Below are 56383 nucleotides of genomic sequence, written 5' to 3'. Positions count from 1 at the left end.
AGCTGGACTCGGGTTCTTCCGGAGAGGACTCTCTGTCAGAGAAAGGGGCAGTAGATCCTAAAAGTCCTTATAAGTTGCAGAAGAGACTGGATAAGAAGAAGTGAAGGCTGAAGGACTCTGAATTGTGCCTTTGAAAAATTTTGAATTGAGATGCTTTGGGGTATTTCCTTATATCAGTTAAATTTAAGATGTGGGAAAAGTTAACAGAATATGTGACTCAGTTTGTAATGAGATTAATATGATTAAGACTAGATGTGTATTCAAGCTGATTAGAAGACCTCCTCTCTTGGGTTTTTAGTCAGTAGTGGGTATCTTTTCTTTATCCCCTAAATTTAGTCCCCTCCTTTATTTCTGTTATAGTTTGTAGTTTTAATAAAAATGCAATAAAAATTCCCCATTGGGGAGCAAAAAAACCCCCCAATATAAGGGTAATAATACTGGCCTAGTTTACAGGACTCTTGTAAGGACCGCTGACATTAGTTGTCTTTAGCATTTTGAACATTTGAAGTGCACTGTGTTATTCTTTCTTCAAATAGCAACACAAGAGGTTAAGAGAAGGCAGGGACTTATCATTGCAATGGACTATATTAAGTTCTTCTCTCCTCACTGCAAGCCTCTTGAGTTGCTTTTTGAAGAAAAACCACCAGAGACACTTGTTTACTCTTTTTCCACACAAACACTCATGCCCAACTCCTGTATAACCCAGAGAAGGAGGCTAATAAACTTGACAGTAACCCTTGACTGTTTCTTCCGTTATTCAACATACAGCAAAATATTCCCTCCAAAGAGCTGGAGAGAGCATGCAGCATACAGGAGGAGAATAGAACAAAGAAGAAATGGACAAATCAATGCTCAAAGTAAAAGCATTGGATAAATAATAATAATCAGGTAGCCACAGAGGTTATTATATACTAACAAAATGTCTGGGGGGCGTGGGACAAGGGCCTATATACTTGTGGAGATTGGAGTTGATGGCAAGAGTTTCATAAGACAAGGTGGTTTTTGAGAAGATATCTGAAGGAGGAAGGGGAAGGAGAGGGATGTGGTAAGACAGCAGTGTTCTTGGAGGACATTCAAAGGGTAGCAAAAGAGTCTGGGGAAGGTTGCTTAAGAGAACAGGAGCCCTCAGTTGGACAATAATGATACCAATCACAGACGGAAATTTCCATGCTAGTTCTATCAGTGTTCCTTCCGGTTAGTATTTGGATGGGTGACCTCCAAGGAATACCAGGGAAGTGATGCAGAGGCAGGCAATGGCGACCACGTCTCTTCCCTTAAAAACAAGTCAAGCCTAGTGGTGCATAACACTAAAACAGCTAGAACTTCTGGCTGCCAGACAATCTTTGGATCACCTGGCTATACTACACACACTGCCATACGATGATGATGATAATGAAGAAGAAGAAGAAGAAGAAGAAGAACTGAATTTCTGAATTGCTCAATCCCTGAGTACACAGGGCTCTGGGTGATTTACAACAGGTTAAACACATACAAAAGATACAAATTAAAACTGGCAGATCAATTATTCCTAATTTGATAATCTCCAGATGGCATCGATAATTTAATCTAAAACCTACTCTGGACTGTTCTTCTGTCTTGTGGGCAGGTTAAGGAGGAGGCTGATGCGGGCACAATGGAAGAAAAGAGGAGGGTGCCAGCTATGATGGAAAACTGTTGTCCTCAACCAAAGCCTGGCAGAACACCTCTGCTTTACAGGCCCTGTGGAATTGCATTAAGTCCCACAGGGCCCTGATGGAAGTTGACAGAGAATTCCACCAGGTCAGAGCCAGGGCCAAGAAAGCCCTGGATATCTTTGGGGCCGGGGATCACCAGCAGATTGCTCTCAGCAGAGCATAAAGCTCTCCCAGGGACATACCAGAGGAGACAGTCCTGGAAATACGCAGGTCCCAGACCACTCAAAGCCTTAAAGGTCAATACCAGCATCTTGAATCTGACCCAGTACTCTACTGGGAGCCAGTGCAGCAGGTGCAGCACAGGTTGTATACGTGCTGTCCGTGGCGTTCCCGTGAGGACTCGCGCCATCGTATTCTGGATGAGCTGGAGTTTCCAGGTCCGTCTCAAGGGAAGGCCAGCATAGAGCAAGTTACAGTAGTCTAATCTGGAGGTGACAGCTGCATGGACTATTGTGCCTAGGTCGGGGTGCAACAGGAAAGGGGCTACCGTAATTACCATGCTTGGTGTAGATGGAAAAACCCCAGCCTGGCAATATTTGTGACCTGGGCCTCCATAGTTAAGGAGGCAGCCAGGGCCATGCCTACACTCTTGATGGATTGTGCTGGTGTTAGTGGCACCCCGTCAAGGGTGGGAACTCTATGCCCCAGCCCTGACAACGCCCCCCCCACCTGCCACAGAACCTCCGTCTTTGTGGGATTCAGCCTCAGCCTACTCTTTTTTAACCATCCCACCCTGGCAGCCATAAGCAACCAAGTCATTAATAGAGAGAACAGGATAGAGATCTGCATGACACTCTGGGCAGAGAGGACTGAGGAAGCAGCTGTGTGTGCTCCAAGCTTATTGTGCCTGCTACTTTTCTATCCTTCTCTCTGAAATGGCATGTTGGTAAAGAGACAGTTTCCACCCTCCATATGTCCACTGTTCTTGTCTTGGAAAAGAAACAATCAACGTTGCCTTAAAGTTTCCATCACTTGGGGAAGAGGCAGCAAAACGTTCCGACGAGTACCACTTATGCCCTTTAGAGAAATCGGCAGGTTCTACACAGAAGACAACTCAAGACGTTTCAGATTCAGTCCATCAGATAGCGTATTTTAGCATGCCTCTGAGATACAGTGAGACAGATCAGGGAAGAGAGCTTGCGAGCCTGCCAAAAAGAAAGAAAAAAACACCAGCCATAGCACCAGCACTCAACACTCTCTGACTGTGCAATATATCTTCTGCCTGATAGATCACATTAGATAAAGGATTGCTAAGAAGCACTAACTGGAGGTAGGATGACTCACTTATCTTGCACATTTTCTAAGGGGCATACAGAGGTTTAACCACAAAACTCCCAGCACAGCTCCGAAAGCCAACAGCCTGATGTAGCCTGAACAGCCCCTCCAACAGAATATATCCAGAGCCCTAACTAAGCAAGTCAGGAAGCACTGAAATGGTTACGCTGCCTTCATGGCGCTCTCCCAGCCTCCACTGGTAACTGAGACCAGTGTTAGGTTTCAGTAAAATGGAACAGGTCAAAGAATTAATTACTTGCAGCTAATTCAGCAAGTGGCCTCACAGGCTGATTTTTCACTCATCTGCTGTTTCACCTCAGAATTCTATGAACATCTCTCTCTCTCTCTTTCTAAGCTTGAGACAGCCAAGGTGACCCATTAATACGTGAATCCATGCGCACTTCATTTCACAACTCATGTTTTTTTTCAGGGATATCCTTGAAATTTCCCCATTTATGATTATTTGCCATTTTTTCTCATCATCATCTATCACTTTGATGAATCAGAAAACAATTACCAGCAGGATAATTCACAATCTTGACACTGCAGCCACTAGACCTGCCAAGCTGTGACAGCTTAAAATGCTCAAAAATGAAGCCAAAAAAATGAACGACTCTCATCCCCAAATGAGTTTCTGAGAGGTTGAAGCCACAGGCTGTTGATTTCTCAGCCACTACCCCAACCTCAGGAATGATAAATACATCGCTGACAATCAACACCATAAAAACCAAATCCTCATCATTGCACATATTAGCACTCAAGCATAATACATAGAGCTCCCTTCTGTTTTAACTTGCTTTGCAAACTTTGCTGCCAATAGCATACCGGATTCGCTTCAAGGTGCTGGTTTTGACCTTTAAAGCCTTATATGGCCAGGGGCCTGCCTTTCCCCACACGTTCCCCAGAGAGCACTGAGGTTGGGGACTCAACATCGCCTGACTGTCCCTGGCCCCAAGGATGCCAGACTGGCTATTACCAGATCTAGGGCCTTCTCAGTGGCGGCTCCATACTGGTGGAATGAGCTCCCGAAGGACATCAGGGCCCTGTGGGACCTCTTGCAGGGCCTGTAAAATGGAGCTCTTCCACCAGGCTTTCGATTAGGAGCCGCCACTGAACGAGCTACTGAACATCTATTACTGGCACTTTCTTTGGGATAGTCATACGGGACCAACTACAACGATCGCCATCTGCACTGTATCACTTGTATTTAATCTGCATTTTATATTTTATTTTTGAATTTTATCTGTTTTATTGTAAATTATTATTGTACGCCGCCTTGAGCCTGCTTGTCAGGCAAGGTGGGATAGAAATTGAAATAAATAAATAATAAACACTTAAAAACCCACAGCAACTCCAAAGGACTGGGTTGAAGGGACCCAGGAAACCCTAGAAAGGATCTGGATGGCAAGCTCATATGCAATATATAACCAGCACTACCAAATGTTCAGAAAGAATATACACGCTCATACTTTAGATCACCACTAATTGCTCAGGATAATGAGACTCAGTTCAGTCCCATATCAGCCTACTGCACCGTCATATGAAGTATTTTTGCATGAGTCTTGCCGACTAAGATCATAAGTACACAAGAACATAAGAAGAGCCATGCTGGATCAGACCAAAGACCCATCAAGTCCAGCACAGTGGCTGACCAGCTGCCTCTAGAAAGCCCACAAACAGGATGACTTCAGCAGCATTTTCCTCCTGCCCATGCTCCCCAGCAACAGATAGGGAGGGAGGGAGGGAGAAGATACCCATCCTGACTAGTAGCCACTGATAGTTCCATCCTCCATGAATTTGTCCCTTCAAGTTGCCAGCCATCACCACATCCTGTGGCAGCAAGTTCCACAACTTAACTATGTGCTATGTGAAGAAGCACTTCATGTAGTCTGTCCTGAATCTCACACCCTCCAGTTTCAGTAGATGACCCTGAGTTCTAGTATTATGAGAGCAGGAGAAAAACCTCTCCCTGTCCGCTCTCGCCACACCTCTATCACATCTTTCCTTACAAGCCTTTTTTTCTAGGTTAAACAGCCCTAAGTGTTTTAACCAGTGCTTGTAGAAGGCAGTTGCTTTCGCCCCCTGATTAATTTGGTCACTCTTTTCTGCACCTACAATATTCCTTTTCAGGTATGGTGACCAAAACTGTACACAGTACTCCAAGTGCACTGTCAAAGACAAGATGAGGGACAAGAACGGTAGATCACAATGTTGACCTAAATCAATAAAATCCAGTGGTTTAACAGTTACGAATAATAAAGAATCCAACAGAGTCCCTGCAATTTACAGCACTTCTGTGATACTTTTAATGGTGGTCGCATGCAGAGGCGCAAAAAGCAAAAGGCAGCAAAATGGGAGTAACAATTCAGAGATACATAGCTCCAGATTGATGCCTTATGCATCAGGGAAGCTGTTTTTTTCTGTAAGGATGGTGATATCAAAGGGATATTTCCAAGAAAATGTGTTTTGATTTAAGAAGTCTTGCTTATACAAAGAGATTTCTGGCCTCAGCCTCTTGCCTTTGAAAGCTCATGACCCAGTAATCAAGTTAATCTTTAGGAAAAAGCAACTTCTCTGTTGCTATAGGCAAAGGGTCAATTCAGGTTACTTATGCCACCCAAAGGCTACTGAAAGGCTCTCCACACAGTAGGGCATAAAGTGTGTACTGTATTCTCCCAATCCAATGTGTATCTCTCTATGCCAGTGTCATCTTGCTCTGACATCAAATTCCTTGCACAAGAATCCCATTCCCAATACAAATGTGCCACCTTAATACAACTACTTTCCCAGTATCAGCTAATATCAGATACATTCTGATGTAGTTCAGGAACTAAACAATCTCTAATTTGAAGCTCATTCTTTAATCTGACATGGTGCAAGTTCCCCAGCTATCAAGATATTTCCTGTTGTTCTAGATCTGTCTACAACAAAGTCTAATGACTGCCATGCCAGAAAACATTGAGGAAACTGTCCCAGACCGACAAACAATCCCACTCTTTTGTATGAAGGTCACAGTTCTTAAGAAACAAAATGTAGAAAATACACCTATTCTGTAAGAGAGACAGCACCAAGTCCCATGTAGCAGCCATTCCAAATTTCCAGAGACATCTCTCTACTCCTTTCAAACAAATATACAGCCTTCCGTTACTTCCCTTCATCTTGCATGAAACATCTAAGCTCTTATTTTTGTTCCCGGCCAAATGCAAATGATCCATGTTTAAAGGCAATTTTTTGAAAAATACACCCAGACTCTACAGGCTTGCATAATCCTAGAAAATATGCTCCAATTCCATTTTTTTTTTAATGAACCTCCTATATGGGTGATGCATCAAGGCAAGCGTGGTGTTGTGTGCCTTGCTGCAGACAAAGCTGCCTTCTGCAAGGGACACTGCTTTGTACCTTTTTCTGTGCAGCCCATCATCTTTGTCAAATTCATCAGCACTATCAACACTGGATGAGTGAAATATACAAGACTTATTTCACATACACGTACTTACACACAGTTAAGTGGTATGTGCACCACCCTGCTGTACAGGAAGCATACATAACCTTTAGAATCTTAAATTTAAAAAGGAGGTGCTAATGAAATGGAAGGAGAGAGGATACCTCTACTCGTATTTACCACTATAATCCTTTATAGGAAAAGATTAGCACTTCTACACATTTCTACAATTCAGAAAGAATTTAACCACTACAGATCTGTTACATAATGGTGATGATGATAAAATGTAGCTTTTAAAAAGTATATACATAGGCAATCGGAGAGCTGTGTTATTTATCACTGGTAATTTCACAAGCACTGGCCTATAGCTGCCTGACACATATCCACAAAGCTTTCAGGACTGTATATTGAACATGTCAATGGGGGGGGGGGATGAAATGTGACTCTGGTGCAACAAAAAATAGAAAGCATCACATAAGCAAAAGCTTCAGAAGGTTGCAAATGCTCCTTGAAAATCTGAATTGAAAGCACTTGTGTATATGGGCAGGGGGAGTATTTTTACACAATATATTATTAATAATATTTCTGAGGTGGAAGCAGGATTATTTGTAAAGGTAAGGATAGAAATAATTTTAAATAAATCTGAGTCCTAAGTTTAGGCATCTAAGCTTTGAAAAAAAGGTAGTCGTTCCTCATAAAGCAGGTATGGCATAGTGATTAGAGGAGTCATACTAGGATCACGGAAGACCAGCTTTGAATTCCCACTCTAGCATAAAAGCTTGCTGGGCGACCTCACGGGGTGGTTGTTGTGAGGAAAAAATGAAGCTGGGGTCAACGGTTTTGTAAAATCAGAAAAGTGGGGTATAAATAAATAAACGGAGCTTGACAGTGCACGTGCAAAAGGTTTGGTAGAAATAGGCAGGAGGGACCCCTTCAGTAAGGCTTTACCTTTGCAGAAAGCAAACAGCTTGTGGGAGATCGGACCCTACTTGGTGGTGGTTGCCAACTTTCAAAGTCGCCCCTTGAGTTGTGCCATTAAGGGCATTGAGCAGCTGATAATATTCAGCCCTGAGAAGCCCCATCTGCTGGGGGGTTTTGCACAGCGCCCCTTGGTTAACGCACAGGAGCCGGGAATCAAAACGGGGAAAGGGGAGGACGGCCAGGGCTTCAACAAAACACCAGGCCCGCCCACAAGATTTACCGAGCGGAAACCTCCAAGACTAGCGGGGGCGGGGTACACTCTAGGTGAAGATCGCCCTTGAAGACTCGTGATGGGGGGGGAAGCTATCAGGTCCAGAACCCACAAGAGAAGCAGCACCAGCAGAGGAAGAATAAACTCCATAGGTGGAGCTGAGCGCAGGGACAGGCTACTCACCGGCCCCAAAGACTCCCCACCGGGCCGGTGCCCCGCCCCCTCCCAGCCGACCCCACCAGGCGGCAACGTCGACGTCTCCGTAGCGTTTTGCTCGGGCTCGCACTGATTCGGCAACGGCGGAGTAGAGCCAGTGCCCACAATCAAGTTGGCGCTAATGGCTTCGATTCCCACAAAATGGAAACAGAACGCGCGCTCGGAGGTCATGTGAGCGAGTTTCCTAAAATTACCCTTCAGTGAGGCCTTCAGCGTCATCTTGGATGAAGGCAAGCAGCCCGGCTTCACCCTAAATCACTAGGGAGTGTGGGAACTGTCTCCTAGTTAAAAGGATGGTGGGATAAGTTACATGGCTACTTGGCTGTGTTGGATCCGTTCTTTTGCAAATGTAAAAAGTCGGGCTGATTTTTCCTGCTAGATTTCATCTCCTTCGCCCTGCAGTGTTCAATTGCACGGGGAGAACGGTATAAACTACAAACATTTATATCCTGTCCTTCTTCCAAGAATCTCAGATTGGTGTCTATGGTGGCCCCCATTTTATACTCCTTGAGAAGTTCTTTCTCTGTAATGCCTTATGACAATCTGGAGACTGTTTTTGACTCTGTATGCTGTTTGATGGGTCTTTGACCGTAATAAACTGATTGATTGATTGATTGATCTTCACAACAACCATGTGAGGTAGGTTACTCAGAGTGGCGGTCCCAAGGTCACCCAAGCAAGCTTCGGGGCCGGGCAGAGTGGGGGCTTGAATGCGCATCTATTACTCTGCAGCCTTTCTAAAACACGTGTCCTGAGAATTCTGTTATAAAATTAGGTATTTTTGGGGGGGTTGGCAATTGTAGCTGTTAAATATATTTGCTTTTCCTAAGTTCAAAGTGGTGTCCTATCCTTTTGATTACATCGACTCACTGTGTAATCCACCTTGAGCCCCAGGGAGAAAACGGACACTATAAATAACACGGATAAATAATGTCTTGTACAACCTCATCTAACTCTCCATGGATATGAGATGTTGGGTCTCTCATTTTTATCCTGATTTTCCAACTTTATCCTCACAATAATCCTGTGAAGTAGATTCACCTGGGTAGCTGTGCTGGTCTGAATCAACAGAACAAAATTTGAGTCCAGTGACACCTTTGAGATCAACAAAGTTTAATTAAAGCTTTCATTATACCTAGAATTAAACTTTTGTTAGTCTTAAAGGTACCACTGGACTCAAACTTTGTCCTCTGGAGCAGTGTTCCCTCTAAGCTGAATTAGTGTGAGCTAACTCACAGATTTTTAGCCTCCAGCTCACACATTTTTTGTCTTAGCTCAGGAAGGATGGCTCCAAAGCAAACTAATTTATGCAGTAGCCAAATCGCTCGCTCACAACTTTAATGCCAGTAGCTCACAAAGTAGAATTTTTCTCACAAGAGTCCACCACTTAGAGAGAGAGAGCATTGCTGTGGAGATTCAGAAAGGTTCAGAAAGAAGTGACAGATCCAGGTCGCCCGGTGAGTTCCATGCATGAATGGGAATCTAAACTGGGTCCCTTCGGTCCGCGTCGGACGGACACAGGGTTTGCAAAGCTGCTGTTGTAGTGTACAGGAGATGGGAATTACACGAGGAATTCCTGGCATAGTAAATCGGAGGGGGGAGGGGGAAGCGTAAAGCGTTTTCTGTCTCGGGAAAGCTCATACTGGAGTAAATGTTAGTTATGATGAAGGTGCCGCTCGATTAATAGCAGGATACAATTACCGCACACATTACTAGAGAACCTGTGTAAAAATTCTGAAGGGAGCTCTAATTGAAACGCCTTCGATGAGACTGAAGACGCCCGTTACCCGTAGACGACTCATGAACTATTCCCTGCCCCCCACCCCCCCGCTTGCCCGTATAAAAAATGGCTCTTCAGGAGGGTCGAAATGGGTCATATGACTCCCTTTCAAAATCGATCGAAAACCGACTCTCGCGGGAGTGCAAAGAATTAGCCCTCTGTCCCGAGCTTTCCTGTTCCCGCGGTTTACGAGGGAGACTCTCGCGATATGTGCCTTTGAAGCCAGGACTTCTCGCGATATCTCGGAGCTCTGGGAGAAAGCGGGTACCTCGGGGGCGGCGACGCTGGGACAAAATGGCGGAGGAACCGGGTAGCAACGGGGACGCGTTAGCTTTGCCGGTGGGAAAGGAGGCAGGTGAGGCTGAGTCGCCTTGGTAGTCTCGCGGGGCAAGGTACTTGTCCTCCTGTGGTTGATTTGCCGCCGGCTCCCTTTAGTGGGCGCACCTGGAGTGTAAGGGGCCTGTTGGTCCCTCCCCTCTTTTCACGTGTGGTTGTTGGGACCGTCCGTCGTTCCTGCCCACCCGCCTCTTTCTCCCCACGGCTCTGGTTCTGGAGGACGGGGACTGGCTCCTCCCCCGGCCACTTCACCAACGTTGCACCCGATCCTTTGATTCGCCTTGCTTCCTCCGTCCCCTGTCCGAGTGAGACCCTTGGGAGAAAGGTTTTACGATAAGATCTCGGCGCTCCTTAGTCGTCGCTGACCACGTCTTATCGGTGTGATGAATGAACCTCTCCCGGTTTGCTTCACGCGGTAGCATAGGATCCGTAGCTAATGGCACAGCTGAACACGTGGTGTTTCTTTTCAATGTAAAAGGTAAAGGTTCCCTTGCTCGAAAGCCAGTCAAGTCCAACTCTAGGGTTGCGGTGCTCATCTCCTTTTCAAAGCCGAAGAACCAGCGCTGTCCGAAGACATTTCCGTGGTCATGTGGCCAGCATGACTAAACACCAAGGTGCACAGAACGCTGTTACCTACCCACTGAAGTGGTACCTATTTAGATGCCTGCAATTTTTTGCTTTCAAACTGCTAGGTTGGCAGGAGCTGGAACTAGAGACGGGAGCTCACTCCATCATGCGGCAACTTGGGTCTTGAACTGCTGAACTACTGACCTTCCACAGCCTGCAGTTCAGCGTCTTAACCACTTGAGCCACCGCTCTGTTATAAAAGCGTTGTTCCTCGTTGCTCAAAACAGTGTCCAGTAAAACAAGCAAATCCTAGCTTCCCTCTCTCGACCCATCCCCAGCGCGAGAATTCATTGCTGTGTGAGGGTTTTAGCTCCTCCTCCCAGGTTGAGAGGCGTTTAATGTCTGAAAGGCCGAGCAAGAGGAGCAGCTAGGCACTGCTCTGCCTCTGATGGCAGATTGGCGCTTGGATGTTGGCCACAGCTCATTTGCACCTCCTAAGAATGTTCTTCTAAAAAAAAGAAAAGAAAACAGGCGGTGGGGTGTCCAGGTTATAGTGCCTTGCCCTCTCCGCCATTCATTATCGTTCTGATGCTGATCGAAGTGCAATTGTCTGTCACCACTTGGGGAATGAAACTGGTAACTTGTATGTTGCATTAAAGGGTTGGGCTCTGAGCACTGGCATATGCCTGCTGCATAAGGAAATGTGAAGGGGCAGTGCTAACTTTTGTGTTCCAATGCTATTGCTGTCATGTTGTGAACCCAATACTGTTAGAATTGAATGATATTCTCTTGTCAGTGTGCCTCTACGGTTCAGCCCATATGCCAGTGCTTGTAATTTATGCAAGATACTAAAACTGAATAGAGGTATGGCACTTAGAGGCTATGGTTTTATGCTTGCTCACAGGCAATTTCATTGAACTGTTAAGTTTTTGTGAGCCCATTAAAAAAAAAGTGTATAAACAATGTTCTGCATAGCGGAGTAAAAGGGCATCCTAGCCTATTAAGGCTATTTTAATGCAGTTTTCTGTTCTTGGACAGCATTCTTGCTATTCACCGTTTTTCTTCACTGTAGGAAACATTATACATGGGCAACTCATTTGGGATCCTAAGGAAACATGACTTTTTATAGTGTTCTTAAACTTCTTTTTTTAAAACAAACTCTTCTGTTGCTGCCACATTCAGCCATATGACCTTTTGGAAAGAGATGTAGTGAATGCAGTCACATTTGAAGCTTGCTTTTTAAATTATTATGCAGTTGTATATGTGGTCAAGTATACAGAAAATAGCTTGTGTTATTTGTAGTAAAATCCATCTCAAGAGATGTGACATCTTCAATAAATTCCTTTTTGTGATGACTTGAAAATGCTTCCAGTACTGTTCCATTTAACTATCTGAAGATCGCACCTCTTAGCAAAATTTATAGTAATTACGACAGATCTAAGGACAAAGATCTCTTCAAGAAAATTGGAGAAATCAAGAGAACGTTCCATGGAAAGCTGGCCATGATAAAGGACAAAAACGGTAGGGACCTAACAGAAGCAGAAGAAATTAGGAAGAGATGGCAAGAATACACAGAACTATACTAGAAAGACTTCAGTGTCTTGACAACCATGATGGTGTAATCACTGACATTGAGCCAGACATCCTGGAGTGCGAAGTCAAATGGGCTTTAGAAAGCATTACTAACAACAAAGCTAGCAGAGGCAATGGTATCCCAGCTGAGCTATTCAATGTCTTAAAAGATGATGCTGTTAAAGTGCTGCACTCAATAGGAATGTTCAAACTGTCGCGCAGTTGCACTCATTTCACACGCTAGCAAGGTCATGCTCAAGATCCTACAAGCTAGGCTTCAGCAGTACATGGATAGAGAACTGCAAGAAGTACAAGCTGGGTCTCAAAGAGGTAGAGGAACTAGAGATCAAACTGCCAACATTTGCTGGATTATGGAGAAAGCAAGGGAGTAGCAGAAAAACATCTACTTCTGTTTCATTGATTGCGCTCAAGCCTTTGATTGTGTGGATCACAACAAACTATGGCAAGTCCTTAAACAGATGGGAGTACCAGACCAACTCACATGTCTCTTGAGAAACCTGTATAAGGATCAAGAAGCAACAGTTAGAACTGGATATGGGAGAACTGATCGGTTTAGCATAGGAATAGGAGTATGACAAGGATGTATATTATCACCCTGCTTATTTAATTTATATGGAGAGTACATCATGCGAAAGGCTGGCCTGGATGAATTATAAACTTGAATTAAGATTGCCGGGGAAAACATCAGCAACCACAAATATGCAAATGGCAGAAAGTGAAGAGGACCTAACAAGCCTCTTGCTAAGGGTGAAAGAGGAAAGCGCAAAAGTTGGCTTGAAACTCAACATCAAAAGAACTAAGATCATGCCATCCGGCCCCATCACTCCTTGGCAAATAGAAGGAGAAGTCATGGAAACAGAGACAGCCCTCACATTCCTGGGATCCAATATCACTGCAGACGGTGGCTGCAGCCATGAAATTAAAAGATGCCTGCTCCTTGGGAGGAAAGCGATGGCAAACCTAGACAGCATAATAAAAAGTACAGACATCACCCTGCCAACAAAAGTCCGTATAGTCAAAGCAATGGTATTCCCAGTAGTCATGTATGGCTGCGAGAGTTGGACTATAAGGAAGGCCGAGCGCCGAAGAATAGAGTCTTTTGAACTATCGTGATGGAGAAGACTCTTGAGAGTCCCTTGGCCTGCAAGAAGATCAAATCAGTGAATCGTAAAAGAAATCAACCCTGACTGTTCCCTGGAAGGCCAGATAATGAAACTGAAGCTCAAATACTTTGGCCACCAAATGAGAAGGGAGCACTCACTGGAGAAGACCCTGATGCTGGGAAAGATTGAAGGTCAAAGAAGATGGGGACGGCAAAGGATGAGATGGTTAGACAGTGTTATCGATGTAACAAACATAAAATTGAGCAGATGCCGGGGCATGACGGAAGACAGGAGGGCCTCGCGTGATGTGGTCCATGGGGTTGTGAAGAGTCGGACTCGACTGTGCGACTGAACAACAACAACAATGACAGATCGCAGGCCCATTCATGCTGTCTCTACAGTTTTCTGGGGGCAGCAATAACAGAGGTAGATGCTGGCCCACTGCAAGTACAGTATTTTATCCTTTACTCACTTAAACTGTAACATGAAGAAATTCAGTGGTGAAAAGAGCCATTTAGAGGACAACAAGAAAAGGGACCCGCAATAGTCGCGGGGGGGTGGGAAGCAGGAGAGGAGGAAGCGGCCACAGGTAAGCTTCCCCCCCCCAGCTCCAGCGGTAAGGCCTGAGGGCCCGCCGATCTCCCCCCCCAGCTCCGAGCCTTCTCACGCTCCCCCGGCACCGGCGATGGAGCCTGAGCGTTTTCTGCGCATGAGCAGGGGACGCTCTTTTCCTTTACGGGGGATTTAAGTATCCACTGTATATTTTTTCAACTTTTTAGATTTTTCTGCACACCTGGGGACTGCTCCAAGTGTGCAGGAAAATCTCTCTGCCCCCCCAAGTGCCCCCGATGTGCGGATTTAGATATCCGCATGGAGGGGGCAACTTGGCTATTAGATATATAGACAAGAGGCGGGACCCGCAATACATGGCAGCAGGTGAGCCCAGCCTTCTCCCATCTCCCCTCCCCCCCCCAGTAGCGGCGGCGAGGCCAGCCCACCAAGCTTTCTCCCCCCCTGGCAGCGGCGAAGCCAGCCCACCAAACTTTCTCCCTCTCCCCTCCCTGGCAGCGGCGGCAGCAAGGCCGGCCCGCCAAGCTTTCTCCTTCTACCCCCTCCCTGGCGACAGTGAGGCCCGCCCGCCAAGATTTCTCCCTGCTCTCTCCAGTGGCAGCGAGGCCTGCCCGCCAAGCCTTCTCCCTCCTTGCCGGCAGCGAGGCTGGCCCACCAAGCTTCCCTCCCCAGCAGCGACAAGGCCAGCCTGCCAAGCCTTCTTCCGTCCCCTGTGGCAGCGGCGGCAACAAAGCCTTCACTCCTTTACTTTTGGGGGGATTTAAGTATCCCCTCTATAGTTTTTTTACAGTTTTTAGAATTTTCTGCACATCTGGGAATTGCCCCAAATGTGCAGGAAAATCTCCCTGCCCCCCCAGGTGCCCCCGATGTGCAGATTTAGATATCCGACTGCAGGGGGCTCCTTGGCTATTAGATATATAGATATTGACCTGCATGGCAGATTGGAGAAGGAAGAACTAAGCACATCCATTTAATTAAATGGAAATAACTTCTGCTGCATTTAGACAGAGAGTGCATCTTAACTACTCTAGTATAGGCAATATCTCCAACAGTATTTCCAATACATGCATTTCTCAAGTTAAAGAGCAAGATGACAGTATGGAAGAGCAATTTCTAGTGGACATCTTTATCCATTGTAAAGACACCTGCAAACTGCACTGGGAAGGATATGAATCAAAGAGCAAAGCTGCTTATTTGCTACAGTGGAAACTGTTCTATGGGCTGATACAGTAAACTGATATAGTTCATAGGCTCAGTGGGACAATCAATGATCTTTTTTGTGATTCTTATTTAGAGTTCCCTTTTTGGATTATATAAATCACTGTATATGCTTACATGCATATTCTTGCCCCCTTGCTTCTAGCCTCCCAGAGAGACCCACCAAAGTTGTTATTCTGTTGAGGCTGTTTGGTGATGGCTGAATTGATTCCCTTGTGAGTTCTTCTGGCACTATGATCATTCTGTTGAAATTAGTGCTGTTAATTGATAAGTTTGTTTATTTTGAATTTTTAACCTTTTCTTGTGTCTCTTTAAAAAATAAGAATTGGAACCTTGGCAGCACTATTTTGAAGCATTTGCAGAAGCAGATTTTTTCTGCCTCCTCAGTGCAGCCTCCTATGATTGCTGAAGAGGCACTGCCAGGAGTTGGAGGACCCCTGTGAGTAAAAACCACACATCATAAGGGGCTGCAGTGAGGAGGGAGGAGCAGGCAGAATTGCCCCCCTCTAGTGGTGCTCATGGAGTCCCCCTCCCACACACACCCCCAGTACAGCCGTTGGTGTGTGTGGCTTTTATACATGTGGGCTCCCAACCCCCCAGTGTCACAACTATTACTAAGCTCTCCCTCAATCCCCATGTCCACCTTGCAAGTATGATGCACCAACTCTTCCTGTCACAGATTATCCATCTTTGACTTTCTGACATGCTACTGATAATAACAGAATACTTGTAAACGTAGATCCTTCTTGAAAAAGCGGGCTCTTCATTTCTATTAGGGTGGACCTACGTTCTTTGATAGAATGATTGGTTGGACATAAGATACAGAAGTTTGAGAGTCACTGTCTGAGGTTTTGTCATTCTAATCTAATAGCCTAATTTAAAAGCTGTATGCTTTTTAAATAAAAAATATTTGAATAACAAGTCTAAGTGGTTTTTTTTGTATTATGAAATATTCATAAGCATTCTAATATCCAGTTTTCTATTGTTTCATACATACCCAGTGAAAAAATACAGTAACATAAACCAATCACAACATAGAAAGCTCATAAATTACTGGGGAGTGTATTTACAAAGTCACCGAAGTGAAAAAAGGTCCTTTTTAAACAGTGGTATGAAAGATCTTGAACCGGACCAATATTTTCAAAAGCCGTGGAACATCCACTAAATGCCTAAATGAGCTTGGCAAGGCTTACAACTCCACAATATGTCCACATAGGTGTGGCAATCCTTAAACTCTTTAAATTGAACTACTACTAACACAGATCCCAGGTAGTCTTAGGTGTTTCATTTCTTCATCAGTATAGTTCATGAAGTCTTCCTTTGATAATTCTATATTTGAGCTTATCATTAAAATCCAAAGCACTTCACAGCTCCAAGGAGCATCAAAGCTTCAAAAACCCGTGTGGAATAGTGCCAAAAACACATTGGAGTGGTGGTCTTGTAGATAAGTGACTTTCTGCCTTTGGGGCCAATCCTGTAGAAGTCTTTGCTTGAATATCTCTCTGATATTGTCAGTCTACTTCTTTACTTTATTGGTGGGTATTGTAGTTTTCTGGCTGTGTTCTCTCTGATGGGCTTTTACCACCAATTACCAATGTTGTTAGTGATCGTTCCGTGTTGTATGAGAGTGTGTTTTGAACATCTTGACATTACTTATCACAGCATAAACATAATTCAAATGAGATTCTTTCTGACTTGCCTAATGGTTGTATTTGAAATGCCATTTGTCTGTCAATATAGTGATTTTTCTGGAGTTCATAACATTAATGCACGGAATGTGCTTTGAAGACAATTACAGATCAGTCGTGGCTGAGATTTTCTGCCCACTTTTCCAGCTTGCTTAATCACTGTGTAAACAGCAGCTTCTTGTTTGCGAGATTATTAGTTTATTATATATGCCCTGACCTGGATAGCCCATGCTAGCCCGATCTCGTCATATCTCAGAAGCCAACCAGGGTAGGCCCTGGTCATTATATTTGGATGGGAGACCACCAAGGAATACTACACAGAGACAGGCAGTGGCAAACCACCTTTGAATGTCTCTTGCCTTGAAAATCCTATTGGGTCACCATAAGTCAGCTGTGGCTTGATGGCAAAAAAAAAATGTATGCATGCTGAATAAACTACTGATCAAAAAATGACCCTTCTTTCTTAAAACTATGAGTTGGGTCCACCCTCCCCGAGGCATTTCTGTCAGTGGAAGAGAACTTTCCTGCCTTTCCCCCCACTGCAGCCCACATCTCTTCAAGATGCTGTTTTTGGGGGGCAGGGCAGCAGGGCACCCTCATGGATAGCATTGGTGGTAAATGGGTCATTTTGTATAAAAAGATGTGCAGGAGCTCATTAGCATAACTTATTTGCATATACCACACCCCCTGACATCACCAGAAGTGTGTCAGAAGGCAACACCCACCGCTCAGGATCCACTGGAGTGTTTGGGATTGCTAGCTATTGGGGGGGGGGGGACGCGCAGAACTGCCCTCACAGAGTGTCATGCCTGCTCCTGATGTAGCATCTGACAGCCAGGAACAAGGGGACTTGGCACCACAAGCCCCTGATGTGACCACAGAGGCAGAGCCTAACAGCCAAGAACTGACTCCTTTAACAGAAGACACTGTAAGTCTTGAGGAGGATGGAACCTCCCAGGAGACACCTGCGCTGGATCAGGCTCTGCTTGACTCAAGCAGATCACCACCCGACTCCCCCCCCCACCTGTGAACCGGCTCAGGAGTCAACGACGACAGGAGCTGAATGAGAGACGCAAGGCTGCACGCATGCGCGGAAGACGCTCATTCAGCCCTGAGTTTTAACAGCGGCCCGACCTTGCTCCACGAAGATAACAAGTTAATGAGTCAGCACACTATATCAACAAACCTGCTGCTTGAAGCAATTTGTACTGGCAACTAGGGATGTGCAAAAAAAAAAAATTCGGTAAAATTCGGATTCGGGTTTATTGGACCCGAATTTTTTCGGGAAACCCGAAAAAACCCGAATATCTATACCCAAACAGGTTGCCCCCATCCCATTGTTCTCTATGGTGGGAAAAAATGTAATTTTTTTCCCACCATAGAGAACAATGGAGGGATGGGGGCAAACTGTTTGGGGGAGTGTGCTGCGTGTTGCAATTTCAAACTGTACATTGCCAGACCAGCCAGCCACACTGCAGCAGAACCATACAAGTGCCCCCCCACCTGCGCTACCAAACTGGGTGCCCAAAACCCCAAAACTACAACTTAGCTCAAACCAAAGAATCTCTCTACAGTAGCAGCAGCACTAGCATGTGCATTGTGCCAGACAGGCCCAGCAGAAGAAACAACCAGAGCAATCTGCCACCTGTGCCAGGCCAGCCAGGTTGCCAATTGCCAGTCAGTGCCCCAAAACCAGAACTAGGTCAAACCAGAGAATCTTTCAAGACAGCAGCAGCAGCCACTAGCCCACTACAGGGAGCAAGTGCATGCCAGCCAGGCCCCAGCAGCAGAAGAACCAGAGCAATCTGCCACCTGTGCCAGGCCAGCCAGGTTGCCAATTGCCAGTCAGTGCCCCAAAACCAGAACTAGGTCAAACCAGAGAATCTCTCCAGACAGCAGCAGCAGCCACTACAGACTGAGGGAGCAAGTGCATGCCAGCCAGCCAGGCCCAGCAGCAGAAGAACCAGAGCAATCTGCCACCTGTGCCAGGCCAGCCAGGTTGCCATGCCAGTCAGTGCCCCAAAACCAGAACTAGGTCAAACCAGAGAATCTCTCCAGACTGCACTGGAGCGGCAGCACACAGGCTGAGGGAGCATGTATGTGCATCGCCAATGCCAATGCCAGCCAGCCAGGCCCAGCAGCAGAACCAGTCCACCACAAGTGTGCCAATGTGCCAGTGCCCAAAAAACCCCAAAAGCAAAACAATCTCTCCCCTCTGCAGTGGCAGCGGCCTACATAGGGGAGCATGTTTGCTAATCGCAGCCATGCCCAGCTGCAGAACCAGAGCAATCTCAACTTCCCCCCATCAACCTCTGTGCCCAGCAATGCAGGAGATTCACACAGAGACGTCTCCCTTACAACCCCAGAGGCCCAGAGGCCCCTCCTCCATGACCAGAAGCGCTATTTGCCTAGCCTGCTTTGGAAATCCAAAGGTGGGCTGCCGAGAGGCTGAAAAGGAGTTGGGAACTTGGGAGTCGGGCTTGGTCCCCTGTTCAGGGCAGGGGACAGCAGCAGAACCTGTGCACTGCACGCCCCTCCCCCAACCACACCCAGCCCGCCTGCTCCATGGCCAGGAGAGACTGTAAGGAGAGATGACTACTAGTCCGCTCCGCTTTGGAAATCCAAAGGTGGCCACTGGCCACAGGCTAAAAAAGGATTGTTACCATTGACCAACCCCCCACTCTCAACAATTTGCCCAAAACCTCCTGCATTGCTGGGAACGGGGCGGGGAGACCCACAAGCCAGCCGCTGTGTGGCTCGGGATGTTTTTGCCTGCCTGCCCCTGCCCGGTGGGGGTGGAGCTATCTTACTTCCTTGCTGCCACCTTCCTAGAGGTAGCATACGTGGGACCCCTCTGGATGATTCCCCAACCTGGGAATCATCCTATCTCAATCTTTGGGCACCACCTGGAGAGTTGGCAGCCACTCTAATTTGGGGGCATCTGGGTTCCTCTGGCCTCCCTTTGCCTCTCTTCAGGTGCGCTGAGTGGGGATTCGCACGCACACCCCTAGTGATTGCTCACGTCACTTGCACAGGCCCTGCCTGCCCCCCCCTTCATTTATACTGCAGAAATCCTCAGGTTTGGACTGAGTCCAGTAAGTTGGGTGACTGGCACAGAGGTTGTTGGGGGGAAGTTGAGATTGCTCTGGTTCTGCAGCTGGGCATGGCTGCCATTAGCAAACATGCTCCCCTATGTAGGCCGCTGCCACTGCAGAGGGGAGAGATTGTTTTGCTTTTGGGGTTTTTTGGGCACTGGCACATTGGCACACTTGTGGTGGACTGGTTCTGCTGCTGGGCCTGGCTGGCTGGCATTGGCATTGGCGATGCACATACATGCTCCCTCAGCCTGTGTGCTGCCGCTCCAGTGCAGTCTGGAGAGATTCTCTGGTTTGACCTAGTTCTGGTTTTGGGGCACTGACTGGCATGGCAACCTGGCTGGCCTGGCACAGGTGGCAGATTGCTCTTGTTCTTCTGTTGCAATGCTGGGGCCTGGCTGGCATGCACTTGCTTGCTCCCTCAGTCTGTGGGCTGCTGCTGCTGTCTGCAGAAATTCTCTGGTTTGCACCAAGTTGGTCTGGGCACTGATTGGTTGCACCTTGGCACAGGTTGTGGGGGGGGCAGATTGCTCTGGTCCTGCTGCTGGGCCTGTCTGGCTGGCATTGGCAATGGACAGACATGCTACCTCAGTGCTGCTGCTGTAGAGAGATTCTTTGGTTTGAGCCAAGTTGTGTTGGTTTTGGGGTTTTGGGCACCCAGTTTGGCGGCACAGGTTGTGGGGGGGCACTTGTATGGTTCTTCTCTGCTGCAGTGTGGCTGGGGCTGGCTGGTCTGGCAAAAGTTTGCAAACATGCTGTCCAAAACAGTTTGCCCCCATCCCTCCATTGATCTCTATGGTGGGGAAAAACGTAATTTTTTTCCCACCATAGAGAACAATGGGATGGGGGCAACCTGTTTGGGGGCCCATAGAATTGGACCCCCTGGTCCAATCTTCATGAAACTTGGTGGGTATGTAGGGGAGAGGTTCTAGTAACCACCCTCCAAGTTTGGAGCTTACCCACTCCAAGGTCCATAGGATACAATGTTGCCGAATTGCCGCCGAATTTCGGCGGCAAACCGCGAATAAACTGCAGCAAGCTGATCTGGGGGCAACCTGTTTGGGGGCCCATAAAATTGTACCCCCTGGTCCAATCGTCTTGAAACTTGGTGGGTATGTTGGGGAGAGGTTCCAGTAAGCACGCTCCAAGTTTGGAGCCTCTACCCCAAACCCCCTCCCCTCCAGCCCCCCGCAAAGTTCCAAGAGGATTTTTGCCATTGACTTCAATGGCCCCATTGGTTATAATGGACCCGAATTTTTCGGGAATTTTTTTCGGGATTCGGACAAGCTCATAAATTGCTAATTCGGGATCCCAAAAGCCGAAAAAAGCCGAAAATCGTTATTTTCGGCTTTTTTTTCGGTTCGGGATCCCGAAATGCACATCCCTACTGGCAACTTCAGTTGACAGGACCAGACGCTCTGTGCAATCTTGCTCCGGACTCTTTGAAACCTTGACCGTTTGTTACTCTGCTTCTGAACTCCGGCTCCCTGACCCTCGGCATTGTTTGACCACGACTTCGGCTCTGCGATACTCTGGCTTGACTTGATTTATGGACTATGACGTATGGTATGTTTGACGCTGGCTTTGTGAACTGTTTTGGACTTGTTTAAATCTCTGTGCTGTTTGAACTATTGGCTGAACCTCGGACTGGCTTTGGACTTGACTTGTTTAACCCACGCTCCCTGGCCCTGCCATGACACAGAGGAGGGAGAGCTTGTACCTGAAGGTGGGCAGGGGGGCTCTGCGACTTACGTGGCTGCTTCTTGCTCCTCGTGGCCCGACAGGGCTGCTGGGAACAGGGGGCGGGGCTTGTTGCATGTGCCTGCCCCTGGGCTCCTTACTGCCGGAGCTCCGCTCCTGTGCGCTCCCGCAGGAAATGACCCCTGGTGGTAAATCAGAAGTCTGCACCAGGAACTGGTGAGAAATTACTCCATTTAGTCTGGAACCAACCCTATGTGCGGTGCTAGATATTGCCCATTTGGGACCTAGAGAATGCCTGATATCCTGTTTGTGCATCTGTTGCAAATAGACTTCCATTAGCCAATTGACTATTCGGTTGAAGGTTAATGAAAGCATTGGCATTGCGTTTAAAATGGACATGGATCAATTCTAGGAAGATATATTGAACCTTTCTGTGTATTCTGTGTTGAACTAATTATGCTATTTATAAATTTAATCATTAATTGAAATTGTTTATCTACAAAGGACTCCTGAGTAGGAGTAGGATGGGCACGAACTGGGAAAATGGAGGTTCATCCCCATTCAGTTTATGAGGTTCCGTTGAAAATCTGAGGTCTTACCCTTCCTCCTTTCTGCTGGGGGCGGCTCCCCGAGGCCAGCAGAATGCCCCCCCCCCATCTTGCAAAAGCCATTTAAAGGGATGCAAGCCATTTCAGGGATCACCCCCTGCTTCCCACCACGAGCCCCATGAACCTCCAAAATTACATGGAAGAAAAGAAGAAGAAGAAGAGATTGGATTTATACCCCGTCCTTCACTTGGAGTCTCAGAGCGGCTTACAAACTCCTTTCCCTTCCCCATCCCACAACAGACACCCTGTGAGGTGGGTGGGGCTGAGAGAACTCAGACACAAACTGCTCTTTTTCAAGGACAGCTGTGCCAGAGCTTGTGACTGACCCAAGGTCACATCAGCAGGTGCAAGTGGAGGAGTGGGGACTCAAACCCGGTTCTCCCAGATTAGAGTCCGCACACTTAACCACTACACCAAACTGGCTCTCTACACCAAACTGGTGTGGAGGTTTGCAAACCACAAACGGGCGATGTTTGTCACAAAATTAGGCTTGTGACGAGGTTTCTGCCCATCCCTACTCCTGACATGTGAATTTTTTAATTATTATTTTTGCTCCTGTACGTTTTTTCTTTGGTCTGTCTTTTATTTAGAAAAGTGGAAGAGGCTTAAGTTATTAAATCCTATAGTTCAACCCCAGAGGGAAAGAATGTTCTCCAGCATACCAAGAAAATGTTAGACATTGCATTACTTTACTGGCCTCCTGCTGGATGCTTCGTTTTTCTGCACTCATGAAAGTTTTTGATTACAATATAATTTTTTTGTCTTTACTCACAAATGTATTTTGTTTACTTCTCCCTGATTTAGAAATTAGAATTGTCATGGAGAAACTCTGAAATCATGTACTTGGCACAAGGTCTATATAAAACCACTCTTTGAAGCTACCAGTGACAGTTATGCTGGCAAAGATCCTTAGGGAGATAGTTCTGTAGTGGAATTTATTAATATGGGCCTGAGTTACTGTCTAAATACCATTGGTCTGAATTAATGCTAATAGATCTTTGCAATATAGTCAATATGTAAGTCTTGTAAGCTAACGTTGGTAGCTTCCTTTGTGCCCTTTTGTTCCCCAGCACCTGTGGTTCTCCACGGTACTTTTTTGATGGGTGAAGATCTGTATTACATGACCTACCAATAATGCTTGCTAAAACAGGATCACAGCTATGCACTGTACTTCCCATGCGGTCAAAAATAAATTCAACACGATTATCTGCTGATGGTGCCTGGATTCTTAGAATGATGCTTGATATGGTATCTGTATCTCTGTTTGTCACATAACATCCTTTCCTATCTATGGTATGAGGTCAGGGTAAACTTGTACTAGAGATATTCTTTTGTTGAAATCACATTAGCTTTACGTCAGCCATTTTAATTGAACCTATGGGACCAGGGGGTATAAATTGTTAAAGATTTGTCTCCTTTGCGCTAGCCATTAATAGCTCCTTGTGAGATCTTGGTGACCTGTCCAGAGCACTCTGAGTTTCATGCAAGTGCACTAATTCAAGTATTGGGGTTTTATGAAATTATTGTATGCTGAGTATCAGTCAGTCAATAGTTTATTGACTGGGAGGGCGGGGTATAAATGCAATTAAATAAATAAATATTATATATGAGCTTCCAGTTTTGGCGAATCGCTGATGGGTGTATTTCATCGAGCTCCGATAAATGCAACCCATGATCGTAGTGGCTGGGAGGGGTACTGGATTATTCCAGTCCCCCCCCAGAGCCCTCGGAGGGGGCTCATAGCCTGGGGTGCAAGAGGTGCTACTCCTGAGGCCACGGCCGGGGGATTGAGGCTCCTCTTTGCAATGGTGACTGAGACGCATACCGGGACAAGCGAAAGGAGATCTAGCGCAAAGCCTTCCCTACCTTATTGAAGCAAGCAGCTGATGAAGCGTGAGTCCATGTGCCTTTAAATCAGACAAAAACCTAAGCGGACAGCTTCCCCCCAAAGCGGAGGGAGCTGAGCTGAGCTCATCCTGGGAGAAATAAGGAGCAACTTTAAGAGGCAGAGGGGGGAAAGCTGGTTGGAAAACATCGTGTAGCACAAATAGAGTGCAGACTGGTTAAAGAGCAAGATCTTCTTTGAATTTTCTGCTAATGTAAACAATCCCCCACCGGGCTGAAAAAATGGCGCCGAAAGTGAGACCTTCTCCTTCAGGGACTGCTAGCTCAGCAGCATCGGCTTCCAAACCGGAAGCAACCATAGACATTCCAAACATGTTAACCACTGCATTGCACCCTCTACTGGACCAGATGACCCATCTTAACAATTTTGAGACTCTCCAAAAACAGCTAAAAGAAATCAATATAAAAACAGAGAATACAGCAAAATCCAAAGTTGATGCTAAGACAAAAGCGTTGAATCAGAGACTGGAGGCAGTGGAAAAAGAGAAAGTCTCTGATAAACAACAGCTGTTACAACTACAAATGGAAAAATCGTCATATATCCTTAGATTTCAAGGTATCCCGGAACAAAAAGGAGAAAACCTCAAGGAGATTTTAAGTGATGCCCTGGCACCGGTAGTAGACATTAAAGCGGAATTTATACAAAGCGAAATGGATGTGGTCTACCGGACTTATCCAGACTACATCAAGAAAAATAAACTACCTGGTGAAATATTTGTGAAATTCTCCAAGAGGTCTACCAGAGATGTTACACTTAAAGCAACCAACAGGATTACTATAAAAATCAAAGGCGAAGAAATGAGAATTTTAAAGGACATTCCATTTGAGATAAGAAAGAAGAGACAACAATATAAAAAATTGACAACTTTTTAACAGAAAAACTCCACTACCTACAGATGGATTTTACCAGAGGGTCTTATCTTCAACTTCAAAGAGAAAAAAGAAAAAATAGACTCTGTTGCAAAAGCTAAAGCATTTTTGGAGCAGCATCAAAAAACAGAGAAAGAGAAAGGAAAAGTGGAGGACAGCAAGGAAGAAGTGGATCAGGAAGTAGTAGCAGTACACCGGGCAATTCCTCAGGAGAAGACTCTGAATCTGATATGGGAGAAGCCGCCCCGAAACTCCTTAAAGTCAGATGGGACTATGATATAGATAAGCCTAAGGGGGAAAAGAACTAAAAATGAATCAGCTCTGAAAGTTCAATACTATTTAGTTTAATGTACCAGAATACATTTATTTGGCTAATATTGTTTGTACTGGAATACATCTGAAACAGTTAATCTTACTCTTCATCTTCTAGAATGTTAAAGCTAAGGGAAATGTTGAAATAAGCCGTTTTTGTCGTATCAGATCCCTGTTTAGCCGGATGTTTTAGTTAGTCTTTCCATGTTCCCTGCCCTATGTAGTATGTAGTGAAAATGCAATTTAAAAATCTATTAAAAGTATTTTATTGTATATAGCCATTGGCCATTACAAGTTTAAAGAACCATGAATTACATTAATAAATATAACCATAAAACTAAAATATAGAAATGTACACTTAAGAGATTAAAACAGGTTAAAACTTAATAAACTACAGTTTCAAGGAACCGCCCCCAACACTACCCTCTCAGATCGTAACTTCTTTGCTGCAAAGGCAAACAGAGAGACTCTATAAGATACATATGCATCATTATCAGATAGCAAGTATACAATCTTCTACAGTATATGTGGAATATTTAAATGCTGTGTATTCTGTTTTAAAGAATTATAATTGATGAAGTGCTTTCTGTCTTAAAAACTTATACTGGAATAAACTAGTTTTGTTTTAGAACCATTGTTTCACTCTATACTTGATTCAGCCCCTTGCCAGTCTCCACTCAACCAATAAAAGAACTCAGGGGAATTGAGGGGACCCAGGAATAGTCCTGGGCTTCATAACCCCGCAACAAATTTGTTAATCTGTATACTTTCCAAGATCTATATCAATATGTATGTTCTTGTTTTTTCCTTTTTCCGTGCAGTGGATCCTCTGATAAAAGAAAACAGCCACATCTTCACTGACACCCAGTGCATCTCTGAGTCTCAGGAGCTTGCTCAGGATCAGGTATGTTTCAAGCTATGGGCAGCTGCTGAAACTTAACACTAATTATGGAGGCCTCCTGATATGCTTTCCTTGGTTTTCTCTTCTAATTTTTCCAGAGTAAGAAACAAGCAAGCAAAGTTCGGCGGTGCACATCTATCCATGGTGAGGAAGAGCTCAGCCAAAGCAAGAAAATAAAATTGGACACAAAGCAGGTAATGCAGAGCAGATTTTTAAAAAATCCAAGGATCACAAGCAAAAGACTTCCATGCACTAGAAGTCTTGGTGTGTACGCTTCTTGGAATGTGCAGTAATTCTTCAGGGGATTTCTAGTATCAGGCATTTTTGCAATACTAGTCTGAAACATGACCTGTTCTTTTGTGGTGAACCGTTAAAACATATTATCAAATACTTGTTATATTTGTCTTAAAATGTCTTTATCTGACTCTTTTAATTTAAACATTCAAGAGGTGCCTTCTAAAAATTAAATGCGAAGCAAATCAGCAGCATAAAATGAGCTATCAAGCAGAGGCATTACAGGATCAGATAAATGATGTCATTAGAGCAGAGGAACTACATGAACAGCAAGTACAAAAACAACACAGCTAAAAAGTCAGCTGGTGTAAATAAGTCAGCCAGAGTCAGTTAAAACCAACAAAACGAAAGCAGGCTAAAGCAACTAAACGCAAAGTCGATCATTTCACTCCCTACAAATGCCCAGGAAGATAAGAACACTTTCAGCTGATGTATACTAAAATGTAGTGAGTTTGGCACCTGGCAAACAGCTGTGAGAAGGTAAGGCACCACAACAGAAAAGACTGTGTCTCTGGTAGCCAGCCACCTTGAAGGGGGAATTGGGGGGGGGGGGGACAGAGCAGGTCATCGTAACTAGCAGGCAAAAACCAAATTAAGGCAGTTTTTTGAAGGGAAAGAAAATAATGGCTTCAGAAAAACTGGAAATAAATTCACACAATTGTTAATGTGCATTTTCCTGCTAAATTAATTTGAAAAACTGACAGTTCACTTTTTCAGAGTTTGAGCCCTGTTTGTAATTCTAGCGCCTACTAGGAAAGCTAACTATATTTTGCTGTATATAATGTATACACTTGAGTAATTTTACTTTTCCCCTTGCTGTTTTAAACCAGCCCTCTGTGGTAGATTGATTAAATTAGTTGAGGAGAAATTTACAGGCAAGGATTTGCTTTTCACTCACTGTTCCTGTCATTTACTGATCAGGGTTATTTATCATGCCCTTCGGCCTATAATGGTTTTCTTTGGTTAGTTCTCTCCCACCCTGCTCAGAAGGTATGTGTGTAACAAGTGTTCAGAGAGGTATGGTGTGTGAGGTTGAATAAAGGAATTGCAGTACAGCTCCATTTTCTGAACACGGGCTCTTCAAAATCAGTAAGCCTCTATTCTTTCTTGTAAACAGCAAGGTAACAATGGAGAAGACAGGAACAAATACTGTCCCATCTGTACTATGACCTTTACCTCACCTGTTGTGGCTAACTCTCACTACGTAGGCAAGACCCATGCCAAGAATCTGAAGCTGCATTCTCCTAAAGCAGAAGGTATGATCATTAAGATGCCGAGACTTGTCTCTTGCAGTACTGTGTTTAAAAACAAACAAACAAAGAAAAACCCCTTGGTTAGAATAGTCCAGGGCTCTTTGAAGTAGCTGTGGTCATTAAGGGAGTTCATGATCACTTCAATTGAGAGATAGGCATGCTGGTCTCTTGTGCTTCCTCGATGACCCTAGTATTAACAAACCTAGGCAAACACAGCAAAACTTACAGCAGAGTCCTTTTTTCCTCTTTGTAAGCTTTTGTCAGCTGCAGTCTTGTTTATGTGCACGGGTACATGTGCATGTATGCATGTTGAGAATGTTAAAATTCTAAGTGCAAACTTCTTTCCTATTAATAAGTTGTTATTTTGATTCTTCTGGTTTGTCTCCAAAATTCTGTCTCTTGATATTTGGATTAATTTTGCAGCTGTTGTTCCTGCTCAGAAACAAGCTGCTAATGCACCTCCCACTACTGTGTCCTCTAATGAAGAGAACCAAAACACTTCTGACCCAAACAAATTCTGCAGTCTCTGCCACGCCATTTTCAATAACCCACTGATGGCGAAACAGCACTATGTAGGCAAGAAACACAAAAAGCAGGAGACCAAACTTAAGCTAATGGCACACTATGGGAGAACCCCTGAGGAACCTGCTGCTTCAACAGGTGAGTGTTTCACAACAAGGCTTCTGTAATAAATAAAGCATATGAGTGTTTGAGGTTTGTAAAGCCACAACTAAATTACGAAGTGTCCTGCATCTAATTTGTACTGTTAAAAACAGTGTTCTTTTATCTTTGGCCACCCCCACCCATCACTGTGTTCATGAAAAAGAATGTGTAGACCTGCAGGGGATGGAGGAGGTACAGGGCAGGAAATCCTCCCTGTTAACAGAGAAAAACCCTAAAGTGTGCATGAAAATTCTGGTTTGTGGAAAAACTCTCCTCCCCCCTCCCCCCAGGAATAGGTATATAGCTGTGTATGTGCATTTGAAGGAATCAGCAGTTGAGTCCAGTGTGCAGTTGCAAGGCTCAAGAAGCAAAAGGCAGCAAAACAGGAGTAACAGAGGTTCTTTTTTTTAAAAAAATGTAATTGCTTTTAATGTCTACCAACTATAAGGAATAAAGGTAAGGGATCTTCTAAACTAAAATACAGAATTAGCAAGGATCATATAACCGTCTATACATCAATTTCTTGTTTTTTCCCTATTTAGTTTTTTAAAGAAATGGAGATTAGCTATTAATATTACTAGTTCAAACAAATACAAGCATAATTAGTCATAGTGGGTGCATCTTAGTATTTCAGTAGAAAAGAAATCATATATTCAGGGTTAAGCTATTTATCGGTTTTCTTTCCTCTATGTTTGTTTTTTATCAAGGGTCAGCTTAATTTTGAGAGGTTTAGGAACTGCTGCTCCTAATTCTGATTCAGAGTTCCTTCTGAAGAACTACTCAGTGAGCTACCACTGCTTCTCGATCCATGTTCAATATTATCTTCTGTAGCTTTTTTGTCCTCCGCTTTTCCTTTTTGTTCTGCTGAACTTTGGTGCTGTTCCAAAAATGCTTTTGCTTTTGTAACAGAGTCCATCTTTTTTCTCTTTAAAGTTGAAGATAAGTCCTTCTGGGATAATCCATCTGCAGGGAGTGGAGTTTTTCTGTAAAAATAATGTCAGGTTTCTATATTGTTTCCTCCTCTTTCTCACCTCGAACGGAACATCTTTTAAGACTTTTGTTTCTTCTCCTTTGATTTTTAAGGTTATCCCATTAGGAGAGCCAGTTTGGTGTAATGGTTAAGTGTGCAGACTCTAATCTGGGAGAACCAGGTTTGATTCCCCACTTCTCCACTTGCACCTGGCTGGATGACCTTGGGAAAGCCATAGTTCTGATAAGAGCTGTTCTTGAAAAAGAGCAGTTTCTATCAGAGCTCTCTCAGCCCCACCTACCTCACAGGGTGTCTGTTGTGAGGAGGGGAAGGGAAGGAGTTTGTAAGCCGTTCTGAGACACCTTTGGGTAGTAAAGGGCGGGGTATAAATCCAATCTCTTCTCTTCTTCTTCTTCTTAGTTTCTTTCAGTATCATATCTCTTGTTGTCCTTTTAGAAAATTTCACAAACACTTCACTGGGCAGCTTGTTTTTCTTAATACATTCCGGATAGGTGCGGTATACCATATCCATATCGCTTTGTAATGATTCTGCTTTACAGTCTGCCACTGAAGCTAATGCTTCGCATAAGATCTCTTTCAGGTTATCTCCTTTTTTTCTGGAATCCCTTGAAATCTCAGGACATATGATGACTTTTCCATCTGCAGTTGTAACAGCTGTTGTTTCTCAGAGGTCTTCTCTTTTTCCACTACCTCCAGTCTTTGATTTAACGCATTTATCATCAACCTTTTTCAGCCTTTTGGCTGTCTTCTCTGTTCTTATGCTAGTGTCTTTCAGTTCCTTTTGAAGAGCATCAACATTGTTGTTGAGGTTAGTCATCTGATCCAGCAGAGGTCACAGTGCTGCAGCAATCATCTTAGGGAAGTCTGTGGTTGCTTCCAGTCTGGAGACTGGAGTCATTGAACTGGTAGTTCCTGAAGGTTTTGCCCTGGATGCCATTTTTTCAGCCCGATGTGACGTGTTTACATTAAAAGGAAAAGTTCTTTAAAGTCTCTGAAGATCTGTAAATTGCACTTTTCTTACTAGTCTGCACACCGCTCGGCTAGATTATCAATCTCCCATCATAGCCATCTCTTCGCCCCTCGTTTTTTTCCTTTTATAGTGTATTCTTTCCAGGGTAGGGTTAACTCCTCCCCCTCATTACGTTTCGGTCTTCGAGGCGGCTTTGTGGTTTGTGCTTGATCGCTTGCTTTGTTAAAATGAGTATTCACTCATGATTTACTCCCCAATTTGTTTCAGGAGATAGGGAACATCTCCCATCACCCAATCTCTTGTGCGCTCGTTCCGGTGTGCGTCTTTAATACCATGGCTGGTCTCGTGGCGGTGGGACCTGTCGGGGCAAAGAGGAGCCTCAATCCTTCAGCCGTTGCCTCAGGAGAGGCACCCCTCGCACCCCAGGCTATGAGTCCCCTCCGAAGGCTCTGGGGGGACCTGGAATCATCCGGGACCCCTCCCGTCCAGCACAATCACAGGCCGCTGTCATCGGAGCTTCAATGCCAGGACGTCGCCGAAACCGGAAGTTCACAATTCAGAGGTTTTTAGCTTCAGGTTTATGCCTTAGGCATCAGGCAAGCTTCTTTTTTTCCTGTAAAGACAGTGAATCTAAGCACACCTTGAAATCAAAGGGATATTTCCAAGAAAGGGTGTTTAGATTTAAGAAGTCTTTCTTGTACAAAGAGACCTCTGGCCTCAGGCTGTTGCCTTTGAAAACTCATGACCCAGTAATCAAGTTAATCTTTAGGAAGAAGCAACTACTCTGTTGCTATATAGATTGAGGATCAGTTCACCCAAAGGCTACTGAAAGTCTCTCCACACAGTAAGGCATAAAGTGTGTACTGTATTCTGTAAGAGAGAGAGCACTAATTTCACAAAGTCCCATGCAGCAGCCATTCCATCTCATTACAAACAAGTATACAGCCTTCTGTTACTTCTCTTCATTTTGCATGAAACATTTAAGCGCTTATTTTTGTCCCCGGCCAAATGCAGCTGATCCATGTTTAAAGACTTGAACAATGCTGCCATTACAATGCCAACAAAATCAACTAATTCCTTTGCTGAGTGTCTACAGGCTTACATAATCCTAGTAAATATGCTCCAGCTCCTTTTTTTTTTTTTTTTTGCATGAACCTCCTACATTGTCATCTTTGTCAAATTCACCAGCAATATCAACAGTAGATGAGTGAAATATACAAGGCTGTCTGGCTGTCCAACTACATACATTTTACATACACATACCTACACACAGTTAAGTGGCATGTGCACCACCGTATTGCACAGGAAGCATAACCTTTCGAATTTTAAATTTAAAAATGGGAAAGAGCATACCTCTACTCCAGAGGTATCAAACTCATTTGTTACGAGGGCTGGATCTGACATAAATGCCACTTTGTCGGGCTGGGTCACACATGCTGTAAAATGTAACATGAGGTACCAGAGATACAAACTTTATAAAGATGATTTCAGATGCCGAATGCCAGTAGCAGGTGAATGACAATAGCAGGCTTGATTGGATTAGGTGTGATATGCAGAGGAGTCGTAGGTGTGGAGATACCAGCATTGGTAATGTGACAGGAAACCTAGGTCTCAGTTTGGTCCAGGAGGATGCAAAGAATAAGTGGACATAAGTCTGACAACCACAACATTCAAAAACCAGTGGGAGAACATTTAACCTTCCAGGACATTCAGTTGCTGGGCTAAGAGTAGCAGTTCTCTTACAAAGGAATTTCAGAGGGAAATTAAAAAGAGAGACTGCCAAATTGCAACTGATAATGAAGCTCAAGAAGACAATGCATCCTCCTGAACTGGACTGAGACCTAGGTTTCTTCTCTCATTACCAATGCTTGCTATTGTCATTTGGTGTCTGAAGTCACTTGACTCTCCAAGATATAAGGACAGATGGGCTCACATTCTAGCTGTATCTGAAGAAGTGAGCAGTGACTCATGAAAGCTCATGCCCTGCCACAAATTTTGTTTGTGCTACTGGATTCTTGCTCCATTCCACTAATAAAGATTGTAAGCTCTGCTGTTAGGTTTCTTCCCCCCACCCACCCACCATTTAGTAGACCTGGAGAGGGGAATCTCTCAAGGTGAAATAACGTTTTGATTCAGAGTAGGCAAAATCCATTCAGTGTTAGTGATGATATTAAAGAAGCAAGGGTGGGGGGTTAATGTGAAAAAGGCAGCCAGCAAGATAGGGGGAGGGAGGAAGAAAGGTGAACAAGTTTCTCTCTCTCTCTTCTTACAGTACCAGAAACTCCTTCCTAGAATCTTTCAAGGGGGGGGGGGGTTGTATGGAGAATGCCTGCACCTTTCCTGAAGGCTGGGGAGAGGAAGAGGGGAGGGCAGGTTATGATCTTGCAATGGGCTCCCATCTCCATCTCTTCCTGCCCGAGGGTGGAGTGGGGACAGCTAGTGGAACAGGGAGTACCAAAGGGTGAAAGGCGAGAGAGATGTGGATGCTTCCAACATCACTGCCATTGCCATCATAGAGGCACATCTCTTGAATTTCGGGATTATAGGAGGAAATGCATACAGTACAAGAAAGAAGAGCTTGCAGGATCTGAAACTAGAGAAAATGCATCAGAGTAGATCTCATTTTGCTAGGTCTCTTAAGTAAAATAAGCCCGCAGGCTAATCCTCATCGTTATTGATCCGGATCTCTTTCCAGTACTGTTTTTAAAATGATTTTTCTAAGATTACAATAATAATAATCTCATTTTTAATTTCTTGCCAAATTGCTACATCTGGAACTTCTTGTAAAACTGTTTCTCCCCCCCCCCCCCCCACATGTTGATGTAGACTAGTTGGGACTCATCTCTTAGGAAACTGTGACCTTAATCATTGCTAAGAAGCACAGCAAGGTTTTCCCCCCAACCTTGTAAATCAGCATATTTCTCTGCTTCCCTTCTTTACTTTCAGGAGTGCATGCAACTGTAAAGGGGGTGTGTGTGTCATGCTCTTCGAGATTTCTTAAAAAAAACCCCCCCCCCCCCCCCGGTGTATTTCTGCAAAAGATTCTCATTGCTCTTTAGAATGTGACCAAACTTTGCCATCGTTTGGATTGGCTCACTGCTCCCTGTTCTATTACTCAGGGAGCAAGAAAGAGCTACCGTGGAAAATGTAGTTGCTCTTGTATCAAGTCCTCCTCAGCTAAAGTTAACTTCCAGCGTGCATGCAAGTTGTGCAACAGGCAAAAGGCATCTTATTGCTGGGCAGAGTTGAGCAGCCAAGAATGAGGGTGAGCTGGTGATGCTGAAAAAACCCTTTTGCAGAGAATGGGGAGGGGAGACGCTGCCACTGCCTGTTGATGGTGGAGATGGGTTGAACTATGTCATGTTAGTTAATAAGTTTGCTATTGGCTCCCTCCCTTCTAGGCTTGCTCTCCCTCCCCCCCCCCCACCTCTTTGTTACAGTTTCTTTCTCTTTCTGGGAGTGCTCAGCAATGCATCCTTGCTGGGTTATAAAAGAGAAAGGCCAGCATTTTCTCCTAGCTCAACAGATTTGTCTTTCCTTGCTGAGTAAAAGAGGGGAAATGCTGGATGAAGTGTTTTGCATTCCATTAGGAGTGCTTGTCAGAAGAAATCCCCCCCTCCCTCTGAAGAAGTGTCGTGCACACGAAATAAAACTGTTGGTCTTACAAGCGCCACGGGACTCCAACTCTATTTTCTCTTGCATGCTGATGCTCTTGGCTTGGTCCTTTCCCCCCCAAAGGAGGAGGGGATTCTTCTGACAAGCTCTGGTCATTCTTCTGCTAGTTCTTAGCCTCCTATGAAGGGGAGGAAGAACCAGGCATGTCTTCAAAATAAGAGTCAGCTCTTTATAACTGTCATGAGAGAGGAAAAGTCGTAGACCTAGAAAGAGTTTGGCTGGTGCTTGAGAACTAGTTCAGTAGGTGTCTAATGCTAGGGAGGGGGCATCGTGGGTGGGGGCATTCTACCGCACGGACCAGATTACAGCCCTGGGTGGGCCAGGTCATCCTTGCTCTGCTCATATTTACCACTATAATTCTTTATAGGAAAAGATGAGCACTTCTACACATTTCTACAGTTCAGAAAGAATTCAGCCGTTACAGATCTGTTACATAATTGTCATGACAATAAAACATGGCTTTTTAAAAGTACATACATAGGCAATGGGACAGTTGTGTCATTTATCACTGGTAATGTCACAAGCACTGGCCTATAGCTGCCTCAGACACACATCCACAAAGCTTTCAGGACTGTATATTGAACATGTTAATGGGGGGAATGAAATGTGAGACTGGTGCAACAAAAGATAGAAAGCATCACATAAGCAAAAGCTTCAGAAGGTTGCAAATGCTCCTTGAAAATTCTAATTGAAAACACTTGTGTATATGGGCAGGGGGAGTATTTTTACACAATATATTATTAATAATATTTCTCAAATGGAAGTAGGATTGCTTTGTAAAGGTAAAGACAGATAATCAGGCACCTGAGCTATGAAAATGAAGGTAGCTACGGTATTCCTCATAAAGCAGGTATGGCATAGTGATTAGAGGAGTCATACTAGGATTGTGAAGGACCAGGTTTGAATTCCCACTTTGGCATTAAAATTGGCTGGGTGAACTTGAGCCAAGTCCCCCTCTCTCAACCTAACTTACCTCACAGGGTTGGAGATATGCCCTCAAAAAGTGTTTGCAGGGCTGGAAGGAATTATCGTGGTTGGGGAGTACCCTGGGGAGACGGACGGACGACACAGACAGTTTTAAAACCCAGGCAGCCTTCCTTCTTTAACTTCCACAAAATACGGAGTGTGTTTGCGTGTGTCTGAGTCCACACTTCCTCTCCTGCAAACTTTTTAAAAGCAACCAATGAGAATGCAAGCTGCTATGGGAGTGTTAGAACGCTCTAGCAAAAAGGCAGGGAACTTTTCCAGCATGTTTATTGAAATTGCTGCTCACAGACAAGGTGCCTTCTGGCAAGACAAGGAAGTGGAGGTGTGTTGGACATCCTGCTATAAGGCTCCATGGTGATGAGAAACACCCACTTGGAGACCTTGTCCCAGTTCACAAGGGTGTCCATATCCCTGGAAGCCCAGGGATATTTCAGAACAGTGCAGCAATGCCGCTCAAAATTTGAGTGGTGCAAGGCATCTTTCTGTAGTGCTTTGGAAACATGGTTGGGGTTCCCTCCTTCCTGACAGATCGGGGCGGTTGTGGGAACAGGCAGGCTGGCCAGGTTGGGAAGAGTGCAGGCATGCCTGTGAGTATAGCACTCCTAGTAGTTTAATACACCCCCCTACATAGCCCTCCAATATTACTGCTTTATTTGCTTTTAAGGAACCCCTGCACCAGCCACTCTGCAGCTGAGTAAGATCCCCTGCAGCCTCCCCCCCCCCAATCACTTTGCATCTGGGCATGGAATGAAAATTTTGACTTTTAGCATGTACTGTTTTTTAGTATACATGCATGCAAGATATTCAGCATAATTCATTAGTCTACAAGGAAGTTTTTTGCTTGCATTGGAAAAAGGAGATAAAAGTGTATGTGTTTTCTTCCATAGGTTGCAAGGCTGCTTTAAGGGGGGGGGGGGATGAGACTGCACATCCCAAAAACCTTGTTCCCTTGTAGGCTTGCCAGCTCCACCGTGAACACAGGCAGGGGGTGAGGGAGATAGAAGAGTTCCAACATCCAGGCAGGGAAACTTCTGGAGATTTTGGGATAGAGCCTTGGAAAGACAGGGACCACAGTGGGGGTACAATGCCACAGAGTCCACCCTCCAAAGCAACCATCTTCTCCAGCGGAACTGATCTCTGAGCTGCAATTCCAGGGGATCCCCAGGTCTCACCAGGAGGATGGCATCCCTACCTGCAGTCCTCTATGGAGTTCAGCATGTGGTGCCCTCATCTTTACAGGCAGTCTGTATTTTGGCAGTCATGCATTTTATGTGTTACTGGAACCTCCTCAAGGGATTAAACCAGACCTACCCACCCATCCACTCAAAAGACAGGAAAAATATATTTTACATTACCCGATTATTCCAGTTAGCAATGATAACTATATCACTCTAGAAGCTGAACTCTTTTTTTGGGTGGTGGGGGGGAGATCAACACTGTCCCAATTTACTGCGCCTAAATCTTCTGGGACCAAGTCATTTGGTTACTACCATTGCTACAAAAAATATTCTCACACTTTCCTTAAGGAACCTTCTTATAGGGCATTTCAAGCTGTGACTATACTTACAAAAGGCTTTCACATCTGTGCAGCAGCCCTTCAAGCAAAATGCCCTGCCAGGCGAGCACCTCAGCTGGAAGAGGAGGAGGTGTCTCAGGAGGAGAGACCAGTAGCTGCGGAGCCCCCTCATGCAGAAGAGATGCCCTTGGCTGAAGGTATGTGAATGTTCATTAGGTTGGTGAATGGGACAGCTAGGGAAAACAATAGTGGTCAATAGCCAGCCTCCATTCACTGACCTTAAGTGTTCCTCCATGCAGCCAGCCCCGAGAGCTGCCACAAGTGGTAAGCATCCAGCTGCAGACAGGTTTTGTAGGGAGGGGACATGGCTTGCCGGGAAAGCCTCTGCAAGGCATCCAGAAGGTTCCAGGTTCAATCTTTGCTATGCCTGTGTAAAAGGATCAGGTGGCAAGTGATTTTAAAGAACCCATACCTGTGAACCAAGAGAGCCACTTTCAGTCTGAAAGAATGACTGTGATTTTGATGCACCAAGGCAGCTTCCTGTGTTCATGTACTTACTGATTACCATTTTTTTTCCCTGGCAGGGGATGAAAGGCAAATAGAGAGCCCTCCCTCATTCAGACAGGTGACAGATTCCCTTGAGTCCATGAGAGGTCAAATAATGAAAACCTGTAAGTTAAACATGCATTGTTCTTTACAGAGGGCACTGTAGGTGGAGGATTATAATGTCCAGCAACAGACACTTAACAAATGGTTCTTTTCCTTAACAGTGGAGGCCTTCGATGTCCGGTTGAAAGCTCTTGAAGACAAAATGGTTAGCGTTAATGAACGACTGGAGAGACTGGAGGGTGGAGATCAAAACCAATAATCACTAAATATATAGTTTTGTACAGTTAAATTTATGCGTCCGTTCTTTTTAAAGGTTGTTATTTAATAAAGAATTTCAACCGGTGTTGCTTTGTGACTGACATTAGATAAATATTCCTCAAGATGTGTGGATTTCAGCTGTACAAAAACAGCTCTTGCGCCTTTCCAGTGAATTTCTCTTAAGACTTCCTCCAGTCAAAGTCTACTTATATCAGTAGACTTTAATTGGTGAAACTCTTCATCGGTTTTTGTCAAGAAATATTAATCTCTAGGCCTGCAAATAGGTTGAAGAGACCAAATGGAAAATAACTGGCTGTTGTTATGGAAGGATTGGCAAATCGACCTTGTGACCTTTGGATAACAATTCAGGTAGAGAGACAAACCATTTGTTTACAAGGACAGGACAGTGGCACCATTGCATCTCTCATTCACTATACAAGGGGTGGCTTACAGTCAGTGTTCCCTCTAAGCTGAGTTAGTGTGAGCTAGCTCATCGTTTTTTAGCCTCCAGGTCACACATTTTTGTCTTAGCTCAGGAAAGATGGCTCCAGAGCAAACTAATTTATGCAGTAGCCAAATCACTCACTCACAACTTTAATGTCAGCAGCTCACAAAGTAGAATTTTTGCTCACAAGACTCCACAGCTTAGAAGGAACATTGGTTACATTGCAGATAACCCCTCCATCCCATCATAAAGTGACCCACTTCTGGTCTAGCTGTTGTAATAGGTTCATGTCAACAATAACTTCAATGGTATGATTTTTGATTGGGCTAATGGGCCCTAGCCCACTCAGATCTCAGGCCTTTAAAAAGTTGGTCTTTCTGTTCTTTGTTCATGGCTAGCCACAGCTATCATGAGGTAGGATAAGCTAACCTCAGAATGAACCAGGTTCTTGTCCGGCAAGATGCTCTCCGGACAGAGAGAGATGGATTGCTGCCTGACTTCAACCCAGAAGGGTAACACCTGGTAACTATGAATTAATGATCTAATATGTAGCTAGTATATTAACTGTAGTTTTTTGTTGTAGTTCTCACTGCTAATGTTCTTTCAAAATATTCTTGCACACTTTAATAAATATCCTCTGATCATACTTGGTGTGTTTTGTGCTCCAGATGCCTCAATCCTATTCCAGTACTTTAAGAGTCTACCTACCATGTTAATTGCTGTGGGAACTCATTCTGCAAGTGGCCTACCTTGTGGGGTTGACTTTTTTGATTAATCCCAGTAAGGTATGAAGATTGCCCCTTAGCTTCTGACTGTGTGGGTAGTCCATGAGGCTGGTGGCAGATACCAGGTGAGTGTGTGGATACCCCCCCCCCCGCGGGGGGGAAGGTTGTAAATTTGTGCTCTGCTGGCCTGTAAAAAAAATCCCTTAGGTTGGGGATTCTTGACAGTTTTCTGTGCTGGAATTGATTACTGTGGCATACTATCACCAGTGATATTTATTTCAGCAAACAACAATGTAGCGTGCAATGTCCCGAAGTGCAAAATTTATAAAACCTTATAGAGAACATAATGATTAAATTATACAATGTAATTTTGGCGGGGAAAGTAAACTGAAGCAAGGACGCAGGAAAATAACAATGAGAGGAGCACTAACATTTGGAAAACATGCAGCCAGTTTAAACAGCAGTGATCAGATTAGGGCGAAAGTCTCTCCCCAGGGGCACCCCTGTGTTTCTCCTCCTGGGTTACAGGGTGCTGAAGTGGCAGGATTGCAGTCCTGCTGACTAACATGAGCACTTGCATGCGCTCTACCATTTATGTTGTGGAGGGTTCTGCACCTCCCTCTCTAAGAGGTCAGTGAGCTGTGATAGGGTCGGATTGCATTTCTCCATGACCTTATGATGTTGCTTCATGACTTGTTGGAGCATCTCCCTGTCCTGTCACAGACACAAAACATAATGGAAATACGGGGAAAATACTAAGATGCATCAGTCACTTACACTTGGGTATTCAAGGCTCGTCTTCTGATAGCATAATGTAAAAATTTTGCAACAGCTTCCATTATTTCGCAATTAGAATTAAACAGAAGAAAGTGAATAATTGAGTCATCAAAGTGCCAGCTCTTACCCTCTAGTAATGGAGTAATAAAATGAGATCGGATATCCCTATAGAGGGGGCAATGAAGTATGGTGTGTGTAGTGGATTCTATATCTTTTAGAAAGCAAGGACAAAGTCTGTCTACATATGGTATCTGGCAGTACCTCCCTAAAAGCACCTCTGATGGCAGAACATTAAAGCGTGCAAGCATGTATGCTCTGTGATGATGTGGGGCTGTTAAACTTGACAGATACTTCGCAGTAGAGCTCATGTCAGAAGTCCCCAACCTGCTTGGGGAGCATCTGCTGGCTGCGCGTTCCCTAAGTTCTTGCCTTTTGATGTCAAGAAATCTTTGTTTAATAATCGTATAGGCTTGTTTATCTGAAAAGGGGACTAAATAATCCGGGAATATTCCCATGGTAGAGAGTTTCTCCTCTCCATATCTAAGCCATTGAGAGAGATAGGACTCAGTTAACATGTGAGTAATAATACTTTTAGCTTTAGCGTGGAAATGAAGTTTAAGCCAGAAAGGAGTTTGTAAGCCGCTCTGAGACACCTTTGGGTTGTGAAGGGTGGGGTATAAATCCAATCGCCTCTTCTTTTGACTTGTTCAATGAAATGGCCTCCAATATTCCATCTGGATGGCTTCCAACTCTTATTGAAGATCATAATTTTGGATTTTTCAAAATTCAGAACTAGCCTATTCTTTTCACAATAGTCTACAAAGCTCTTTAAAAGGCGTTTCAGCCCTATACAAGTTAGAGACTAAGTCTCCTCTCTGTTATTGGGAAACTTTATGCTAGACGACGGGTTAACAAACTTGGGTCTTGGATGTTAGAACAAGGAATTCTGGGTCAAGAACAAATAGGTTTTTGTAAAGGGGAATCCACCCTAAATCACTGTGTGACTCTTATGCACCTTGTTAATAAGTATAAGAGGCAAAAAGGCACCAAAGTATATGCAGCCTTTCTAGATCTAAAAGGTCCTTTTGATTCAATCAAGAGAACGTCTATGGGAGAAACTTAAGTTGATGGGGATGGAACCGAGGCTTTTACATTGAATAATGAAGCTTCATCATAATACGACCTGCCAAGTTAGACTCAACAATGTTGGTGACCTGACAAAATTCAAATTAATATAGGAGTCAAACAGGGCTGCCTTTTAGCGCCCTTTCTATTCAACATATTTATAAATGATTTGATGCCCACCTTAGATCTGATCAATGGTCACAGTCCTAAACTTGGCTCGATCCCCACCCCTTTACTTCTTTATGCTGATGACGCAGTGCTATTGTCTCTAGCTCCCTGTCCTGTCTGTTTGCCTCCATATGATCAGCATGGTGACTCTCAGACTGGTCCATCATCTTCTGGACCACACCATACAGCCCATAAACCCGTTTATATGTGGCTCTACTGAGCAGCCCAGGATCTTGCGCAATAGCATGCCGTTCCACAGAAGGCGGGTTGGAGTGATTTGAAGGTCCAGGCACCTCCAGGAATATTTGGCACTGATGGGAAATAAGAAATAACATCACAGTAAAGAATCCTATGTGTAAATGTCCCTGGCAAACACCTCACTGTTCTGAAACAATCAAACTACCAAGGATGTACATGGTACCTCTGTAGGAAATTATCATTGTACAGTATGCAGTGTGCACATTATTCTGCAAGGGAAGCCTATTGGGAATAGATCTAAGAATTTTTTTAGGTTTCTTGCTAAGCTAACATATAAGATACAATTACAGTGCTATCACTAAATTGTGTGATGCTGAAGCAAAGTAACCAACATCACTTTTGTCACCTTGTGTGTATAAGTGTGGTTACCATACTGCAGTAGAAATTTGACTGTAGGATAAAATCAAGATAACACTTATACTCACAAATGAACTCTTCCACCACTGTTGCATCTGTGTCATCAGCCTCCTCCAAATGTTCCTGGTGATCATCTGTGCAAGTCATAAAATGCAAGTGATTAAACAACCTGGGTTAGTTCTGAACACATCAGTTATACACCAGTGATAGTTCAACAGGTAGAGGTTTAGTAGTCCCAAAATAGCATGCCAGGCATTATAAGGTTCTTCTCCTTGTCAATAGAGGATAAACTTCTGTCCTTTAAGAGTGCCAAATTAAATAAAGAAGCAAGTAAGTAAATACATAGTTCTATGAAGATAGATCCAGGTGGGTAGCTATGCTGGTCTGAAGCACCAGAACAAAGTTTGAATCCAGTGGCACCTTTAATTCTGGGTATAAAGTTTGCATGCATACGGAAACGTATACACAGAATTAAACTTTTCTGGTCTTAAAGGTGCCACTGAACTACAACTTTGTTCTGTATAGTCCTATTACATGCTCCCTGTCTGGAGTCTCACTTGCAGCCTTGTTTCAGTATGTTACCCACCAAGTCTGTTTGCATAGTTAAATCAGAACAATAAAGATTTATCTGATGGTACAGACAGGCAGTGAACAAAACAAAAGCTAGCATTCTACCACTAAGTTTAAGGGCCAAGCACAGCACTGTAAAGTAGGCAATACACATAATACAAGACTATGCAAACTTAAACATGCTCACTACATTCCTCTGTGCAACAGCTTTGGAAGTGTACTCCCCCCCCCCTTTGCAACCCCACATAAAGCCTGTTGACCTTAGGAAACAGGGTGGCCATCGCAGCACTTTAATTCTGTCATTACACTGCACCCTTCGGTAAGACAGGAAACAATAGTGCATGCATGTAACCCCACACACAGCACATTAAAAAAACTGCTTTATTCCTAGCCCTCTCCATCATGACAACCTGTGGAACATTCACTGACACCAAATATGCTGTGCAACAAATGTCAAAGTGCTAATGATGCAGCACCTGCGGTTTAATAATCTGTCAGAAAAGACAGAGAGGCAAACAGCCAACCCTTCAGAATGCTACCACTGCATGCACTACTTACCAGGAACATTTGGGCTGACGTCATCCAAGTTCACTCTTCTTGGAGCCTCATCACACAACAGTTATTCTGAAAACAACTCATGATAAGCAGAGGAAGCTGGCTCATCATCTTGGAAGGTGAAGCTGCATGCATCACGGAGCAAATACAAACATTTTTAACCTGTTCTCCTTCCACGAAGCTTAGATTGATGTCTGTGGTGCCCTCCATTTTATCTTCACAACCATGTGAGGTTGTTTTCTCGGAGACAGTGGTGGTCCCAAGGTCACCCAAGCAAACTTCAGAGGCAGAGTAGAGATTTGAATGCATGTTTATTACTATACAGCCTTTCTAACACATGTGTCCTGAGAATTCTGTTATAAAATTAGGGTTGGGGTGGGCAATTGTAGCTAACTCTTAAAGATATTTGCTTTTCCTGAGTTCATTTAATTTCAACAGTCTATCCTATTTCATTGTTTATTGAGTGTCCCATCCTTTTGATTACATTAACTTACTTTGTGTAATCCTTTTTGAGTCCCAGTGAGAAAATGGGACTATAAATAATATTAATAAATAATTAACTTGTACAACCGCCTCTAATCTCCATGGATATGAGATGTTGCATCTCTCATTTTTATCCTGCTTTTCCAATTAGGAGCTCAGGATGGCTGCTTATGACCTTCTTCCTTCCCCATTTTTCATGTTATCTTCACAATAATCCTGTGAAGTAGATTCACCTTGGTAGCTGTGCTGGTCTGAATCAACAGAACAAAATTTGAGTCCAGTGACACCTTTGAGATCAACAAACTTTAATTAAAGCTTTCATTATACCTAGAATTAAACTTTTGTTAGTCTTAAAGGTACCACTGGACTCAAACGTTGTCCTCTGGAGCAGTGTTCCCTCTAAGCTGAATTAGTGTGAGCTAACTCACAGATTTTTAGCCTCCAGCTCACACATTTTTTGTCTTAGCTCAGGAAGGATGGCTCCAAAGCAAACTAATTTATGCAGTAGCCAAATCGCTCGCTCACAACTTTAATGCCAGTAGCTCACAGAGTAGAATTTTTCTCACAAGAGTCCACCACTTAGAGAGAGAGAGCATTGCTGTGGAGATTCAGAAAGAAGTGACAGATCCAGGTCGCCCGGTGAGTTCCATGCATGAATGGGAATCTAAACTGGGTCCCTTCGGTCCGCGTCGGACGGACACAGGGTTTGCAAAGCTGCTGTTGTAGTGTACAGGAGATGGGAATTACACGAGGAATTCCTGGCATAGGTAAATCAATGGGTGGGGGGAGGGGGAAGCGTAAAGAAGTGAGCTCTGTCTCGGGAAAGCTCATACTGGAGTAAATGTTAGTTATGATGAAGGTGCGGCTCGATTAATAGCAGGATACAATTACCGCACACATTACTAGAGAACCTGTGTAAAAATTCTGAAGGGAGCTCTAATTGAAACGCCTTCGATGAGACTGAAGACGCCCGTTACCCGTAGACGACTCATGAACTATTCCCTGCCCCCCACCCCCCCGCTTGCCCGTATAAAAAATGGCTCTTCAGGAGGGTCGAAATGGGTCATATGACTCCCTTTCAAAATCGATCGAAAACCGACTCTCGCGGGAGTGCAAAGAATTAGCCCTCTGTCCCGAGCTTTCCTGTTCCCGCGGTTTACGAGGGAGACTCTCGCGATATGTGCCTTTGAAGCCAGGACTTCTCGCGATATCTCGGAGCTCTGGGAGAAAGCGGGTACCTCGGGGGCGGCGACGCTGGGACAAAATGGCGGAGGAACCGGGTAGCAACGGGGACGCGTTAGCTTTGCCGGTGGGAAAGGAGGCAGGTGAGGCTGAGTCGCCTTGGTAGTCTCGCGGGGCAAGGTACTTGTCCTCCTGTGGTTGATTTGCCGCCGGCTCCCTTTAGTGGGCGCACCTGGAGTGTAAGGGGCCTGTTGGTCCCTCCCCTCTTTTCACGTGTGGTTGTTGGGACCGTCCGTCGTTCCTGCCCACCCGCCTCTTTCTCCCCACGGCTCTGGTTCTGGAGCCCGAGGACGGGGACTGGCTCCTCCCCCGGACACTTCACCAACGTTGCACCCGATCCTTTGATTCGCCTTGCTTCCTCCGTCCCCTGTCCGAGTGAGACCCTTGGGAGAAAGGTTTTACGATAAGATCTCGGCGCTCCTTAGTCGTCGCTGACCACGTCTTATCGGTGTGATGAATGAACCTCTCCCGGTTTGCTTCACGCGGTAGCATAGGATCCGTAGCTAATGGCACAGCTGAAGGAAAGAGGCTGTCACGGGTCGAGATTCCTTTACACGTCTGAGTGGGATGGGTCAGGGTTTCCATCCTGTTCCACGTGGTGTTTCTTTTGAATGTACTCTGTTATAAAAGCGTTGTTCCTCGTTGCTCAAAACAGTGTCCAGTAAAACAAGCAAATCCTAGCTTCCCTCTCTCGACCCATCCCCAGCGCGAGAATTCATTGCTGTGTGAGGGTTTTAGCTCCTCCTCCCAGGTTGAGAGGCGTTTAATGTCTGAAAGGCCGAGCAAGAGGAGCAGCTAGGCACTGCTCTGCCTCTGATGGCAGATTGGCGCTTGGATGTTGGCCACAGCTCATTTGCACCTCCTAAGAATGTTCTTCTAAAAAAAAGAAAAGAAAACAGGCGGTGGGGTGTCCAGGTTATAGTGCCTTGCCCTCTCCGCCATTCATTATCGTTCTGATGCTGATCGAAGTGCAATTGTCTGTCACCACTTGGGGAATGAAACTGGTAACTTGTATGTTGCATTAAAGGGTTGGGCTCTGAGCACTGGCATATGCCTGCTGCATAAGGAAATGTGAAGGGGCAGTGCTAACTTTTGCTATTGCTGTCATGTTGTGAACACAATACTGTTAGAGTTGAATGATATTCTTCTCTTGTCAGGGTGCCTCTATGGTTCAGCGCATATGCAAGTGCTTGTAATTCATACAAGATACTAAAATTGAATAGAGGCTATGGTTTTATGCTTGCTCACAGGCAATTTCATTGAACTGTTAAGTTTTTGTGATCCCGTTTTTTAAAAAGTGTATAAGCAATGTTCTGCATAGCGGAGTAAAAGGGCATCCTAGCCTATTAAGGCTATTTTAATGCAGTTTTCTGTTCTTGGACAGCATTCTTGCTATTCACCGTTTTTCTTCACTATAGGAAACATTATACATGGGCAACTCATTTGGCATCCTAAGGAAACATGACTTTATAGTGTTCTTAAACTTCTTTTTTAAAAACAAACTCTTCTGTTGCTACCACATTCAGCCATATGACCCTTTGGAAAGAGATGTAGTGAATACAGTCACGTTTGAAGCTTGCTACTTATTATGCAGTTGTATATGTGGTCAGTATACAGAAAATAGCTTGCGTTATTTGTACTAAAATCCATCTCATGAGATGTGACATCTTCAATGAATTCCTTTTTGTGATGATTGAAAATGCTTCCAGTACAGTTCCATTTAACTATTTGAAGATCGCACCTCTTAGCAAAATTTGTAGTAATTATGACAGATCTCAGGCCAATTCATGCTATCTATGTAGTTTTTTGGAGGCAGTAATAACAGAGGTAGGTGGTGACCCACTGCAAGTACAGTATTGCCCAGTTTTATCATTTACTCATCTACACTGTAACATGAAGAAATTCAGTGGTGAAAACAACCATTTAGAGGACAATATTGACCTAGATTGCAGATTGGAGAAGGAAGAGCTAAGCCAGGGGTGGCCAAACTGTGACTCAGGAGCCGCATGCGGCTTTTTCACACATATTGTGTGGCTTCCAGCAGGACAGCTTGGGAAGCAAAGGGGAAGGTATGCCTTCATGATTGGTCTTCCCTTCCTCAGCCAGTGTTCCCTTCCCTGGGTAGGCTTGAAAAAGAACAGTTTGTGTCAGAGTTCTCTCAGCCCCACCCACCTCACAGGGTGTCTGTTGTGGGGAGGGGAAGGGAAAGGAGTTTATAAGCCGCTCTGAGACTCCCAAGTGAAGGGCGGGGTATAAATCCAATCTCTTCTTCTTCTTGAGGTGTGTGGGGGGGAACAGAGAAAGAAAGCAACTTTAAATGTGTTCTCAAAGGCCCCCCAAGCCTATAAATATATTTGAATAAATAAATATTATCAATATCTGTTTTTATTTTTGGCAGTCTCATTTAATGTTAATAAAAAGCAAATTTGCATATTTTTGAATAAAAACTTGTGTGTAATATTTGTTCATGTCTTGTGGTTCTCAGACATCTGACGTTTATTCTATATGGCTCTTACGTTAAGCAAGTTTGGCCACCCCTGAGATAAGCACATCCTTTTTATTAAATGCTCAATTTAGTTGGAGAGAGCATCTTAAGTACTCTGGTATAAACAATATTAACATATCTTCAGTAGTATTCTAAATACATGCATGTTTTGGAAATTCCTCAAGTTAAAGTGAAAGATAACAGTATGGAAGAGCAATTTCTAATGGACATCTTGATCCATTATAAAGACATCTGCAAACTGCACTGGGAAGCTTCATATTTGCTACAGTGCAAGTTTGGTATGGTTGATACAGTAAATTCATATAGTTCAAAGGGGTAGTGGGACACTCAATGATTTTTTGTGATTTTTATTTAGAGTTTCTTTTTCGGATTATGTAAATCACAGTATATGATTTTAACAATTGTAAATATTCATTTTGGATCGTATAAAAAGTTGCAGCTGTAACTTTTTAAAATAACCTGTTTTAAAATGTAATCTGAGTATGAAAGACTGCTGCTTTGTAGAGAAAGAGCTAGAAGTCAGACAGCTTTCTTAGTCATCATATAGCACAGTGGATCATGTCTTTATATTATGGTTTAACACTAAGAGCTAGAGACTGTATCATCTATTGATTTCTCTGGTTGTCTTCTTTTATCCCTAAAACTATTGAGGCAATTGTGGAGTTCAAGTAATTCTTTCCAGAAATATTTATAGGTCTGCCCTAGTGAACAGCATGGGCATTTACCATCCATCTCATGGAAGACAAGGAACCTGTTAGTGTTGACTGCGGTCCACAACTGTCTACAAAATCTGCTGTGGCTGACGGTGATGGACAAGCAAACTTTGTAAATCCATGTCTGAAGAAAAAATTCTTGCCCCCTTGCTTCTAGCCTCCCAGAGAGACCCACCAAAGTTGTTATTCTGTTGAGGCTGTTTGGTGATGGCTGAATTGATTCCCTTGTGAGTTCTTCTGGCACTATGATCATTCTGTTGAAATTAGTGCTGTTAATTGATAAGTTTGTTTATTTTGAATTTTTAACCTTTTCTTGTGAGTTACCTGTGGAGTCTTGTGTCTCTTTAAAGAATAAGAATTGGAACCTTGGCAGCACCATTTTGAAGCATTTGCAGAAGCAGATTTTTTCTGCCTCCTCAGTGCAGCCTCCTATGATTGCTGAAGAGGCACTGCCAGGAGTTGGAGGACCCCTGTGAGTAAAAACCACACATCATAAGGGGCTGCAGTGAGGAGGGAGGAGCAGGCAGAATTGCCCCCCTCTAGTGGTGCTCATGGAGTCCCCCTCCCACACACACCCCCAGTACAGCCGTTGGTGTGTGTGGCTTTTATACATGTGGGCTCCCAACCCCCCAGTGTCACAACTATTACTAAGCTCTCCCTCAATCCCCATGTCCACCTTGCAAGTATGATGCACCAACTCTTCCTGTCACAGATTATCCATCTTTGACTTTCTGACATGCTACTGATAATAACAGAATACTTGTAAACGTAGATCCTTCTTGAAAAAGCGGGCTCTTCATTTCTATTAGGGTGGACCTACGTTCTTTGATAGAATGATTGGTTGGACATAAGATACAGAAGTTTGAGAGTCACTGTCTGAGGTTTTGTCAAGGTTGGATGAAATCATCCTTGTCCTTTATAGGTCAGTAGCAGAGTATCCTGGGAGTCAAACAAAACAAACAGATTTATTACAGTCCAAGACCAGCAAGTATGCTTCAAAAAGATAGATAAAATGTATAAAACAATATAATACACTAAAAGTTTCACAGTCATAAAAGAATGTGTTAAAATACTCATAATTCTAATAAAACAAAATTGGGGCGATCCCTCTGTATGCAAGTTATTGGTTAGAGATCGCCTACTCTTCAATGCCATCCATCCATATTTAGCAACCTTGTATGTTATGTCCTGATTCTTGTCAGAAAGCATTTTGGAAAGAACTATAGTCTATGTCTCCCCGGGTAAGCTAGAAGTATGGCCATTATGTAACCTTCACATATCTGATTAGACATCTTACAGTCAAAGATGACATGTTAAGTCAGGTTTGTATCGGTTTCATTATTTTGCATCATGACTTGTTTGCCTTAGGTAGACAGCAGAAGGACAGAAGGCAAGTGATGGCATTTACTTGAATACACAAATGAGTCTCTGATGATATGGCAGATGATGTTAGGCTCTGTAATAGTGTTGCATGAGAGGATGTGGGGACAGAGTGATATCTGAATTTGTTGCACAGCCTAATTCCAAATCTTCTTGATAGCAGGTGAGTGGCCTGTTCTTTCTGACAGACTACCATTCAAGAGAGAAGTATAATTGTCTGTGACTGAGGACACATTGGAGTGGTGGCCCTGTAAATAAGTGGTGTTCTGTCCCTTTCCGCCTTTGGGGCCAATCCTGTATAAGGCTTCTCTTGAATATCTGTCTGACATTGTCAGTCTTTTTCTTTACTTTATTGATGGGTATTTCTGGCTGTGTTCTTTCTGGTGGGCTTTTACCACCAATTACCAATGTTGTTAGTGATCATTCTGTGTTGTATGAGGGTGTGTTTTGAACATCTTGACATTACTTATCACAGCATAAACATAATTCAAATGAGATTCTTTCTGACTTGCCTAATGGTTGTATTTGAAATGCCATTTGTCTGTCAATATAGTGATTTTTCTGGAGTTCATAACATTAATGCACGGAATGTGCTTTGAAGACAATTACAGATCAGTCGTGGCTGAGATTTTCTGCCCACACAGTTGTATTTTCCAGCTTGCTTAATCACTGTGTAAACAGCAGCTTCTTGTTTGCGAGATTATTAGTTTATTATATATGCCCTGACCTGGATAGCCCATGCTAGCCCGATCTCGTCATATCTCAGAAGCCAACCAGGGTAGGCCCTGGTCAGTATATTTGGATGGGAGACCACCAAGGAATACTACACAGAGGCAGGCAGTGGCAAACCACTTTTGAATGTCTCTTGCCTTGAAAACCCTACAGGGTCCCCCATAAGTCAGCTGTGGCTTGATGGCAAAAAAAAAAAATGTATGCATGCTGAATAAACTACTGACCGAAAATGACCCTTCTTTCTTAAAACTATGAGTTGGGTCCACACTCCCCGAGGCATTTCTGTCAGTGGAAGAGAACTTTCCTGCCTTTCCACCCACTGCAGCCCACATCTCCTCAAAATGCTGTTTTTGGGGGTGCAGGGCACCCTCATGGATAGCATCAGTGGTAAATCAGAGGTCTGCAGCAGTAATTTGTGAGAAATTGCTCCATTTTCCATTTGTGGAATTATTATTATTATTATTATTATTATTATTATTATTATTATTGCTGCTGCTGCTACTACTACTACTACTACTATTACTATTTCAATTTCTGAATCGCCCTACCCCTGAGTACACAGGGCTCTGGGCGATTTACAACAGGTTAAAAACATACAAATACAATTTAAAGTTAACACATCAACTAATCCTAATTTAGCCTTAAGTGGAAAATTTAGTCTGGATCCAACCCTATGTGAGGTGCTAAATATTGCCCATTTGGGGCCTAGGGAAGTGCCTGACATCCTGTATGTGCATATGTTGCTAATGGAATTGACTGTTTGGTTGAAGGTTAATGAAAGCATTGGCATTGTGTTTAAAATGGAGATGGATCAATTCTAGAAAGAAATGTTGAACCTTTCTGTGTATTCTGTGTTGAACTATTTATAAAGTTAATCATTAATTGAAACTGCTTGCCTACAAAGGACTCCTGATTAGGGATGGGCACAATCTGGGGAAATGGAGGTTCGTCCCCATTCAGTCTGTGAGGTTCAGGGGAAAATCTGAGGTCTTCCCTTCCTTTCTGCTGGGGGCGGCTTCCCGAGGCCAGCAGAATGGAGGGGGGGGGATCTTACAAAAGCCATTTAAAAAGGGAAGGTCTTGCAAAAGCCATTTAAAGGGATGCAAGCCATTTCAGCAATCCCACTCACTCCCACCCTGCTTCCCACCACAAACCTCACTGTGACGGACTACCTTTAAAATGCTGTTTTCCTAATGCAGCAAAATTAGAGAAAGGAGCTGAATAGTTAACTCTGTTCTAGAATGTTGAGCTTGAGTGACAGGATGCTCTTTTTCTTTTTGGCCAGCACCAGCTGAAGGAAATATAAAATCAGTTGTGTGCTGAGGGGAGAGTGAATTCATTTTGAGTTCAGCAGCAGTTACTGTTGAGTAAAGTACAAGTTCAGCTACAGGAGTGGATGTCTGAAGAGTATGACTAAAAGTTGGTCAGACAGGTTCACTTTTTGAATAAAGGGAGAGACTCCTAGTCTTAGCTGTGGTAAACATAACCTGAGAAAGAATTCCATCTAAGAATTCAGAGTCCAGTGTCAGCTAAAGCTGAAGTATGTTTTCACACAGACGCCAAGAACTGGGGTTTGAGATTTTGTTAAAGAATGACTGGGTAGCAGGCTAAAGCTCCTAATCAGGCCAAAAGGAATAGGATTATATTTTCAGGGAAGAAATAAAAGTCCTGTCCAGTTATACAGGGAATTGGCACTGAGGCAGTCCCTGGTCTGTTGTGAAAGTAAATGGTTCTAGACCACTCAGGGGAAGGAAGACATATTGTGATTTCAGAAAAGTGGAAAGAATCTGATGCACTAAAAGAGTGACCTTTCCAAAAACCTAGGAAAATATATGCAGACACATTGTAACTGAAACCAAAGTGCTTAGTCAACCATCTCTCACTGATAAGAACCAAGAATTTGTAAAAATAGGCTGCTACAACACCATCTTGTCTGTCAACTGAAAAATATTCTATTTTACCAACGAATTTTACCTCAGCCTTTCCAATTCCTGACTACCCATACCATCCAGTGCCATTTCAAGTGATCTAAAAAGAGGGTTCCTGTTTTCTCCCACCTGTCAAAGGGTGGGCATTCCAATTTATAAAGCCACAAATATTATCATGCTACAAATATTATCACACTACTAATAAAATGTATTTTTTTAAAAGAAAAAGCTTGCTGTCCAATATAGGAAAACTTTATGCTTCTTGGAAAATTGGAATCTTGGATTGAAGGAAATTACATTTTGGGAAACGAACAGGATGGTTCTGGAAAAGGAGCGAGTACCATCAACCATTGCCATATGCTCCAGTTCTTGGCTGATAAATACACGAGTTCTGGAGAAGACATGTTAGCAACTGCCTTCATGGACCTAAAATCAGTGTTTGATACAATCTCTAGACCGTGGCTATGAGAAAAGTTGAAGAAATATGACAGTGAACCACATCTCCTTTACTTAATTCAACAGCTCTACAACCACCCCTCTGCCCAGGTTAGATGTGGGGAGTTAGGACAGCTATCGGAGCTGTTTATCCTAGACAAAGGAGTCAAGCAGGGATGTTTACTTGCGCCTCTTGTTTAATTTATATATAAATAACCTCAGTCCCTGTCTCTTGAAGGAAGCATGTCATCTTCCACATTTGTTGTTGTTGTTCAGTCGCACAGTCGAGTCCGACTCTTCGCAACTCTTCCACATTTATCCAAGCACAAAGTTTCAATCCTTCTATATTCTGATGATGCAGTGTGGGCCTCCACAAGCTGATAAAAAAAATTGAGCTTTACTGTTATTGTTAGGGCTTGTCCATCAATGTGATGAAATCCAAGGTCATAGTATTCGCCAAAAGGAAAAAGGGGGAAATTTTCAAATGGGACATAGCAGGCCAACCTATGGAACAGGTCAAACAATTTAAATATCTGGGAATCTATTTTGAAGCATCTCTTACATGGAAAATACACTTGGATCTAGCAAGGAACACAGCTTTGAAAGTAGGGAGGACAATTGTAAAATACTTCTACTCATTGGGAGATGAATTTGTCCCCTTGGCCTCAAAGGTATTTAATGCTAAGGTTCTAAACCAATTCCTGTATGGTGCAGAAATTTGGATTCAGGCTGCTTCTGAAAAAAATGGATTCCATCCAGTACAACCTTTTCTTTATAAGTCTTTTTTATTTCTTTTTTAACTAACATACACAGTACAACTTTTTCTGACGTCTGTTGGCTACTCCTAGATGTGTCTCGGGCATAGCACTGAGAGCGGAACTAGGCAAATTATCGATGGAAGCTAGGGCTTGGATTAAAGCATTTCTCTTCAAAGTAAAGGTTTTTAACCCTGAGGGAGGATCTACTCTACTTGGGCATATAGACATTATAGCCAATGGGATCAACTACTTTATTTATTTTTATTTAATTGGACTTGTATCCCGCCCTCCCTGCAAGCAGGCTCAAAGCCGGTTCCATCAATATTAATACAAATTCCAGTAACAATTAAAACCTATTTAAAACAACAAATTAAAAGAGTACGAAAGTCATAAAATACCGTGCAAGATCTAAACAGATGTCTCAGCAGTTAACAGTAGTGTGGGTTCCCAGGTAGCTGTTAGACTCAAGGACACTGATGGGAGGCCAATGAGAAGGGGGGGGTCTCTGCTGCCTCAGTTGAAAGCCCGGCAGAAGAGCTCCATCTTCCACGCCCTGCAGAGTTATAGTAAGTTCCACAGGGCCCTGATCTCATATGGGAGCTCATGCAACCAGATTGGAAAAGAAAATGAAATTTCTAAGAATAACAAATTATATGATTAAGAATATAGAAACCAAAACATTATAAGACAAATTTAAAAAATGTATAAGAAAGTTGGATGCTGCAAGTACGTCTATTAGGGCGTGCAGGCACAATGCTCCCTCTAAGCTGTGAGCAAAAATTCTACTTTGTGTGCTACTGACATTAAAGTTGCGAGCAAGCGATTTGGCTACTGCATAAATTAGTTTGCTCTGGAGCCATCCTTCCTGAGGTGAGACAAAAATGTGTGAGTCGGGGGGCGTGGCAGCAGTCCTTCCGGTCGGCTGCAGCTTGTTCGCTCTCCTGCAACCCCCAACGGATAAACAACGTTTACTCTTTAAAAACAAGGTAACTTTATTAAAAACTATCAATGCCAGCTAAGGGAAAAGCCAGAGGCAAAAGAGGCGTTAAAAAGTCACCTCTTAAACTATTAACAACAGAAGAAACGGACTCTGAGTCAGAGCGTGATTTTTCTTTGCCAGAAGAAATGGCCGCAGCTGCAGGAGATACAATTGCACAGGCGTTAAAAGAAATAAAGGAGGAGATTAAAAGCGAGATAAGGACTCTGTCTTCTGATGTTGGACTACTAAGAAAGGAATTCGCTCAGCTCAAGAGTGCTATCGACCCGATAAATCAGAAACTAGACGAAATGGCTTCAGCTGTAAAGCAATCTGAGCAGAAGGCAGACGCTGCTCTTCAGGCAGCCAAGAGAGTTTCGGATGATTTATCAGAGATACGGTCGTTTGAAAATTGGGCTAAGAACAGGATTATCCTCCATGAGACAAGACTAAGGGAAAGAAAAGCGAAGCTACGGGGAGTTTCCCCCAACTTTTGTGCAACAGGAAATTTACAGGAGGAACTCAACAAATGGCTTCTGCAGATACTGCAGTCGGAAGGTGCAACAGAGACCTTGGAAGAGATAATCACTTCGGCTTTTCGAATTAACATTTCAAAGAGAGCCCCCGCAGGAGTTCCGCAAGATATAATCATTGAATTCAAAGAGCTCAACACAAGGAATAAACTGTTTAAAATAGCTCGGGAAAAAAAGGGTTTGCTCTTAGAGGACACTTGTGTGTTTTTATATGCTGACGTCATCCCAGAGGTGCTGATTGCAAGAAGAGGCTTGCGTGAAACGGCTAAAACATTGAGAGAGAAGGAAATACCATACAGATGGTTAGCTCTTGGACATTTGGCTGTGACGATAAAAAATAAAACATTCACAGCATATAATGAGATGACGGGGAAAAAACTTGTTGAAGCTGTTATGAAATTGAAAGATGGGGAGCTGTGAGGGGAACAACATACTTTGGCATTGATAGTTAGGTTATAGGATAAGAGGTAATAATTCTAAGTAGGATGTTTTAGTATAAGAGTAGACTGTTTCTCTTAACATGTTTATGAAGGTTGGAAATATAGAAGAGCTGTTTAATTTGAAGTTAAGAATTTACAGTGCCATAAATGGGTGTAGCAAGGAGGCGACGAGTGTGCCCCCCCCAAGACCTCCGAATATAGGGAGAGAGGTTATTTGGCCTCTCGCTGTAGAGGGGTTCTCTACAGCGCCCACAATCGGAGGCAACCCTTTCAACTTTTCGTTTTAGGTACAGAAGAAGAAAATAGATAGAAGAATCTAGCATTATGTGAGTTAGTAGAAACTGTAGTTTTCGTGTGGTATTATGAGGACTATTAAGTTATGGGGAAGTTGGACGGGATACACAAACGGGTAAGATAGGGGCATATGAAAAGAAGAGGGAATAAAAGAGAGAAATAAAAAAAAAATTGGCTGTTGTATTAGTAACCTCAGACGATTTTTTTTTTTGTATCTTTGTATGTTTGGTTCAAGATTGTTTAAAAATGGAAAATGAGCATATCAATAAGATGAATAGTGAACTATGATTGTGTTAAACGGATATACTCAACAATAAAAAGTGAATTAAAAAAAAGAAGAAAGCATTACTAACAACAAAGCTAGTGGAGGTGATGGTATTCCAGCTGAGCTATTCAAAGTCTTAGAAGATGATGCTGTTAAAGTGCTGCACTCCATTTGCCAACAAATTTGGAAAACGCAACAGTGGCCACAGGATTGGAAAAGGTCAGTATACATTCCAATCCCAAAGAAGGGCAATGCCAAGGAATGTTCAAACTATCGCACAATTGCACTCATATCACACACTAGCAAGGTCATGCTCAAGATCCTACAAGCTAGGCTTCAACAGTACATGGATAGAGAACTGCCAGAAGTACAAGCTGGGTTTCGAAGAGGTAGAGGAACGAGAGATCATATTGCCAACATTCGCTGGATTATGGAGAAAGCAAGAGAGTACCAGAAAAACATCTACTTCTGCTTCATTGACTATGCTAAAGCCTTTGACTGTGTGGATCACAACAAACTATGGCAGGTCCTTAAAGAGATGGGAGTACCAGACCACCTCACATGTCTCTTGAGAAACCTGTATAAGGGCCAAGAAGCGACAGTTAGAACCGGATACGGAACAACTGATTGGTTCAGCATAGGAAAAGGAGTACGACAAGGATGTATACTGTCACCTTGCTTATTTAATATATATGCAGAGTACATCATGCGAAATGCTGGCCTGGATGAATCACAAGCGGGAATTAAGATTGCTGGGGAAAAGATCAACAACCTCAGATATGCAGACGATACCACTCTAATGGCAGAAAGTGAAGAGGACCTAAAGAGCCTCTTGCTCAGAGTAAAAGAGGAGAGCGCAAAAGTGGGCTTGAAGCTCAACATCAAAAAAACTAAGATCATGGCATCCGGCCCCATCACTCCTTGGCAAATAGAAGGGGAAGTCGTGGAAGTAGTGACAGACTTCACGTTCCTGGGATCCCAGATCACCGCAGACTGTGACTGCAGCCATGAAATTAAAAGACGCCTGCTCCTTGGGAGGAAAGCGATGGCGAACCTAAACAGCATGATAAAAAGTAGAGACATCACCCTGCCAACAAAAGTCCGCATGGTCAAAGCAATGGTATTCCCAGTAGTCATGTATGGCTGCGAGAGTTGGACTATAAGGAAGGCCGAGCGCAGAAGAATAGATTCTTTTGAACTATGGTGCTGGAGAAGACTCTTGAGAGTCCCTTGGACTGCAAGAAGAACAAATCAGTCAATCCTCAAAGAAATCAACCCTGACTGTTCCCTGGAAGGCCAGATAATGAAACTGAAGCTCAAATACTTTGGCCACCAAATGAGAAGGGAGCACTCACTGGAGAAGACCCTGATGCTGGGAAAGATTGAAGGTCAAAGAAGACGGGGACGGCAAAGGATGAGATGGTTAGACAGTGTCA

The 56383-nt window shown here is 43.9% G+C and overlaps 3 protein-coding genes across 3 annotated transcripts in view; 2 read left to right on the top strand and 1 right to left on the bottom strand.

The window, feature by feature from the left end:
- The window catches only part of UIMC1 (ubiquitin interaction motif containing 1), a 92193-nt gene extending 84250 nt beyond the window's left edge, over window positions 1-7943 (bottom strand). Inside the window, exon 1 of the mRNA XM_015412528.1 lies at window positions 7787-7943. The gene's annotated coding sequence lies outside the window, so the exon portion shown is untranslated. The remainder of the gene's footprint in view (window positions 1-7786) is intronic.
- A 1930-nt stretch (window positions 7944-9873) lies between these two features.
- LOC107111545 (zinc finger protein 346-like) lies at window positions 9874-37792 on the top strand. The gene is made up of 8 exons (XM_015412521.1): window positions 9874-9954; window positions 25987-26069; window positions 26165-26260; window positions 27478-27616; window positions 28037-28273; window positions 36493-36612; window positions 37000-37086; window positions 37186-37792. Exons 1-8 carry the CDS (start codon window positions 9894-9896, stop codon window positions 37281-37283), a joined length of 921 nt encoding a protein of 306 aa, XP_015268007.1. The 5' UTR covers window positions 9874-9893; the 3' UTR covers window positions 37284-37792.
- Window positions 37793-43781: 5989 nt separating this feature from the next.
- LOC107111531 (zinc finger protein 346-like) overlaps window positions 43782-56383 on the top strand; it is a 39296-nt gene continuing 26694 nt past the window's right edge. Inside the window, exon 1 of the mRNA XM_015412502.1 lies at window positions 43782-44070. Coding sequence (XP_015267988.1) covers window positions 43782-44070 — 289 coding nt within the window. The remainder of the gene's footprint in view (window positions 44071-56383) is intronic.

Source organism: Gekko japonicus, unplaced genomic scaffold (genome assembly GCF_001447785.1).
Source record: "Gekko japonicus isolate JY-2015 unplaced genomic scaffold, Gekko_japonicus_V1.1 scaffold100, whole genome shotgun sequence".
Lineage (NCBI taxonomy): Eukaryota > Metazoa > Chordata > Lepidosauria > Squamata > Gekkonidae > Gekko > Gekko japonicus.
This window is presented reverse-complemented; position numbering and strand designations above follow the sequence as displayed.

Excerpts from the sequence above, each read along its gene's own strand:
- LOC107111545 (XM_015412521.1), top strand. The coding sequence starts at position 9,894 with ATGGCGGAGGAACCGGGTAGCAACGGGGACGCGTTAGCTTTGCCGGTG. Across the intron at positions 26,070-26,164 it reads AGGAGCTTGCTCAGGATCAG|AGTAAGAAACAAGCAAGCAA; the intron begins GTATGTTTCAAG and ends TAATTTTTCCAG. Across the intron at positions 28,274-36,492 it reads GGAACCTGCTGCTTCAACAG|CCCTTCAAGCAAAATGCCCT; the intron begins GTGAGTGTTTCA and ends TCTGTGCAGCAG.